This window comes from Eumetopias jubatus, unplaced genomic scaffold (genome assembly GCF_037043125.1).
Source record: "Eumetopias jubatus isolate StellerSeaLion01/CBP00866 unplaced genomic scaffold, mEumJub1_p1.0 scaffold_3, whole genome shotgun sequence".
In the NCBI taxonomy this organism is placed as follows: domain Eukaryota; kingdom Metazoa; phylum Chordata; class Mammalia; order Carnivora; family Otariidae; genus Eumetopias; species Eumetopias jubatus.
In genome coordinates this window covers 26,908,148-26,980,236 of record NW_028274809.1, presented here as the reverse complement: position 1 = coordinate 26,980,236, position 72,089 = coordinate 26,908,148, and the positions used below count along the sequence as shown (strand labels likewise).

Sequence of the window (72,089 nt, the reverse complement as noted above, 5' to 3'; positions counted from 1 at the left end):
CCCTGAAACATAGTTCTAGGAAGGTAGATGCTTGTGAATAAACCTGTTCATGCCTAATTCAGTTTCCTGCTCCATCTAGAATCATCTAGAATCACTCCATTATTAGACCAACCACTGGTCTAATTCTTTTTTTTATTTTCTTTACCAGTGGTCTCATCATTGATTTTAGCAGGAAAATGACATTAAACATGACAGCTTTAAAATGTGTACATTTATAAATGAGGGAGCACAGTCATGTATTGGCTAGCACTTTAGCCTGAAGAGAAGTTCCCTGTAGTTCACGGCTCTTAAATCTCTCTCAAGTGAGAAAAAGAGGAGGCTGGAGGGGTAGGGGCTTATTTTCTTGCTCCTTATCTTGCCCATCCAATACTAAATACATGCTCATTAGCCTGCTGTGATACAGCATGGTCTACAGTACTCCTCCTCCACCTCCCATTTTTCTTTCTCACCTATCCCATTAGTTTTGAGATGTGGATTCTCAATGGATACATTATTTCTTGGTTAAAGTAAAAAGATATATGAGATAACAAAATAGAGTAGCAGACGGTTTTTCCTTTTGTGGATCATCTCTACCTTCCAGGCAGAGAGAAGAGCAGGAACAAAGCCTGGAGGGAACGCCTGGAGGGAGAACAGCTTGAAGATTTGGCGTGTTTGGAATGCAATGTAATGAGTGAGTGAGAGGGTGGTGTGAGATGGGAGGGAGGGGGCAGCAATCTGTGGCCAAGTCAGGCAGGGCGATTATTGCTAATTGAACCCAGGATAAAGATTTGATCAAAAAGAGGCCAGGGCACGCCTGGGTGGCTCAGTCGTTAAGCGTCTGCCTTCAGCTCAGGTCATGATCCCGGGGTCCTGGGATCAAGCCCCGCATCTGGCTCCCTGCTCAGCGGGAAGCCTGCTTCTCCCTCTCCCACTCCCCCTGCTTGTGTTCCCTTTCTTGCTGTGTGTCTTTCTGTCAAATAAATAAAACCTTTAAAAAGAAAAAAAAAAAGAAGAAGAGGCCAGGGAGGGGTTGTAAGCAGGGGAGTGGAATGATTCTTTATATTTGTGGCAAAGGGATTGGTGAGTGGTTCTGTGGATCTCAGTTAAGAGGTTACTGTTCTCTTGTAGGTGAGAGATGATGACCGCCCAGAAACAGATGTAGTGGGGATGGAAGGAAATGAATGGATTCTCAGTATATATATTTTTAGAGATAGAATTGACAGGGTTTGCCAACTATCTTAGTCCGTTCAGGCTGCCATAACAAAATACCATGGATCGGGTAGCTTATAAACAACAGAAATTTATTTCTCACAGTTCTGGAGGTGGGAAGTCCAAGATGGGGGTGCCAGGACAGTCAGGTGAGGTCTCTCTTTCAGGTTACAGACTTCTCATTCTATCCTCACATGGTGGAAGGGACAAGAGATCCTTCTGGAGCCTCTTTTAATAAAGGCACAAATCCCATTTATGAGAGCTCCACCCTTATGACCAAAGCACTTCCCAAAGGCCCCATCTCCTATTACCATCACATTGGGTTGGGATTTCAATATATGAATTTTGTGGAGGGAGGAGGCCACAAACATTCAGACCACAGCATCAATAGATTAGATGTGGAAGCAACATCTCACTTGAATATTGATAGAAGCTATGGCTCATTAAGTGGTTGAAAATATGGTCACTTTACAGTCATGAAATAGCCATGAAATAGTTTATGGAAAAATCTATCATTTCTTGTCACTTCTACCTTGAACCGTTAAGATCTGGTGTGGATTCTAAGTCTGTAAGGCTGGTTCAATGAGTCATTCTACTCTTAAATAACAAGTGACATTATTTAAACAGCAGTTAATGGGATTAGTGTTCTCTTCACACAGGAAGAAAGTCATTCTCTTGTGTTGTAAACTCCCCACTGATTTAATGCAGGACTGGAAGCTATAAAGGGTGAATTAAGGAGGGAGGAAGGGTGGAGAGAGAGTAGATGAGCTGGAGGGCAGTGAGTTAGGCCTATAGAAATGCCTCTTTTTCATTAAGTATTAGTGTTTTTAACTGAAGAGTGGGCCACTTCTGCGGGCCCAGAGGATTCGGGAGGATTTGGGATTCAGTGTGTTGTTGTTGTTGTTTTTTGTTGTTTGTTGTTATTTTTAAAGATTTTATTTATTTATTTGACAGAGAGAGACACAGCGAGAGAGGGAACACAAAGCAGGGGGAGTGGGAGAGGGAGAAGCCGGCTTCCCGCAGAGCAGGGAGCCCGATGCGGGGCTCGATCCCAGGACCCTGGGATCATGACCTGAGCTGAAGGCAGATGCTTAACGACTGAGCCACCCAGGCACCCCGTTGTTTTTTTTAAGATTTACCCATTTATTTGGGAGAGGGAGAGGGCATAGGAGGAGGGGCAGAGGAAGAGAATCTTTCAGACTCCCCACTGAGCGCAGAGCCCAACGCAGGGCTCATTCCCAGGACCCATGAGACCATGACTTGAGCCGAAACTGAGAGTCCAGTGCTCAACCGATTGAGCCACCCAGGCTCCCCAGGATGCAGTATTTTTGAGTGCATCAAACCAAAGTTCTTATCTCATGCTCAGGATCTCAGTCCTTTCTATTTTTTTTTTAATATTTTATTTATTTACTTGAGAGAGAGAAAGAACAAGCAGTGGGGAGGGGCAGAGGGAGAGAGAGAGAGAGAGAGAGAAGCAGACTCTCTGCTGAGCAGGGAGCCCCATGTGGGGCTCAATCCTAGAACCTGGAGATCATAACCTGAGCCAACGGCAGACGCTTAACCAACTGAGCCACCCAGGCACCCCCTTCTCAGTCCTTTCTAATCAGGGAATGGTTAGATTTACCAGAATTGAGGATATAATCTCCTCTGTACCTCTGACACCCTCATAATTAAGTCCTGGGCACCATCCTCAGTCTTGACTCCCTTTGGCATAAGAATGCCTAATATATTCCAAAATTTTTCTTCTTATTTTCTCTGTGTATACTAAAAGGTCTTTCACAAAATCAACAAACATTGATGAATAAAAAAATTTTCAATAAAGTAGAGATTGATGGATATTCCCTCAAATTATAAACTATCCTATCTCAGCCCCCAAACCAGTATCATGATTATTGGGAAGCACTAGAGGTATTTCATTTCATTTCAAAAAGAAGATAAGAAAAGGCGCCTGGGTGGCTCAGTCAGTTAGGTGCCAGACTCGATTTCTGTTCAGGTTATGATTTCAGGGTCATGGGATTGAGCCCTGTATTGAGCCCTGGAGTGGCTCCATGCTCAGTGCTGAGTCTGCTTGAAACTCCCCCCCCCCCGCTGCCCCGCCTAGCCCTGCTTACGTGCACACACACATGCTCTCTAAAATAAGTAACTGAAATCTTAAAAAAAAAAAAAAAGAAGACAAGAAAGCTTTCAAATAGCGTATGTAAGAGGAAGACCCTTGTTTCATCTCTAATGAGGAAACCTGGATAAACAGGCAAAAAAGCAATGGTATTTGTGTTTAGAGCTTTTGAAGAACTGTGGACATAAAGAACATTGCGTAAACTGAACTTGAGAAAGGGGTGAGCCACAGAGAACCTGGGCAGCACATCAGAGAGACCTGCAGCCATTTCTAGCCCCAGGGGCAGTTGACTTGGAAGCCGGGTGATCAGAGAAGTCTACCAGGGCGAGGAGAAACCAACTGAACTTTTTAGTGGCTCTACACAAGCTGGTATATAGCCCAAACTCAGAGCTAATCATGCCTGTCCAGTTTGCCACCATGGACTTTTGCTAAGTAAGCAGCAGTATCTCTAAGAGGATTATGCATTGTTGGTGGGAAATGCAAATTGTTACAACCTGTAAAGAAGACAATTTAGTAATAATTGTCAAAATCACAAATGCCTATATCTTTTGACCCCGTAATACAATTTGGGGAATTTATCCAATAGCTATACTGGTATACCCGGTAAATGATCTATAGGTACATTATTCTTTGCAACATAGTTTGTAATAGGGAAAAATGTAAATATTACAAATGTAGGGAATTGATCAATTAAATTATGTTCTGTCATGCAATATAATGTGACATGTCCATATAAAAATGAGGAAGCACTATATGTATTAATGTGGAAAGAGCTCCCAAGATATATTAAGTGAGAAAAAAAGCAAGATACAGGATAATGTATATGGTATGGTACCTTTATTTGATTGTACAAGTATAAAGAAAGTCTGGAAAGATATACAAGAAGCAGTAGTGGTTACTTGTGGGGTTATTTGTGGGGAGGGGTAATGGTGGGAACTGGGTGGATGATGGACTGGGTAAGAGAATTTTCATGGCTTATTTAAAATTTGTTATGCTATATATCACATCTTAAAAATTTAAATTAAAATTCATAGTTGAATTACAAGGAAGTCAAGGAAAGCCCAGCCATCTAAAATGAAGAGGAAAACAAATAACACAGTAAGTGGGAGTTGGAAATGTAGTTGCCTTTGGAGGTAGGAAGGGAGCTTCCCTAATCTTGGTAATTATGGGCTTGAATTTAAGTGTTTAACTAAAAGGTGGGAAGTTGAAACTGAGATCCTGCATTAAATTGGAACCCTCAAAGGGCTACCATGCTAAGTGAAAAGGCAAAGAAAATGCCTATTGTTGCTTGAAGAGTAGGTCTTAAAAGTTCTCATCAATTGTACCTATGTGGTGATGGATGTTAACTAGACTTACTGTGGTGATCATTTTGTAATATATACATATAGCAAATCATTATCCTGGACACATGGAACTAATATAATGTTCTATGGCAATTATATCTCAAAGAAGACGAAGAAGGAGAAGGAAGAAAAGGAAAATAAAGAAAAAGAAAAAAATTTATCCGCAAGTACAAGCAGGTAGGTGATAAGGAAGCTTTTGTATCTCAACCTGGCTCTGGGTATGAGAAAAATACTTTCCTAATGGGGCGCCTCGGTGGCTCAGTCGTTAAGCATCTGCCTTCGGCTCAGGTCATGATCCCAGCGTCCTGGGATGGAGCCTTGCATTGGGCTCCCTGCTCTGCGGGAAGCCTGCTTCTCCCTCTCCCACTCCCCCTGCTTGTGTTCCCTCTCTCGCTGTGTCTCTCTGTCAAATAAATAAAATCTTAAAAAAAAAACAAAACAAAATACTTTCCTGAGGATTTATAACTATTGACCTGACTTTACTTGGGTTTAGGTTTCAAATATGTACCCACACGAATGGCTAAAATTTAAAAGAATAAGACAGTGCTGTCCATTATTGCCATTATTATTTAACATTTTACTGGAGTCAAGAGAAGAATAAATAAATAAACATAAAAATTGAAAAGGAAAGGGAGACTAATTGCAGATATTATTATATATCTAGAAACCTAAGAAATCACCTAAAGAAACTATTTTGTACAACAATTTAGTAAGGTGGCAGGGAAAAAATAGTGAAAAGAAATGCATAATTTTCCTATATATGAACAAATAATTTTTTTTCTATGCAAATATATGTACAAGTAGTTTGAAGAAACAATAGAAAAAATATTTTGAGAAGATGGAAAGAAGACACAAATAAATGAACAACATCTTAGGGAATGTAAATGAGTTAAGCTTGCCAGTTGAAAGACAGATTATCTGTTTGGATTAAAACCACTAAAACAAAAATAAACTCCTAAAATTAAAAAAAAAACAACTGTAAGCTGTTTATAAGAGACATGCTTAAAACATAAGGACCTAGGAAGGTTGGAAGTAAAAACATGTAAAATATGTTAGCTAAGAGTGAACCAGTGGAAAGCTAATGATGCTATATCAATATGAAACAAAGTAAGGAAAAATTTATTAAGAATAAAAGGGCCATTTGATAAAATATAAGTTCAATCATGATAAAAAACTTTTAGTCACCAGAAGAAGGGAACATCATAAACCCGTTAAAGGGTGTGTACAATACAATCTGCAGTAAATATTACAATACATGTTGAAACCTCAGAAGTATTGCCTTTAATTTCCTTTCTAGTATCACTTCTATCCAAAATTAAATTCTAGTTATTAGAATGGTAAAATTTGGGGGTGCATGGGTGGTTCAGTCAGTAGAGCATGGGACTCTTGATCTCAGTGTTCTGAGTTTAAGCTCCATGTTGGGTGTAGAGATACTTAAAAATAATAAAATATTAAAAATAAAAAAGAATGGTAAAATTGGGAAAAGAAATAAAAGTTATAAAGATTGAATAGGAGGTACAAAAGTTATTATTATTAGCAGATAAAGATTGCCTTTGTGAAAAAATCCACAGGAATGCTGGGACAAAGTGTTAGAAATAAGATCTCATAAAGTTTACTGTAAATGAGGTAGATATTAAAAATTCAGTTGCTTTTGAGCACCTGGAGGGCTTAGTTAAGCATCCAACTCTTTGATTTCAGCTCAGGTCATGATCATGGGGTCTTGAAATCAAGTCTGGTTGGTGGGCTCTGCACTCAGTGGGGAGTCTGCTTGAGATTTTCTCTTTCCGGCTCCCTCTGCACCTCCCCCCTGCACTCATTGTCTCTCAAATAAATTAATAAATAAATAAGAAAAAAAAAACTTGGACCGCATGGGACTCGCTGGACCTTGGCATTTGGGCTGCTGTTGGTTGATTTCTTTCTCCAGGGAGAAAAATGGCATCTGTTGCCGTTGATCCACAGCCGAGTGTGGTGACTCGGGTAGCCCATCTTGGTGAGCTCCACATCCGACCTCGTCTTCTTGGCTTATATCAGTACAAAGGATCAGTACCTGTGCTTGAAGTCTGCATGAGAGATGGCAGAGAAGGGTGTGAAGACCATCATTTCCGTGGCTGTGACGAGTGCTCTGCCCATCATCCCGAAGCTAGAGCTACAAATTGCTGTTGCCAGTACCTCTGCTTGTAAGGGGCTAGATAGGATTGAAGAGAAAATGCCTGTTCTGAATCAGGCAACACATCAGGTTGTTGCCAATGCCAGAGGTGCTATGACCAGGGCAAAAGATGATGTGACAACTACTGTGACCGGGGCCAAGGATTCCATGGCCAGCACCACCACTGGCAGTGTAGAGAAGACCAAGTCTATGGTCAGTGGCAGCATTAACACAGTCTTGGGAAGTGGGATGATGCAGCTGGTGAGCAGCAGAATAGAGCACGTGCTCACCAAATCAGAATTGCTGGTGGACCAGTACCTCCCTCTCACTGAGAAAGAACTAGAAAAAGAAGCAAAAAAAGTTGAAGGGTTTGAGATGGTTCAGAAGCCAAGTTATTACATTAGACTGGGGTCCCTGTCTATCAAGCTCCACTCACGTGCCCACCAGCAGGCTTCCAACAGGATTAAGGAAGCCAAGCAAAAAAGCAAAGAGACCATTTCTCAGCTCCATTCCACTGTTAATCTGATTGAATTTGCCAGGAGGAATGTGCATAGTGCCAACCAGAAAATTCAAGGTGCTCAGGATAAGTTCTCTGTCTCCTGAGTGGAGTGGAAGAGAAGCATTGGCCACGATGATACAGATGAATCCCACTGTGCTGAACACATTGGGTCGCGTCCTCTTGCTATTGCCCACAGCCTGACTCAGCCGCTCCAGACCATGTGCCACACCCTGATGTCCAATATCCAAGGTTACCACAGAACATCCAAGATCAGGCCAGTCACTTGGGGGTGATGGCTGGTTAACATTGACTCACGGTTCTGCAATGCTGCCTCCTTTAAGGAAGTATCTGACGGCCTCCTCATTTCCAGCAAGGGGCAGCTGCAGAACAGGAGGGAGTCTTTAGATGATGTGATGGATTATCTTGTTAACAACATGCCTCTCAACTGGCTGGTAGGTCCCTTTTATCCTCAGCTGGCTGAGTCTCAGCATGCTCAGGACCAAGGTGCACAGAAGGGTGCAAGCAGTCAGGAGATCCAGCAGCCTGAGCACAGAACACATTCAAGCTGTCCTTGTCACCACTCCATGGTGCGGCCAGCCAGAGGAAACTTTCTGTAGTGTTGAAATTAACCTGCTAGACGGTTCTGAATTGGGGAAGCAGCTAGCTAGAGAAAAGGTCCTCAGTTGTAGTCATTTCTAACTGGATTAAGAGCTTTACAATTTTTGGCATTAGCAGATGAGTTCTGTTGTTTCCCTGGTGGTATGAAAAGAATGATAGGTCAGTCAGACTCTAGCCAGGACTCCCAGAAAGTTTCAGTGCATTTACCGTTTTTGCTGTTTGTATTGAATAAGAGCATCTTCATGTGGGTTGTGGTGTCTGCTCCGGTCTGGTCTGAGCCGGCTTCATCTCACTGGTTTGTCTCACAAAGCATGACTGTACAACTTCAGTTTTTAAAAATTTTTCATGAAGGAATGAGCCCTGTAGATACATTTGGGTTTATTGTGTGGCATTATAGCTGTAGTGTTTTAAGTATGATAATAGGTAACATTCTCCGGCTTGTGTGCAGCTGCCTACAATGTGTCAATAATGCTGGGCATAAAGTTCAAAGGGCAGAATGGTGCGGTGTAAGAGTGGAAGGGTGTAGACAAGGGCAAGATATTGTTTTCTTGTATTGCTTTATATGTCTATTCCAATAGTGCTAATTAAGTGCTTCATATAACACTAAAGAATACATGTAACTGGGTGCTGATAAATTCTGGAAGCCATATGTCTGTGGAACACCTGGGTGGCTTCAACTAAGCCTTTTTTTTTTTTTTTCTTAAGACTCTGGTTTTTCCTGATGGAATGACCATGGCCGTTCTATCACAGGCTACTCAGCTCAGTCCCAGTTTCATTAAAATTTGTTTAATTAATATGTTAACAAATAAGTAAACTCATAGATAAGGTGAAGAGCTTAATTTAAAGCCATGCTGTGTTGCAACCTCCAGAATTCACGTCCTGTTAATACATAATGCTATGACGGCGATTATCTCCTAGCTGCACAACGAGATTAACATTTATAAAATGCGTTTTAGAATAAAACCAGAAGATGGCAATAGAGTAACATAAATCTAAACAGCAGAGACCTTTTATGTAGTTCCATGTAGATTTTGTCCTTCAATACGCTTATATCGACTACTTCTCTAAACTTTGTCTCAAAATACCTGCAAATAACTTGTAATGCAAGTAGACTGAAATGTATTCTTTAAAAAAAAGAAAGAAAGAGAAAAGAAAGTCAGTAACAAAACCTTATGGAGTATCAGCATTCTCTTGTTCTGTGCAAAAGAATATCCAGGACCCTTTCTGAGCCAGGCAAGTTTTCATTTCAAAAAGTCTGTAAGAACACAAGAGGGAAGACTCTGGAGAAAGCACACTGGAGAGCAATCAAGAGACTTGCATTAATTGCTTTCACTTTAATTTTTAATCTTTTTTTTAAGGATTTTATTTATTCATTTGAGACACAGAGATAGAGAGAGAGAGCATGGGCAGGGAGAGAGGCAGAGGGAGAAGGAGAAGCAGGCTCCCTGCTGAGCCAGGAGTTCGATGTGGGGCTCGATCCCAGGACCCTGAGATCATGACCTGAGCTGAAGGCAGATGCTTAACCATCTGAGCCACCCAGGCGCCCGCTTTCACTTTAATTTCTGAGGTGTAATATAACATAAACTATATGTACTTGGGCTTGCCAAAAGCTTTGGGTTCCGTCGTGATTTTACCATCTACGGGCTCTGTGATTATGGGCAAGTTTTTCTTTCTGAGACTTAATTTTCTCTTCTGTTAAATAGGAGTAATAGTAGCTGTTATCTTGTGGTGATATTGTAAGGATTAGATGAAATAACATTTAGCTCAGTGTCTGGCATGTGATAGGAAGCTAAAAAATGCTAGCTATTATTCTTCCCACTAAATTTGGGTGGAAGAAACTTGCCTTGTACAGTTGACCTTTGAACAACACAGGTTTGAACCGCACAGGTCAATTTATGTGTGGATTTTTCCCAGTAAATACAGTACAGTACTGTAAGTGTATTTTCCTTATGACTTTCTTTCCTTTCAGAGCTTACTTTATTGTAAAAATACAGTAGATAATACATCTAACATTTAAAATATGTGTTAATCAACTGTTTATGTTAATGGTAAGGCTTCTAGTCAATACGAGCTATTAGGAATTTAGTTTGGGGGGAGTCAAAAGTTATATGCAGATTTTTGACTGCATGGGGTGTCAGTGCCCCTAACCCCCACATTATTCAAGGGTCAGCTGTAGTTTTGAAAAAAATACTAACCATTAAATTATGTCAGACATTTTTGGTTGCTTATTAGTATATAATTAAACAAAATAGAAGAAATAAAAATTTCCAAGAACAGGTTGCATGTTTCTATTTATGGTGGACTTTAACTATTCCCATTATGTCAGACTAGGTAGGATCTGGTGTTTTATTTAGAGTGTTTTCCTTTCTTTGCCAGATGTATTATCCTTAACACAATGCATTCAGTCTCCTCTAATCAGTTTGTCAAGTAAATGCAAGCTCATTTCCACTCATACTCATTGATGATGTGATTATACCTTTATACAGTAGGACTGTGTGAAATGAAGTGATTTTATTTGTGTCAGTGATGGTAGTAAAAATATCAATAAACAGAGATCTTTCCATTGCTGGACCTGAGCTATCTGGTACTCTATAGGAATAGGTTAAGTTTTGCATTTTAATTTGCATAAAATAACAAACCGCTTTCAGATCAGTAAAGGGGCTCCAACCTATAACTTGAAAGAGAGAGACAGAAAGAAAGGCAGAGACAGAGACAAAGACAGAGACGCACAGAGAGAAATACCATTAAGGATGACTTGCCTTCATAGAAGTCTGTGAGACTGTAGAGAGAAATCAGCACCATTACTGATAATTTCTTTCATCACAGTTAAAGTATAGAGTCAATTAACTTTAGTACGTAGAATTATCTCATTCACTGTCTTTATATATGTGACATTACCTGTATCCTGTTGTTTTTTCTTCTCTTTGAAATCCAGACAGACCAATAATTGATGCTAAGTGCTTTCCATTTAAATACCAAAGTTTTTTTTGTAAAGATTTATTTATTTGACAGAGAGAGAGAGAGCCAGAGCAGGAACACAAGCAAGGAGAGCGGGAGAGGGAGAAGCAGGCCTCCGGCTGAGCAGGACTTCTGGGATCGTGACCCTGGGATCATGACTTGAGCCGAAGGCAGGCGCTTAACGACTGAGCCACCGAGGCGCCCCTAAATACCAAAGTTCTACCAAGCCAGGGGTTTTCATCTTTGGCTGCACTTTATCGATACTTGAGGGTTTTAAAAATGCCAGAGTCTTATCCAGATTTCTTAAATTAGAATTTCTGCAGGCAGGAAAATAAATTATCTTTTAAAAAGTGTTTCTAGGGGCGCTTGGGTGGCTCAGTTGGTTAAGCATCTGCCTTTGGCTCAGGTCATGATCCCAGCATCCTGGGACGGAGTCCCGTATCGCATCTCTCCCTGCTTGTGTTCTGCTCTATCTCTCTCTCTGTCAAATAAATAAATAAAATCTTAAAAAAAAAGTGTTTCCAGGTGATTCTAATATGCATTTAGGATTGAGAACGACTAAACTAAGTATTATTAGTGAGTGCGTATTAGTGAGAATAGCAGTTCTAGCTTGGTCCTTTTAATTCTCATCCCATTTTCTCTAGCTTTATTGCAAATGGGCTCCATTCTCCTTACTTTTCCCTCCTGTACCTTTCAGCAGACCAATTCTATTTAACCAGGTCTTGTTCATCTGATGGGATTTCCTCAGTTCCCCTCCTCTCTATTCTCCACCTTGCCTCTACTTCTCAGATCTGGTTCTCTCCCCTTGTCTCAAAGGCAGATGTGTCCTTTTTTCCTCCCCCAAGGCTTTCTCCTCCACTTAAACTCTCCTGCTTCCTTTAGGACCATGCTCCTTCAATTGATCCTCTTGTGTCTTGAATTTGCAGTTCAAGCTCTACAAGATTTTGAGTGTCCCTGATGTGCCAGGAGCTAGGGACACAAAAGAGAATGAGGTAGTCAAGGGGTGCCGTCAAGAAGGCGAGACAAAAATACAGACCGAATTATACTGTGGTGTGATTTGGACAACACGGGAAATATGCAAAGAGCACAAGTAGCAAAAAGGAAGGTGATTGCCAATTTTTCTGTACTTAATCCCTTCTATGCTGGAAAAAAGTCAGTTTTGCATGATTCTAAATGGCAGTTACTTTCCCTTGATTTTTAAATTAATTGTCCTTTTCTTCCGGGTCTTTTCTTTCATTGCCAAGTATCTTAAAAGGGTAACTTACATTTTATGTCTTTAGTTTCTTGACCTTCTTCTAGCATCCATTTTTACTGCTAACATTTTCTGGCTCACCAGTAGCCTTCTTTTCAATAAGCTGCCTTCTCAATAGTATACACACTGAAACTTTCACTTTTGCTGGCTTCTGTGACATTCTATTCCCTTCATTCTCCTGACCTCTCTGAAAAGCTTTGTCTGTTTCTTATTTAGCTTCTTCTTCCTTTCACCCATTAAATAGGTGCTCTCAGATCTGATCTAAAACTTCTGTCTTGGGTGCCTGGGTGGCTCAGTTGGTAGAGCAAGTGACTCTTGATCTTGGAGTTGTGACTTTGAACCCCATGTTGGGGTAGAGCTTAAAAATGAAAATCTTAAAAAAAAACCAACTTTTTTTTGTGCATTCCTTTCCTTGAAGATCTGATCAAATGATTATTCCTATCTAGGAAAACAATCTAAAATTTGGATTTCTAATCTATTAAACATTAACACATCAAAGGTGGGAAACAGTATCTTATTATTATTTTTAATCCCTAGAGCTAAGCATATTTGAAAACATCCAATAAGCTTTAGATCAATTCAGTTTGACAAACTCGCAAGATTCAGTTCTTTATTTCTAATTGTCTGGTGGTTATTTCTACATGCTCTCAAAAATTTATTTTGTCCTGAGGTGATCTTTTAATTATTCTCCTAAATTAACCTATTCACCTTTTGAACACATATGGACTGAATGATCACCAGGTACCATGTATACTAGCCACAAGGGATACATACATGGTTGAACAAAGATGATGTGCTCTCCTTTCTCATAAAGATTATCCTCTAAGGAGGTTCCTGATTTATTATAATACTGTTAACCCTTTTTATGATATCTAGAACTAAGAGGTTAAAATAATAGCTGATTTCTTCTCATTCGTTTGACCAAGTCTCTAATACTTTGCCTTCCCAATGGCTCTAGTATATAGCTGGATCATTGTGGTACGCTCCAAATTGCTTTTCAGTGTCTTCTTGTTCTAAAAATATTCCTAGAGCCCCCCTTTGAGCATTTTATGTTTCTGTTTGAATACCTTCAGTGGTTTTCTTTTCACTAATACTTTCAGTGGGTTCAGAACCCATAAGCCAATATGTGGGGTCTTCAGTTAAGGCCCCACCTCCCTTATCCTCATTTTCTTGTGCTGCTCTTTTTCAGTACACACCTGTTCCAGTCAGACTGGTCTCTTTGCTGCTCCCTGGGTACACATTTCACCTTTTTTTTTTTTAACCTCTTGGCCCTTGTTCTTTTTTTGTTTTCTTTTCTCTTGGGCAGTTTATTCTTTTGATTTGATTTGATTTTTTAATTTAAATTCAATTAATTAACATATAGCATATTATTAGTTTCAGAGGTAGAAGTCAGTGATTCATCAGTTGTATATAACACCCAGTTCTCATTATTTCATGTGCCCTCCTTAATGTCCATCACCCAGTTACCCCATCCCCCCACCCCCCTCCCCTCTAGCATCCCTCAGTCTGTTTCCTGAGATTAAGAGTCTCTTATAATTTGTCTCCCTCTCTGACTTCATCTTGTTTTATTTTTTCGTCTTTTCCCTATGATCCTCTGTTGTTTTTTTTTTTTAAAGATTTTATTTATTTATTTGACAGAGAGAGACAGCGAGAGAGGGAACACAAGCAGAGTGGAGTGGGAGAGGGAGAAGCAGGCTTCCTGTGGAGAAGGGAGCCTGATGCGGGGCTCTATCCCAGGACCCCAGGATCATGACCTGAGCCGAAGGCAGTCGCTTAACGACTGAGCCACCCAGGCGCCCCCTCTGTTTTGTTTCTTAAATTCCACATATGAGTGAGATCGTATGATAATTGTCTTTCTCTGATTAACTTATTTCACTTAGCAGAATACCCTCTAGTTCCATCCACATCATTGCAAATGGCAAGATTTCATTTTTTGATGGCTGAGTAGTATTCCACTGTATATATTTACCACATCTTCTTTATCCATTCATCTGTCGATGGACACCTGGGCTCTTTCCATAGTTTGGCTATTGTGGACATTGCTGCTATAAACATTGGGGTGCAGGTGTCTGGGCCCTTGTTCTTGCTATGTGTTCTGTGAGATGTGGCCTCCTGTGGCCTCCTCTCCTTCTCTTATTTAAACCCAAGCCACTCAGTTCAGCTCAAATGCTTCCTTCTTTCTGATCCCCTTTGCCTCTGCACAACATAATTTCCTCTACTTGGAAATTCCTATAAGGATTGCTGTTATTGTTTTTTTTCCCCCTAGAACTTTGTGGTTGCCCCCTACTGCTTCCAAAATATGCTATCTGTACTTATTTTTCTGGTAGCAATATGAATATATAAGACTAACAGCTCCAATTCAAATATTTTCTACAGGACATGTCCTTTTATTGCTCAAGCTCATTAAGTTAGTTCATATTATTAGGTATTTCTATACTTTTTTTTTAAAGATGTTATTTATTTATTTGACAGAGAGAGACACAGCGAGAGAGGGAACACAGCAGGGAGAGTGGGAGAGGGAGAAGCAGGCCTCCCGCTGAGCAGGAAGCCTGAGGTGGGGCTCGATCCCAGGACCCTGGGACCATGACCTGAGCCGAAGGCAGACGCCCAACAACTGAGCCACCCAGGCACCCCTCTATACTTTTTAATAAGAGGAATAAAGTAAAGAATGTACATTGCTCATGAAGAAATTGAGTCACAATAATGCAGTATATGTGTTATTTTAATAATCTGAATTCATAAAGTTAGAAAGAATTGCATTGTGGGTTTGTAATGTTCCATGTAGTCAATTAGTGGTATTTTTAGTTTACTTATTATTTCCATTTGAAATTAGTAGGTATTGAGAAGGTGGTATGTACATTGAGGTGCTCAGGAATAAAAGAGTATGATAGCGGCAACTTAGTCCCTTGTGTGTGTGCATGAGAGAGAATGATAAAGTAAATGTAGAAAAATGTTAATGAGTACAAATATAGTGAAGTATACATGGGAGTTCTTTGTACTATTCTTGCAACTTTTCTGTAGGCTTGAAATTGTTTCATAATAAATTTAAAAAGTTAATCTGGGATATAAGTATCTTTCCTCTAGTTCTTTGTGTTGAGGATAATGCCCAAATAAATTTACATGAATGTCAATGAATATGATTTAAAAATCTTACTTTTTAAAAAAGATTTTATTTGTTTATTTGAGAGAGAGTGAATGTGCGTGAGTACAAGGAGGGGGAAGAGAAAAGGGAGAGGGAGCCCGATGTAGGGCTTGATCCCAGGATCCTGGGAACATGACCTGAGCTTAAGGCAGATGCTTAACTGACTGAGCCACCCAGCCACCTGAAAAGTCTTACAACTTTTAACTCTTAAAATTTCTTTTAAAATTCCTTAAAACTCAAACAAATTCTAACTCAAAAGGCCAATAAAACACATTTCTTTTATATTTAAAGTTAACCTGGATGGCTATTATATTTTTTGTACCATAAATAAAACAACAAATATCTTTCAGTAAATAGCGACCATCTACTTTGTGCTGGGCACTGTTCAAAGTGCTGAACATAGTCCCTGCCCTTAGGAAGCTTAACTTCTGCTGGGGGAGGGAGGTGCTGAAAGAATTCATAAACAAATGACGGTATATCTGAAGATGGTGAGATATAAAGGGATAAATGAAGCAAAACAAAAAGGATAGGTGGTCAAGGTTAGGGATAAGGTTCATCGGAGCTGAGATTCAGGGGAAGTAAGGTAGTGAGCCAAGAATGTAACTAGTAAAGAGCTGTCCAGGTAGGGGAATAACAGATGTAAAGACCCTATGTACTTACCATGCTCAGGAAACAGCATGGGGACCGGCATAGCAAGAAGAGAATGCAAAAAAAGGAAAATTATTAAGGGATGAAGTGGGACACAAGGTATTTGTAAGGTCATTGGCTTTTACTCCAAGTTAGCTGGAAATGGATTGGAGAGCTTGAAGCAGGGGGTGAGATAATTTCACTTATATTAAAAAAAAAAAGATAATTGTGGCTGTGTTGTGGAGAACAGATTATAAGATGGGTAAGAATGGAAGTTGGTAGAGGAATTCAGGGGCGATTGCTATAATCCAGTTGAGTTATGGTAGCTTGAAAACCAGGGTGCTAGCATTAAAGGTGTTATGATAAGAGGTCAGAATTTGAGTCTATTCTGAAGATAGAGTTGACGAGATTTGTTAATAGATTGGATGCAAAAAGTGAGAGAAAAAGACCAATCAAGGGTGATTCCAGGGTTTTTCACTGAGATGGGGAATACTGTGTGAGGAGGAGGCTTTGGAGGGAGAAATCAGAATTTTATTTTTGGATACGTCATGTTTGAGGTAACTGTGAAACATCCGCATGAAGAGGTTGACCAGAACTTAGATATATGAGCCCGGAGTTCAGGGGAGAGAACTGGCCTGGAGAATCAATTTGGGAATTATTAGCATATAGATGGTATTTAAAGTTAGGGTTTTATAAGACTAAATGGGATCCCCTAGGAGGTGAGTGAAGAAAAACCAATGACTAAGATTATGAGAACATGTGAACTTTTAGGAGCTAGAAGGAAAACCACGAGCATGCAGAGTCCTGAAATAAGTGTTTCAAGAAAGAGGAATGATAATTTTGTCAAATGCAACTGATCCGTCAATTAAATTGAGGACTGAGAATTCACTTATGAAGTGAGGGTAAATTGTTTCTTTGATCAGAGCAGTTTTGGTGGGGTGGTGGGAATAAAAGCATAGTGGGTTCAGAAGGGAGAATTAAAGGTGAGAGATTAAAGACAATGAGTGGAAACAATGCTTTGTAAATTTCTTTGTAAAGGGCAGCAGAGAATGGGGGAAGAGCTGGAGGGCAGAGTGGGATCAGGAGGGTTGTTTAAAAACATGGGAGATATTACGGGTGCCTGGGTGGCTCAGTCGGTTAAGCGTCTGCCTTCGGTTCAGGTCATGATCTCGGGGTCCTGGGATCGAGCCCCACGTCGGGCTCCCTGCTCAGCGGGGAGTCTGCTGCTCCCTCTCCCTCTGCCGCCACGCCCACCCCCCGCTCATGTTCTCTCTCTCTCAATAAATAAATAAATAAAATCTTAAAACAACAACAACAGAACAAATCATGGGAGATATTACAAGTGTGTGTATTGATGGAAATGATCAAGTAGAGAGTGAATATTAATAATGCCAGTTGTGGAGGGATTGTAGAAGCTATGTCCTTGAGGAGTCAAGAGGAGATGGAATCCATGTACAAGTGAATAAAGGGGCCACAGCGAGCTTTTCCATGGTAACTGGAGAGAAGGCAGAGTGTATGGGCACAGATGCATGTAGCCTGGTAGAAAGGAGGGGAGAGCTTATGGAAGCTCTCTTCTGGTTTATTCTATTCTGTCAGTGAAATAGGAAGCAAAGGCATTCTCTGAGAGTGAGATGAGGTAGGAAGTGTTCCAGATTTGAGAGGAGAGGAAGAAGTGTGAAACAATCATTTAGAAGAGTGAGAAAGTAAATGTGTGAGGGAAATGTAATAGTTTTGCTAAACCAAGGGCATGTAGGTACGAATTTACATTGAGCCCAGTCACCACACTGTTTTTCCAGCCACTCTCAACTGTGCAAGGTGTCACAAAGTAGGCTGAGTGATGTATTTCACCAAGATTGAGGTTTGGCCATGTAAGTACTATAGACAACAAAAAGGGTGTGGAAATTGAAGAGGTCTGCAGGGGTGTAATTATAATTCTAAATCATGGAGGAGCACCTGGGTGGCTCAGTCGGTTGAGTGTCATGATCTCAGGGTCCTGGAATTGAGCCCCACGTTGGGATCTGCACTCAGTGGAGAGTCTACTTGAAGATTCTCTCTGCCCCTCTCCCTCTGCCCCTCCCTCTGCTCTTGCTCATCTGTGTGTGCTCTCTCTCTTTAAAATAAAAATCTTAAAAAAAATATTTGGTATTTGGTTTAGTAATTAATTTTGCAGAGAGATGGCGATCATGGAAGCTAAACCAGATAAAGTGTGAAGTGATGACATGAAAGGGTGAGAGACAATGGAAAATCAAATGGAAATATCATCTGTGGATTGTGGAGTTGTTGGGGTCAAGCTACCAAAGAGGGTGAGGTAGAAAGTTAGGGAGGGCTAGGAAGTTGGAATTTGAGATTTTGGAGGGTGTGTAAGTGATTGGTATGAGTAGGTGGCTGAGACAGTGTTAGAGGACAAGATCTTTGGCATGGAAAGGACCATGATTCTGTGAGGTCACACTGTTAGAAGGATCATTTGAATAGATATATGAATCCTCAATACTTGTGAGAGGGAGTGACCTAGGGATCTGTAGATGACTATAGCAAGGAGAGACAGCAGCTGGCATGGCTTGATAGCAAGAACTTAAAAGCTGGAGTGTTCTAGGGTAGAGAGAGAATGTTCTGGAAGTGGCTCACCCCATCTGTAGACCTTGTATAGGTGATTCAATGTGGAAAGAAAATAGATACTACTTGCAGGGAAATAGTGTTCTCAGGGGAAGGTCAAATTTTGGTTAGAGCAAGAAGATGAAGGGAGCTTAAAAGGATTGAGGATATACTTTCTCACCCTCCCCAAATGCATTTTCTTTTAAGGGATTAACAGTTCATTCTATCACAAACTGTTTTGAGAATGTTGCTGTCCATCGTTGCTACATTAACTTCAGATGAAATGTTTATGAAGTAACCTATATTTTTCTTATGAAGCACAGATTTTTGGCAATAGAAAGTTTAGTTGAATACCCTAATAAACTGTAATGTAAGACATGGAACCAATTGATCTAGAAAGCTTGCGTGAAAATAAGATTTTTTTTGTAGCTAGTCAGATGTTCTGAGCATAATTATCTGAATAGATAAAGAACAGTATTACTTAAAATAAGACAGAAATAATAGGATCACATCTGAAAAATAGTTGCCTCATCTAAAAGGAATTTTTTTTCTACCAAATGAGGATAAACATTTATATTTATATGGACTGACTTTCAAAGGAGACATCTGAAGAATGATGACTTCATTTGGATTTTAAACTCAATTTGATACATATAACAAGATAGACCTCAAGGAAATTATTCTGAGTGAAGAGAGCCAATCTTGTATGATTCCATTTTTATGACATTCTTGAAATAACACAATTATAGAGATTGAGGGTTGGAGATACGGGGGGGGACAAGTGAGTGGTTATAAAGGAGTAGCAAGAGGAAGTTTTGTGGTTATGAAAGTTTGATTAAGTAGAAAAGCCATGATTTTTGGTTCTGAGAAGGTGGAGGGAAGGGTGATTCTGAAACTGCTTGGTGTCACTGACTTGGTTTTGTTCCTTGCCTCACCCCCACTATAAATAGACGCATGTGCCCCAGGCTGCTGCCAGCCCTTGTAGCACTGTTGTACAAACTAGGAAAAGGTACCTCCTGTGGTCAGATGAGGCCCCAGGAGGGGCTCAGCAGCTCAGCAAGGTGATATAGCCTTTGTGGGAAGAAATAGGCTCCTCATCCTCCAAGGAGATATAGTCCCTTACCAATAGCTTGGTCGGAAATGCCTGCTCTAACAATCCCTACTTAACTCTTCATTTGGCACAAATTGTATTCTCTTATACAGTCCCCCATACAGGCCCTATTTGGGGAGGTTATAATAAGAACTAATTTCATTTAGACTACAGAATATTGACCATATCAGCAGCAGTGTGTAGGGACCCTTAAATAGAACTTAACATAAGGGGAGAGTGGCATTGTCTCCTACTTCTAAATAGAAAACGGGTTGCATTGACAATTAAGAGACTTCAGTGACTCAGTGGGGGCAAGGGATAGTGGTGCCCAGCAGACATGGCCAAATGCAGCAGATGCACAGTGGCAAATTGTAGGTGTCCAACAGACAGACTGGTGCCCAATAGGTACCTGTGGAAAATAGCAAGTACACAACAGATTTGGTAGTATTTAGCAGATGCCACCAAGCTAAGTTGCTTGGTGCTTTGTACTAGGTGCTCAGTAAGGCAGTGGTGAAGCTCAGCAGGAAGGACTTGCATGCATATCTGTGAAAAAGTCCTGGGGACTTCCAGAAGCACTTGCTGGGGGCAGAGTAAGGCAGAGTAAGGCAGAACCCTGGGTAGGAGCTTAGAGGTATTGCCTTAACAACGTGGGGATTGGGGGGGTAGGAAACATTAGTGATATCTGGGTTTTTGCTATTACTGCCTGCCCATCTGTTCCCACAATCTGCTGAGAAGCCTGGAGTAACTTAGGTTACACAAATAAAACATTAGAGATACACTCCTTAATGCAGCTCATCCTTAATATTTTGCTTGAGGCCAAACATTAAAAGAATTTTAGAAAAAATATCTGGCCCAGTTTCATTCCTACCGGAATATTATATTTTTCTTTTCTGGGAATGAAAATTTGATAGGCTTGGTACTTTTGTACAAGCCATATCCAACTGATCCTGTAATTAATTCTTAATATAAGAAGGAATGATCCTCCACACCCCATAAATAACTTTAATAAAAGCAAGCTAGCTGAACAGGTGCAAATTGACAAGGAGGTGATGGGGGGGCTCATTGCATAAGTGATGCACGAATAATAGGCTTTAGAATTTAACTGACTGGTCAAATTCAACGAAGAGGAAAATGACTTTTTGGGAGGTGAGAAAATCACTTAGAAAAGTTCTTTTGGTATTTGGTTTAGTAATTAATTTTGCAAAGAGATGGCGTGCCTCAGTACAAAGGCACCGGCCTAGCTACACAGCCATCATCGTCTTCTTCTGGGAAAGAGGTAGGATAACAAGGAATTACAGTCCAAAAATAACCATGCTTTTGAAAGGGTTGGCCTTGGTGGGGTGCAAGTGGGAGACAGCTTCATTCAGCCTCACTACTCTTCTTGAGTCTCTCTGTTGAAGGGCTTCCCTACTGGATCAAATCCTCCACTTGTGATAGATTTTCCAGCCCCTCTTATGCAATAAAAACATTCCTGTTACTTTCAGTCAGTATATTAAAGCAAAAAGCATATACAGCACTCTTCCCAAGAAAAATCCTACCAAATATAGTTTCCTCCATCTCATTACACAAAACATGAGTGGTCTAGTTAAATGAACAAGGAAATCGGAAGTTGTGAAAAATGATCCCTTCATTTGTTGACTTTGTCCCTGTCTGAGGCAATGTGCACTGGATCAGAGGAGTCTTCCTAATAGAGATCATTTCCAGTTATAAATTATTTAATGGTTGTCCTGTTCCAAAATAACAGTATTAAAAGAGGACCACCAATGCATTTGCTTTACATAATTAGAGCTTGCAAGGTGAGATAATAAGTGTCAGTAATTAAGTAAATTGGGACTTTTTCCTTTGAGGAGGAGGGCTTTTATCCTACTTTATGAAACATGCTAATGCCACTTCCACTCTCCTCCACTTCAAAGGCTTGGGTCATTGCAATGACATTGTCAGAGAGTTGCCTGCTGCTCTTCCTGCAAGCTCAGCTCGGCTCTGTTGCTATATACCACGCTGAGTCTCTAGATACCAACTTCAATTCTTCCTGTTTTCACATAGGTCATTGTAATGCCTTTATAGGTATTTGTTAAGAGGCCAATTCTTATATTTTCTTTTTTTTTTAAGATTTTATTTATTTATTTGAGAGAGAGAGAATGAGAGATAGAGAGCACGAGAGGGAAGAGGGTCAGAGGGAGAAGCAGACTCCCTGCTGAGCAGGGAGCCCGATGTGGGACTCGATCCCGGGACTCCAGGATCATGACCTGAGCCGAAGGCAGTCGCCTAACCAACTGAGCCACCCAGGCGCCCCAGTTCTTATATTTTCCTTTCCAAAATTATTTTATCTCTGTCAGTATAGTAACATGTATCTTTAGGATGACAGACCATCTGGTGACTCCCTAAATGTGGGTGAGTAAGGTAAAAGCCACAATAGTTCATGCCCTAAAATGTTTTGTTTTTAAAGATTTTATTTATTTATTTGTCAGAGAGGGAGAGAGCACACAAGCAGGGGGGAGCGGCAGGCAGAGGGAGAAGCAGGCTCCTCACTGAGCAAGGAGCCTGATGTGGGTGATGCCGGGACCCTGGGATCACTACCTGAATCGAAGGCAGGCGCTTAACCAACTGAGCCACCCAGGCATCCCCATGCCCTAAAATGTTTTATATTCAAATCCAAAGAGAGCTTTTGGAGAAAATTCATCACTAATATTTGAAGAAAAGTTAACCGGAGAAATTAGAGCTGGTTGCTGTGATATATATTGCCCTCTAGTCATATTTATATGATATGGTATATTATATTACCTATAAAGCATACATGTATTACCTAAAGCAAAACGTACAACATAGAGCCATAAGCCACACATGGTCATCAGAACAGTAGCTTACACTTACAGAGTAATTACTGTAAGTGTAAGCTACTGTATACGCCAAATGCAGACAAGATCACGGAAGCCTCACCATTCCTTCGAAGGTAGTTTTATCCCTGTTTTTATAGAAAAGGAAACAGAAATTCAGCATGATTAAGTAGCTTGCCTGTAATTTCATATCTAAATCTTTCTGGATTTTTAACCCATAACCTTTTAACACAACAGCCTGCCCAAAGAGCAAAACAAATGCAAATAACTTTCCTTAGTAGTAAGCAAGCCATCATTTATTCAATAAATATTTAATTTATAATTGTGTATTCTACCTCACTCCAGAAAGGATGAGGAAGCTTATCAAAGCCAGTATAGTAAACCGAATAGGCTATCAAAGAAAAAAAAAATACTAGGTACAGGGAAAAAAAAAGCAAAATAGGTGAATCAAAAGAGATAAAGTTACTATAAAGTGTGTGCAAACGCTATACATATTGCAAGCATGGACCCAAAAGAGTTACATAATAAAAGGAATGTTCCTTGCCTTTTAGTCACAGTGTTTGCATTGTACTAGTTTCCAGTATTTCAACATGTTCTTTTACTTTATAATCAAATATCTAGTCAGCCAACACATGAGTATGGAATTGAGGCTGATTTGCTGCTTTGGTGTACTTACTAATTTCCATCTTTGTTGGTTTGTATTAAATTTATGGAGCCTCTGCTTTTTATCAATATCATAAACACTTTGAGTTTTCAGTTTTGAACTCATTTTTATAGAATATGTACAAAATGCAAAAAGTATACAAATAATTCCAGAAAGACAAAGGTGCAGGCAGTCCACTGCACAAACTCAGATAGTGTTGCCGGCCAAGGGTAAACTTGTTAGTTGGTAGGAAATGACACAGAGAGACAAGTGGAGACAGCCATTTGACGAGTGGCCAAAACCCAAAAACAAACCAAACCAAAACAAAAAACCCCAAAACCCCCACCCCATTAATTTAGCATATGAGAAGTGGTTAAAGAATGTCACTGAATAGTGTTTAAAAACAATAAGTTGTATAAAAGTTGAACCTCAAAGACTCATACACAGAAACTCTTGTCACAGAGTCCTGGCACAGTTGCTGGAAGTGGGTTGCAAATGTGTCCCATAGATCATGGAAGAGAGAAAAAAAAAATCAGTTACAGGCTTTACAGTGTCATGAAATTAGAAAAAACTCTATTGAGAAAACCCATGTATATGAATCCTTAATGTCTCTCCCTTTAAGAGTCAAGAGGATGCCATTTTGGAAAGGTATCGTCAATGGGGGTAATTGTTTCTTGTTTTTTACAAGCTCTCTAATAAAGTACGGACATTTTTCACAAAGACAAGATTGACTTCTAAGCCTACCTAAGAGTCTGGAAACAAGTTTGTATTAGGTACAGATTTTTTAAATTTGTATCCAAGTTTAGCATAGTTCAAAAGAGAAATGGCACACATGAGGAGGTGATGGTGCCACAATCAAGGAATGAGGGCATGGGATTTTAATTTCAATCCTGGTTACATGTAGGTGGTTATAAACGGACTTTCAAGTGCCAGTTTGGTCTCTGAAGTAAGGACACCCACAGTAGGAGAGTCCATTTTATTGTCATCATTACTCTCTTGGGGGTCTTTATAATTTCTATTCTATTATTATGACCCTTGTCAATTTTGATTTTTTTTTTCAGTTGGAACAGGAAAAAATTAGAATTTTGGTTGTTTAGAAAACTTCAGCTAATTCTCTTTTTATCTGGGTTTGGCAAACTCAGCAAATAATATGTGTGAAACTCTTAGCCTAAAGCCATGTGAATTTCAAGGGAAATTAAATCTGTTTCTGATTTCGTTATACATTATTCATTGAAATATTATTTGGTAGAAAATGCTTGATGTCCAGAAACCTTATGAGCCATTTTATCATCTTTTTATTTGATCCAGGAAGTTGATTTTCATGGATAGTAAATAAAGTTTATATCTGGAAAGATGAAACCCTGAAGTCTATCAATATGGTTATTATAGTTTATGCCACCAGTCTTTCCAAACAGAGTGATATGGCTTAAAATAAAAGCACTTTCAATAGGGCAGTTAAAAGTAAAGGTAAAAATTGAGGTAAAAAAGGTGTAAAGAAGAGAAAAAAAATCATTATATGGGGAGAATTGTAAAATATTAAGTTTGTTCTGAGCTTCCTAACTGCCAAGGCAAAAAGCAGATCAAATGGTTTTACGTGAAAGCAGTCTGATACTTTACTTTTATCTCGGATAGTGCACACATCACATTATGAGAGCAAGAGCTAAGCAAAGAGACCAACAAACCTGGAACCCCTTGTTTAGCAATAGTTCTCAAAAGACATGAAAACGAACCTCCTTGCAAAGTACTTCCTAACAGAAATGGCTTCCTCCCTGTCTTTTGAAATCATGGGAGAAAATTGCTGTTGTTGTGGTGGCGGTTTTTTTTTTAAACCATAAACCACTAAAAAATGAAAACTGGGTAATTTGGTAGTTATGTGGAAATTTTCATTAAATATTGATTTTTTTAGATGGATACCCATTCCTTTTAAAATCTAAACTTCCTTGCAATCTTTTTTGCAAGTAAACTGTCTTTTAAAGGTGTTTTTGTTACTGTGTCTTCCTTTTGACATTAGTTCCACTACCATTATGTGATTTCAAAATTAAAAGAAACATTTATTTTGTTTTTAATTACTAATCACAAAAGCAATATGCCCCTGCTATGCAAAGTTAGGAATGCCTACATAAAGATAACATGCAAACAAACAAAAATCTCATTATTATATCTGTCTACATAAACATCAATAGCACCTCTTTCTTAACCTTTTGAGTGTGTGTGTATATTTTGTAGCATAAAGTTTTATTGTGTTTGATTTGCTAAAACTGATAGAACTTGAACTTGGAATATTGAGACAAAAATCCAACTGCAGAGATGCGCTAATTTTACAGGATTAAGTACTAGTAGGTTTTATTTGCCATGTGATGTTCAGGGGTTACAATTTAAGGAATTTGACAGATAAATTCTGCACTCATATATTGGCAAGGGAAAATACAGCAGTAATTTGGATTAGTTGTCAACGGAGAAGAAAGCCTTTTTGAAATTAAAGACATGAAATCATTGGGTTAACCTATTCTGAGTTTTTTTCTCAACTTTCTCGGGTGTTCCCTGGTCTTTGTGTCCCCAGCCCTCCCCTTCTCTTTGTCCTCCCCCCCATTCCCTCTTTCCTACTTTAGATTCCTCTATAGCATTATAATAGCCTTCTAACTTCCTATATTATTTATTTACATATTTGGTTCATTTTCCCACCAACAGAATGTGAATCCATGAGGACTGCTGTATTTTTATGTTTTGTTCATTGATGTGCCTAGATAGAACAGGGCCCAAATGAACGATTTTAAAATGTGGTCAGTTCGGTATTGACCTTATAATATTTGACATTGAAATGGACTGATGTGATGAAGAAAACTCCCTAGACTCTCAGGAGCAGCAAATTCATGGCATGCATGCTGCTACTTACCCAACCTATCTTATGGAAGACTTCACAACAATTCTTTTTCTTTGTTTAATAATTTTTTTTTAAAGATTTTATTTATTTATTTTTGAGAGAGAGAGAGACAGAAAGAGAGCACGACGGGGGCGGGAGGTGGCTGTAGGAGGGGCAGGCGGTAGGAGGGGCAAAGGGAGAAGCAGATTCTCTGCTCAGCAGGGAGCCCGGATGCGGGACTCCATCCCAGGACCTGAGCCAAAGGCAGATGTTTAAACAATTGAGCCACCCAGGCGCCCACAACAATTCTTTTAATGCCAATCAATCACAGCATTCTTTCCTATTGAACTTGGGCACAGCTACATAATCTTGGTTAAAAAAAAGGTGTTCCAGACAAACACTACCAATCAGAGTTTGCGCCCGTTTGCTATCTGGTTCTAGAAGGTGGTTATATACTTTAGGGTTACCTTACCTAAAATTGTAGGAATTTTCATTTATTAATACATTCTTATGTTCATTAATTCATTAATACATTTACTAAACTTATAATGAATTGAGTACCTATTGAGTTTTATTACTCAACTAAACATTCAGGATACAAATGTCAATAGGACATGTTTTTTACCTTCAAGGTTAAGGGGATGGAAGACATGAGAGGTAGTTTTATTCATCTATTTATTCATGCTTTTAAAAATACTTACTTAGTGCCACCCATGTGTCAGGCACTGTTTTACACTCTGGGGATACAGATATGTTGCAACGCAAACAAATAATTTTGCTGTATTATACATACCATAATAGATATAGGGTGCTACAGGCTACACATTGGTGGGTATTTGCGGGTGGATGAAGTGAGGAAAGGTCAATGGAAGAGCTGTTAAGTGAGCAAAGTCTTAGACGATGTAAAATAATTTTTCTAAATAGGAACTTTCGTAACAGTTTTAAGAGGTGATAATTATAATAATAACCACCATTTCATTTATGTATATTTTACAATAAATAGCTCTTACATAGTCACTATATGTTGCCTCATTTAATTCACACAGCAGGGTTTCCTAAATATTTCCATTTTATGTACTGTATAATCAAAGTTACCCATCTAGGATGTGACAGAAAGGATTGAAACCTAAGTCTGAGCTCTTACGCACTGTACCATTCAGCATGATTGTGAGGAAGAGTAATTAAGAAGAAATACCAGGAGACAAAACTGATAAAGTTCCTAAAAGGTCTTTTGTGTCTTGATAATCTTGGAATTTTATCCTCTAGGCAACAGGAAGTTACTAAAGATTTAACCCAATACTTGGGATAAACCTAGGGGATAGTACTAAAGAAACCAAGAAGAAAAATATTCAAGTGCTTGCCACGTGCCAAATAAGTCACATTCTTAATTTATTTTAATTCATAAAACAATCCTTTTAAAAGGCATTTTGGGGTGCCTGGATGGCCCAGGCGGTTGGGCCTTTGCCTTAGGCTCAGGTCATGATCCCAGGGTCCTGGGGTTGGAGTCTTCTTCTCCCTCTCCCTCTGCCTCTGCCCTGGCTCCTGCTCTCTTGCTCACTCTCTCATAAATAAAATCTTAAAAAAAAAAAAAAAGTTCTCATCCTAAGAAAAACAGTTGGTAACTATGTGAGATAAAGGATATTAAATAAACTTGGTATGCTAATTATTTAACAATATATACAAATACCACATCATGTTGTGCACTTGAAACTAATACAATGTTATATGTCAATTATACTTCTTAAAAATTTTTTTTTATTAACATATGATGTATTATTTGTTTCAGGGGTACAGCTCTGTGATTCATCAGTCTTACACAATTCACAGCGCTTACCACAACATATACCCTGCCCAATGTCCATCACCCAGCCACCCCAACCCTCCCATCCATCCCTCCAGCAATCCTCAGTTTGTTTCCTGAGATTAAGTCTCTTATGGTTTGTCTCCCTCTCTGGTTTCATCTTATTTCATTTTTTCCTCCCTTCCCCTATGATCCTCTGTCTTGTTTCTCAAATTCCACATATCAGTGAGATCATATGATACTTGTCTTTCTCTGATTGACTTATTTCACTTAGCATAATACCCTCTAGTTCCATCCACGTCGTTGCAACTGGCAAGATTTCATTTTTTGATGGCTGCATAATATTCCATTGTGTATATTATATATATATACATACACACACACATATATATATATATATATATATACACACACCACATCTTCTTTATCCATTCATCTGTTGATGGACATCTGGGCTCTTTCCATAGTTCGGGTATTGTGGACATTGCTGCTCCAAACATTGGGGTGCATGTACCCCTTCAGATCACTAAATTTCTATCTTTGGGGTAAATACCCAGTAGTACAATTGCTGGGTTGTAGGGTAGCTCTATTTTCAACTTTTTGGGGAACCTCCATGCTGTCAATTATATTTCAATAAAAAATAAATAAGAAAGACATTTTGTGGAAGACAAATGTGAGACTTGCTAAGGTTAAGTAATTGCCCCATGATCACTCAGCTATTGCTGCTTTAGAAGTAGTCATGGTAGGGTTCACACCTAAGCCTTGACTCTAAAGCACCTGTCCTTTATGGCATGCTTTAATTCTTCCTAAGAACATCTAACTGATGAGGGTGAAAAGTAAGCAGGAGTAAGTCCATGTTTGCTCTTTGGACATTTCTGCTGCTGAAGTATAGTTCAAATGAACCTCACCAGTTGTCATCAAATGATTACCGTTAAGTACATTTTTATACAAGTTATGGGTGAAGTCTTTAATATATATATATTTAAGTCTAAAAATATTTTCCCCAAATATATTTTGCTTTTCACTTTTAAATTCACTTTTTTTTTTATTGTACCACCAGGCATTATTGATTATTGACTACTCTAATAGCGTTATACTTATTGTCACCCTACACAATGAATATTATGAGAGGAGTTGATTTTCTCCTTCACAGATTGGAGGAAGACAATAGGAAAGGATAATCTTTGTCTTTTTGAGGATAGAAAGAAAAGCCCAACTAATCTGCTACCGGAATTTCTCTTTGCCACCTGTGATTACTGACAAAGGAATTTACTGCTGTTGTTTTTTTTAAACATTCAAGAAGATGAGGAGTATTTCTACTATTTTTTTGAGTCGTTCTGGGCAACCTCAAGATCTAGCCCTGAAAAGTCTGAGCTTTGTCACTTCTCAGCAAGTCCATCTCTATGTGCCCGGGGCTTACTCATCACACTGTAAAATTGAGATCTTTGCCTGAATTACTCTATCATTTTGTTCTTCTTTAGTTTCAGTTATCTTGGTAATTTAGAGAAGCATAGCTCCTTAGTCTGGGCTCCAGATACTTGCTGTTTAATCTCCTCCTTTCTTTTAGGGTATAGCGTGGTTTGCTAAATAAATCTATAGATTAATTGTTTTCACTGGACTTAGAATTTTAAGGAAGATATTCTTTCTCCATTCTATTAAGTTCCAAGTTATATTTGCCAGTATGGAAAGAGACACGTAAATATAGTTAGAAAAAGATATACTAAGTGTTCTTTTTGATATAATGTTTCTTGAGAAATATTACCATGAAGTCTAAAACATCAATTTTTATTTCCCCGATTTAATAATCATTGTTTATTTTATTCACAGAGGAGAATGAATTAAGTTCCTGTGCGTTAAGTTTCAAATATACTTTGAAGCCCAAAATGTATATTACATTTTTTCAGGAAGGTAACTCGAAGGTAGTTAAAAAACCAAACTTGAATATATTTGCTTATGCAGCGTGGGCTTTCGAAAGTTATTTTTAAAGACTGAGGAATTAAGCACCTGTCGTTTTTGCCAGCTGGTGTAGATGTTAAAAATTACTGTCACTCTTCCGCCTGCTACTCTATTTTGCACCTGCTACTACTTGAGTTCTGGGCATTTCACACATGGTAATTTAATAAGGTTAAGTCCCATGATAGTGTACAAGATGTTATTCCACTGGGAGTTAAAGCAGTTTTATAAGGTCTTGAGGGAAAAACATTAAAGCTAAAGCTTGAGACTAAAAAGTTAGTACCTTGTAGGCATCACATTTTTCTAACTGAATAATGTTAAAGAAGTGTAGATGATGGGAAATTTAGCTATGTATTTCAAAACAAAAATGAGCCTTTTATGACTGGACTATTTATACCAGTCAACTTCTCTACACAGTGACATTCATTATTTTTTAAAAACATTTTTTTATCGCCTGATGTGACAACCAAATATAAATATATATTGAAACCTAATGCTGGTCAATTTGGTATTCATGAGCCACATTTAGCTACTGAAATCAATTAAAAATTTAATTTCAAGTGCTCAGCAACTGCATGTGGCTAGTTGTTACCAAATAGGACAATATACATATTTACACATTTCTGTTTTTATGCAAGTTCTATTGGACAGTGCGGTGCAAAATTTCAAATTCCTGATCTTAGGCAAACATGGCCTTAAGGATCTTGAGGCCATGGTGAATTTTCCTTAAAAGAGGGATTGTGATGTCTCGACATCATCTTGGCTACAAAAGTATAGGTCAAAGTTGAAGATGTTGGCTACTGGAATCTGAGTGACCTTTGCTAAAGATGGAAGGAGCATATTGACCTGAAGTGCCCAACATCAGGAAGAAGTTTCAGCTTCCAAAAATGGATAGGCAGGCAGGTACTTTTCAGAGATTTTATAATCTTATATATTACGGATATCTTTTTAGAGAGTGGGAGAACTATTTATCACTTTCTTCTGCATAGTTGACTATTAACTTGCAAATTCTGCCTCTGTTCTAAGAAAAAGTGATACGTGATAGCATTATGAGATGGCAAAGTAAGTTTACACTCTGAACTTTTCTATCCATTGGTATTACCATTTAGGACATGTGTTAAGAGATTGAACCAAAATTCAGGGATATGGAAATGCAAAGTAGCAGGGATCATAGCAGGAGAATATTAATGCACAGGATCTTGAGTTCCTGAGTAACAATCTTACCTGCAGAGGTTTTTTTTTTTTTTTTAAAGGAACCGCTGAAAGGTCACTTTAAATTTTAACCTTGAGGACATTCACTGAGAAGGAGCGATAGCTTATTAGGCCTTTTTCTTATGAATAGGCCAGATTGTCACTAGAAATGATAGGTCAAGCCACATATATGATGATTTACACAAAACTGAGAAAATCTGCTTTAATCTTAAATTACCTGGATAGGTAGGTTATATGAAGGTGTCTCTGATCCTATCTGAATTTCCTCAGTTCTCTCACTTTTTCAGTAACATGATGATGATGATGATTCAGTATGTTATTGCTATGTAGACTGCAGTGACTTACTCTTTAAAAATTTACAATTCATCCATATTCTGGTACAGTAACAAATAGTTGAAAATTTAAAAATTACTTTCCCTAAGCAAGAAGATAAAAAACACAACGCAACTGGAACATTCCAGACTGACCAAAATTATTTATTGATTTAGTATTTTAAGGATGTTCATTGACCCCTGGTGGAAAATGAAGAGTGGTACTTGAATTTGAGTTTGTCAGTATTTTATCCTTCTCGTCTAGAGCAGGAGACACTTGATTTGTGTGGTGTGAATACAATTTAGAGAGGAACATGAAGTATATAAAAGTTCAGGGAGTCCTTCAGTCTAGAACAGTCCATGTTGTTTTGTTGTCTGAATGATGGTAAGCAGGTCTGGACAGCAAGTCATGGGTGTTATCGCAAGAAGTTTCCAGCCAGTCTTTGTAAACAATCCTTGATCTGGAAAGGAAAAGGGAAACTGAGTTAAATGTTGATTGCATCTTTTCAGAAAGAAAGCTGGGGAGGAAATAACATGAAGTACAAAAGAAGAAAAAGCACAGAATGAACGAGCACTTCGAAGGTAAGCCATTTCCTACTTGTAATAATCTAGTTGCAAGTGCTTAATTTTGAACTGTGATAACCTGGTTTTCTAGAGCAGTAATTGTTAAAAACTGTATCAATTAGTCAAAGAACTTAGGCTCATACTTTTATAAGTGTGATGTTCCAGCTAAATTCATTAACTAGTCCCTGGCTTGTTGAATCTCCACTGCATAATTACGGTACAATCAAAGCTAAGGTTTACAGAGGGCAGCAAACATCTCAGAAATTTTTGCTTCTATACTTATACAAAAATGCTCTATTTCCTTTTTTTTTTAAAGATTTTATTTATTTATTTGAGAGACAGCAAGAGAGAGAGAGAGAGAGAGTGCACAAGCAGGGGGAGCAGCAGGCTCCTTGCTGAGTATGGAGCCCGATGAGGGGCTCAATCTCAGGACCCTGGGATCATGACCTGAACTGAAGGCAGACGTTTAACCAACTGAGCCACCCAGGCGCCCCCCCAAAATGCTCTATTTCCAAGTAACCCATTTCAGGAGTTGAGATGGGTTGAAAAGAGTTGATATTTTCTGGTTAATATAAATAAATCTTAACTAAGAACTAATACTAATTATGTTTACAGCATATAAAGTGAAGCTGTTGAATTTTTTAAAAACACAATATCGAGAAAGCCTTATATAATAAAAAGCAAAATATTTACCTTGAGAGCTCCATTTAATTGGACATGATATGTTTGACAAAAGCTGTGGGCATAATACAGACAGTTTAAGTTAGAAGACCATCAAGTTTAATGAAAGAGAGATTTAGCAAGTAAGTTCAATCTAATTTTTCTCAGCGATAGTAGGAGCATTTATTGTTTTAAGCTTGGTACAGTCCACAATTCTTCATCCTGGATTCATAGCTTTTCTCTTGACTTTGTAAATTTCATTTGTTTTTGGAAGAAGTGGTACATTCACATGGTTAAAAGTTTTCTTTAGAGTATGAAAGAGCTTATAACAAAAACAAAATGTTCCTCACCACTGTCTCCCATCTACCTAGTTTCTCTTTACGGCAAAGTTGGTGGAGCTATTATACATATATAAGAAAATACAAATATCTGTTTCTAAAACTCTTTTTCACCCTAATGGTGGCATACTCTACAAACTCTTTTGCATTTGCTTTTCTCACTGAATGACCGTAAACAAGAGGTATCATTATTTTGGGGGCACTGTAGGGAATTTCATCTTGTAGATATACCACAATCTCTTTGATACATCCTATATTGGTGGACATTAAATTGTTCAAATATTTACCAACAACACAGTAATGAATAACCACGTATCACTCATTTCACTTGAGTGCAGGTATATCTAAAAAACCACATCCCATGATGTGGATTTGCTCGGATTATTAATACTACATCACTGTATCAGGGTGTTAATGATTGACATTCCCAACAGGAATGCATGAGATTACCTGTTTTCACACACTCTCCCCAACCCAAAGTGTTGTCAAACTTTTAATCTTTGGCAGTCATCTTATTGAAAAATGGTATCTCCATGTAGTGTTAATCTGCATTTCTTTTATTAGTAGTGAAGTTTAGCATATTATATTGATAGATATTTTTTATTTCTTTCTCTGTGAATTGTTTATGTACTTGTTAATTTTTCTATTGGGTTGTAGTCTTTTTGTTAATTTGCAGTAGTTTTTGTTTTAATTAGGAAAATGAGCTTTTGCTGATACTGATTACTTTTTTTATGGTTTGCTATTTGTCTTTTGACTTTGCTTCTGGTGGCTTTTGCCATATGGATTTAAAAAAAAATTATGTGGTTGCATTTATCAAAACTTGTAATGCCTTCTGGGTTTTTATCAGCGCTAGAAACACCTTCTCACTCTCAAAGTTATAAAATAATTTGTCCATGGCTTTTATGCTTTCAGCTCTTACGTTTAAATTTTTGAACCGTTTGAAATTTATTCTGGTATGGGATCCAGATCTGACTTTATTTTCTAGATGACTCTTCACTTGTCCAAACAATATTTATTGAATGATTCTTCTTTTATGTAATGTATTTATGGCAATAACCAAATGTAAAACGTTGTTTATGGGAAAAAAGTGAAGTTTAATCAAGGTTGTCAGTGAAGATGTGCTTGGCTGACTGCTTTCCTTTTCTTCCATCCTCTCCTCTTCTTTCCTCCTCCCTCCTTTCCTTTCCTCTCTTCTCTCTGCTTTTCTTACTTTTTCCCAAGTCATTAGACTTCATAAGTCTACATTTACATCAAAGCTATCAGCATAGCTTTGTTGAAAAGTGGCCAGGTTAGTGTTTTTGGGAGGATAGATAAGTTTCTCAATTTTACTGGAAACTTTAAAATTTACAGATTACATCATGTAATTTTATTTTGCATCTTTATTTTGTGGGGTGTGTTGTTTTTCAGACCCCCGAGGTGAAGCTGCTGTAAATTGGTAGCAGGACATAGATAGTCAGCCATGAGATGACTTTGATTTCAGCAAAAACACCAGACAAGAAGAACAATGAAATTTTAGCACCAGCCCTTCCATTTATGATGTGATCTTCACTCAGTAACTAGAGCTCTTTGGCCCTCAGCTTCCTCATTTTCATAATTGCTTGCTGTAAAGGATTTTGAGATCTCTCCAACTTTTATATTTTATTACACTTCATTCAGACACAAAACCTGTCTATCTTACAGAGATTTTATAAAGATCTAGAGAGAAAAAAATACATGTGAAAACACATTGTAAGCTGTATCACAATGCATAGGCGTGTCAAAGCCCACTGGAATAAAAATCTTAGGTATACAGTCAGATTCTTAGAGTTATTGTATAATTGATAATAATAAAAAAAACATGAGTATGTTCAATGAGAGAAGCAAAGACAAAAAAGTTATTTTAAGCTCACAAGGAGTCCATCAACAATGCAATCTGTTAAGAGTTGCGGTGAGCGCCAAGCACATGAGATCGTACCTTCATAGTTGATGCAGCCATTGGAGTCTTCTTGACCCGCCATCAGGGCTTCCACTTCCTCCTCTTTCATTTTTTCACCTGATGAAACAAAAACTCTTTGCTCAGAAAGAAGGCCAGGGGATATTTTCTAAATTCCATCATAAGTGATCAGTTTTGGGTTTCTGGAGACTATGATTAAGCTCTTGGAGGACAGAAATCAAGCCCATCCTGTTCCTCTGGTACTTAGTATATTGTCAATGAATTGTTTTTAAGTGAATGAATTAAATACATATTATCCCTGATCATCAAAACTCTATCCTATAAGAACTACGATGCTTTGCTTTACTTATTCATTACTAGTAACTTAAGTTACCATTTCCCCCAAACAAACTCATTGAGACTGAGGCCAATGGAAATGGTCATTAATTTTTGATTATTCTGTTTCATCTTGTAGCTTTACCCCTTACCTGTTTTGTTAGAACTTGATCACCCTAATCATGCTCTTTCCTATATATGCTGTCCTATTAAGTCCATTGAAATAAATTTTCCTTACCCAATGTGGCTAAAACATGGCGGAGTTCAGCGCCCATGACTGTGCCGTTGCCCTCCTTGTCAAAGACACGCAGACCCTCAACAAAGTCTTCATAAGTGCCCTGGTCCTTGTTGTTGGAAATAGCTTGCATCATGGGCAGAAATTGTTCAAACTCAATTTTCTTGGCATTCATCTCTGGAAGAAATTGCAATTGAGAGAGTTATTAGCTATGATAAAATGTCATTTCTGAATCACAAATTAAACTTGAGAGTTCATTCCAGAAGATCTAAAATATCTTCATATAGCTGAAATTTCAGTTGGTAAATTGCTGATGACAAAAAATTGGTAATAGCTAATAACATGAGCTCTGGAGTCCTTGTGCTTAAGCTTTTATCCCCAATCCACCATTTACAACTATGTGATCATGGACAACTTTCTTCATCCTTTTGTACCTCAACTTTTTCACCTGTAAAACAGAGATTCCTCATAGTGTTAGTGTGAGCACTGAATGAGATAATACCTGCAAAATATATTATAATACCTGGGATAAACTGAGTGCTCAGTAAGTGTTAGCTACTTTTTATTAGTATGGTCAATTTAATATTTTCTATAAATGCCAGAGAAGCAATGCAAAAAATATACTGATACAACAAACCCATTAGCATATAAATACAGTAAAACTTAACTTAAAATATATGCCTCCTTTGTCCTGAGCTTTTGTAGAACCTACAATTTCCTTAAATTTTAAGTAACTTTAAAAAGAAGCCTATGAAGAGAGTGTGTATGTCAAATTCCTTGTGATCTCCTGACTTCTTTGCAGTTTAGAGGTCTGGGGATGGTAAGGTTTTCTTCAGTATGGTAAGGTAAATTGCATTCACAACAAAAGTATCAAACAGACTATCCAGATGATGTGAATGGATAAAGTTAAGTAACCCTAAAATTAAAATTCCCTTTTACTAGTCTTTCCTCATAGAATAAAAATGGAATAATATTAAAAAGATCAAACTTGAACACTGACTAAATGAACATTTACCTAATAATTCTAAAGAAGATGGATGTTTTGGTAAGTTAGAAAGTGGCATCTACAGAATAAGATCTAGCTATTGTTCTCTCACTTTATCTCATGCTCTCAGCTACCTTTTACATGATTTACCTGGACATTTTCCTCTAAAGAAAATGAAGTTTGAGAAAAATTCCAGGAGACTGATTGAGAGGTAGGTTTGCTTGAAATCAAATCTACTCCTTCCCACTTTGGTAACAAAGGAGCATAGTCTTCTCAGTTATCAAGAGAAAAATGAGATTATTTGCTTTTTGCTTTCCCCTTTTTTTTTTCCCTCATGGCAAAGATAAACAGCCCAAATATCTACTTGAAAAAATTTCAGTGTTGTCTCATGTCTTTTGTTCAGGGTGGTATTCTCCAATAGACTATTACCCTTTGCCATGAACCATTGGGATGAGAAAAATTTTTTCTCGTTCCAGACTGATAACTGGATTACTGTATCGAGCAAATGACTTCTATGATGGTGCCACTTACATATCTCAGTCTTTTGTTGCAGGATTTGCTTGCAGGGGTTATAGGTTTGGGCTTAGATTTTTAAGTCTTCTTGTAAGTCTTTGGAAATAGAAAATACTCTTATTATGGTGACATTCTGTTGATTCTTAATTAGGAGAGCTGAGTTACTTTTAAGATGGTCACAGACAGAGCACTGGGCAAAGTCAGCAAGTATTTTCAACCTCCTGAGAGCACTGGGATTTTATTTCCACAGCTTTTGCCAGTGAATTGCTTTACTGAGTTGCTTACAAAGTATATTGTGTTTTAGCCATATTTAACACCTTTGTCAAAATGTGTTTTTGCCTTTGAAGTTTTGAGAAAAATGTGCGGATATGGATATTATTCATTAACCTTTAAATTATGAACATTAGGTAGGATGATGATGATGACGATGTTAGCTTTAGGTATTATTTCATTAGCATGAAATTTTATCATGCTTACAAATTCTCAGAGGAAGGTTAACTTATTTTATGAGGAAAAAACTGAGACTCTAGACAGCCAAGAGGCACACTTACCACCAAGAGCAAATTAAACTCTATTCTGTGGATCTTATTTCTCAATAAATTCTCTTTCTCTTACATACATGCACGCTCTCTCTCTCTCTCTCTCTGTCTCTCTATCTCTCTCATGTGCGTGTGTGAGCTTGCTTCCCAGCTGCTTGGTTACCTTCATTGCTGGGATTTCCCAGCACCTTCTTGACTTCCGCATTGGTGGGATTTGTGCCCAGAGCTCGAAGGACATCACCGACCTGGCTTAAGGTGATCTTACATTCACCTGTTCTGTCAAACAGGAGGAACGCCTCCTTGAATTCTGCAAGAAGCAAGAAGCATTAGGGTGCTTTTTTTCTCCTTCAGAACTATAAATTACCTCTAACTTCATCAAGGATCCGGTTCACACTCTCCTCTGTTTTTCAACTTTTGTAACCACTTACAAATCTCCAATCTACCATCAAGAATCCAGTTCATACTCTCCTCTGTTTCTCAACTTTTGTGACCACTTAAGTTGTCTTTGGACTCTCCCTTTTCTTAGCTCAAACTGCCATTGGCAATCCTTTTTGACATTTCTTTTTTGGACTGCTTTAAAACAGCATTTCCAACTTCAAATCATATATTATTATTAATCAGATATGGAAATTGAAGCTCCTTGTCATATTTATTCATATGTCCTTCATCTGCCTGGGAAGCAGGATTGGGTTAAGAAATTCTGAGGTCTTGAGAAATCTTTTTTTTTTTTTTTTTTTTTTTAGGTCTTGAGAAATCTTAAGAACTCCTCATAATTAAGAAAGTTAATAAAATTTCAAGAAAACAAATTTTCAATCAGGGATGTGTTACATGAGGTTAATCCAGATTTCTCAAATTATTTAGAAAAACCTCCTCTTGAAGCACAAATTTCCTAGACTCTCCCCTTGACTAGTTATCTTCAGGTGCAACTTCATTTTTCAGGAAAAAAAATTAGAAAGGTGAAACAAACCTTTAAGTTCTAGAGTGTCATTTAACCAGTGTCTGACTTTAATAGGCTCCTAGTATAATCAGTTTGGAAGGAGAAATATTTGTTTGGATCTATCACTATGATAATATTTTTAAACTTTACTCATCTTCAGATAATACATATGACAACATATTGCTATATTAGCTTTAGAATTTAAGTATACATTTTTTAATTAAAATTTTATGTAGATAATTGTAAGTTCACAGGTAATTTTAAGAAAAAATACAGAGAGATCTCTTAAATACTCTGTCTAGTTTTCCCCAATAGTAACATTTTGCAAAGTTATAGTATACTATCACAACCAGAATGTTCACATTGATAGACTCCACCAATTTTATTCAGATTTTTCTAGGTCAATTTGTACTTATATGTGTGTACATGTAAGTACATATTTTTAAAGTGTTGTCTATTTTTATCACAATCACTCTATTGCTAACTTTCCCTAAATTTTGTCATTCTCTGTTGGTGGAGCTATTTTGGCCTTTCACAATTAAGAAGTGTATACCAAAAAACCCAGAAAAGGGTAGTACTATGGATTAAGGGGCCAGAAATGACATTTTAACTGAAACTTCTAAACATAATATAATTAAATTTTCTGGGGAACCCAAAAGTACTGATGGCAACTTGTTGGAGTTAATCCTAGCAACACTCAAAAAACCATTTGTGAAGGAATTGGTAGAGCTGAAAGAAGTGTATTTGGGCCATTAGTGACCTCAGATCAAAAGATGCCATCTAGATAGATTACTCAGCAAAGTACCCTATTTTATCATCCATCCATCCCCTGATCTAAGGTTGCACCAGACATTATATTCACAATCAACTATAGATCATGTCGCCATTGTTTGCTAAAATTTCCCCTTCAGATTCTGTGCAATTTGACTGTAACAGATCATTCCCCTAAACTAAAAAGCATGCTGTAGGCACAGTGGGGTCATTAGTCAAATATTATTTTTCGTCTTTCTAAGGGACATGTGAAACTGAACTATTCTTGTTATTGGCTCCAGGCTTTCATGCAGATTGCTCAGAGGGCTCACTATTACCCTGGTCAGAAGCTGATATAGAAATAGGATTTTATGGGCTGTAATAGAATCTCTCTGGCATTAACCCTTTGTTGATTTAACCACCTAGGACAGAAAGATACTGCTCTTCCTACCTCAGATTTTTAAGATTTATTCTCTTAAAGAGTCTAGAATAATGGATTAGCAAACTACTGCCTACAGGCTGCGCACCTCTTTTTGTAAAATAAAGCGGGATTGGAATACAGCCTATAATACATTTATGTATTATTTATGGCTGTTTTTAAACCTCAGCGATGGAGTTGAGTTGTTTTCACAGAGACTGTACTCCCAATAAACCCTAACATATTGACAATTTGGCCCTTTACAAAAAAAAAATTGACAGCCCCTGGGCTAGACCAACACTGTTCTAGACCTTTTTATGACAATCAAAATGTTCTATTTTGGGGCTACTCAAAAAACCACCTGTGGCCCCTGAGCGCTGAAATATGACTAGTGCACCTGAGAAAATAGCTTTTTAAATGTATTTATTTTTAAGTAATTAAAATTTAAGTTTAAATAGCCACATGTGGCCAAGTGGCAACTCTACTAGAGAGCACAGGACGTAGACCTTTAGAATGTGAATAATTTTTGTTTTGTTTTCTTTTTTCTTTCCTTGCAACCTGTGATACCTTCAAACAGAGCAGCCATGACCAAAACTCTTTAATCACTGAACAAGGAAGGAAATGAAGGAAGTTTTCATTCGTTTCTGAAAGCATTGTGTTTCCATTTAAATTTCAAATGCTTCCATCTTTTTTCCTGGCAAGAGAAAACCAGTCCACCACACCAACATTTCCTGAACCTCTATACCTAAAACCTAGTTCATGTGTGTAGCTATGGGTTTAAGGGTCAACAGGAAGTCCTGTCCCTGCGGGGGTTTTTAAGTCTTCTGTTGCTTTGTCCCACCAGAGTTTGGTCAAAATGACACTGTAAATGAGATTTTTTAAGAGGACTGGGTTGCAGTAGCTGATAATGTAGCAGCATCACTAGTTAAAAATGCATTAAGAGTCAAACAAATGATAAAAACCACCAGTCCTTTGTAGTATAATTTCAAATGCTCTTGAGTTCTGAGCCATCAAATCACCTAATCTCTTGACATGAGACCATCAGCCATGATGTAGATACATGTGAGTTTCTACTGCAGCAAATATTCTTCTTTTTTTCTTAATTGATGTCCAAACATGAATATTTTAAGACATTGAAACAGACTGAAAACGGGGAATTTTTTAGGTAGAGAACCGAGTGTTTGCATAGGTACTTATTAAGCACCTATAATTATAATTATATATCACATATCATAACATATATACATACTAGTTTTTATGACCAATATCCTAATTTATATGCTATCATTCAACAAATTTTTTTCTCCCTCTCCCTTCTATAGATATACTTCTGTCTCCGTTTCTTTGAACTTGGGCCACTTCCGCTCCATAAAACATTCGCCCCTACGCCTCTAGAGAACAAACCTATCTGGGGGGGCGTGGGATCTCTTGGATCCAAAGATCCGAGGGAGAAAAAGTGGAAGTGTCAGGGAAACTGCTCAGGTTCTCTTGAATCTGAAGAGTTTGAAGTCTTCTGGTTAGTAACAGTTTTTATGAAATTTTTCATTAGTTTAAACTGATACCAGACTTTGATCCTGTCAATAATGCTTTGGGTCCTTGAGCAAGTCCTATCAGCTCTTTGAGAGCCTTGTCTTGTATTTCTAAAGACACACCAGGAGACGTCTAATGTTCCTTGCAGTTTTATGATAAACTCCTCCTCCTTCTTTGCCTCCGAATTTACTTTCATTCTATATCCACTTCACCTGCTTCTCTCAACTCATGACCATTGAAATTATGTAGGTCTGGTAATTGGGCAGTTTCACAATCAATATTATTTTCTAGATTAAACAATTCAGACCTGCCAAATCTTTCTTTAGGGATTTGATGAACAGATTAGCTGTTCAAAATCTCCAGGATTTTTGGGGTAATATGTATGGTATTGGCTACTGTATCAAAATGGTTTTATGTAGAAATCAGTGAATACAAGGACCTATTTTATGGTAGCTGTCTTTTGTTTGCTTAAACCTTTGATTACTGATTATAAGCAAGGGATTCACGATGAGAAAACTTAGAGTGATTGCGAGCATTTATATTTAGAGTGGCAACACCAGTGGGGATGATTAGGAAGAGCTAATCTCATCCCGAGGGAGTCGGTTTTCTCACATGCCGCCTTTATGAGTGTGCACATATTAACAATTGTATCTTTTAAACTTACCATCCTGCTGTGCCTTAGAGAACTCGATCTGTTAGAAAAATTAACCACAAAGAATATTTTAACCAAACAAAAATATCCTGATTTTTAAGTGTATCCAGGCTCATTCCCTGAGTAATCTTCAAAGTAAGCTCCAAAAGTAAGCCAACTTTTCAGAGTTCAGGCATAGCTTGGACACTAACAGGTTGAGCCACGCAGAAACATGCCTTAGAGATAAGGGATATTTCAGAAACGAGGCAGTGCTCTGCCTACGTGTGGAGTAGAGAAGCTCAATTCACTTACCAGCAATCTGGTCAGCACTGAAGGACTGCAGTGGCGGGAGAGAGGGAGAAAGAAAGAAACAACTAGTACTCTTTCAAATGCATTGACAGAAGGATGAGTGCTCGCTGTTCTGAGATTTTTAGGAAGACATGTAGGTGTCATAGAATAAGGTTGCCTTAGGATACTTTCGAATCTAGGAAAAATAAGCTATTGCGAAAGATAGTTAGGGAACATCTCTCTGTATCTTCATCAATGAATTAACGATTTAACAAATGCTAAGTCAAATAACTTCCTGGAATAATATAGTAGCCTGTGATGTATTTAAGATATGTCTAATACAGATACCCTGCATTCAGAAATACAGATACACTGCATTAAAAAGATCTCCTTAATTCTTTCTTCTATTTAACTAGTAGGTTTTTGCTCGATGTGTCAGAAGTGGTTTACTTAATTTTAGTTATCTTCATCAGACTGTTTGTAAAGGTATAATATTTTGCTATACTAGCAGTTTCTGCCCCTCCCCCCCATCCCCAGTTAGATAGAATAAACCTTATGTGATATAGCAAAAGTTAGTGAAGCATAAAGTACTACTTTGGGGAGTAAGATGTATTTTTTCAATTAACATAATAGCTTGAATTAATCTCTTCTATCCTCACCCCACCTCAACCAAAAGCAAAAGCAGATTCTATAGACTTATACCGAATATGTTCTCCCCTCAATTCTGTTCCTTATCTGTCTGCCTTTCTACTCAAAAAGGTCATATGCACGATTCATATCCTCCTATAAAGGACAAACCGTTTCTCCTAGGACCCACCATGGCAGAGCCTCTGGGCTGCGGAACAGCGGCAAAGCTGAAGAGTGAGCTGAGGGCCGCTCCAGTCCCTGAGTGGGGCCTCCTTCCCTGAGGCTGCCTTTTATTGCCGGGGAAGCTGTGATCTCACAGCTAGCATCCGGTTTCAGAGACACATGGCCACTCCCTTTGGAGAGTTCTTTAGCTTTCTTAGGGCAAAGGGAAGGAGGGCTCTGTACCCTGAGGGCTATTTTTAGGCAACCAGAACCTAGGAGTGGACAGCCATAATGAGACTGAAGTCTGTCAGTACTTTTATGGTCTTTATCCCTGAGACAGTCTCTTGGAGCCTCTTCCTTTAAGAAGCGTCTTACTTGTTCAAGCGCAGAGGAGCTTAGAATTTCCCTCACACTCAGGCTGACCCCTTCTCTTGGTGAATTATGGACTTTGCAAACTTCGAGTCAGCAAGTTTTGATATTTAATGGAATTTTTTGGATGGGACAAGCTTGGGGTTTCAAATGGCAATGACTATAGAAGGAACATCCTCTGGAGCTCTGTCCCTCGTGGTAAAGTTCAGAGGACTTGAAAAGGCCATGCACATTCTTCATGTTTCTTAGGGTTCACCCAAGTGACAATGTGATCCGTTCTTGAAACCTCTCATTAAAGACCACTCTTTTGCAAGTTGTGCTCTGAGATGTAGAGAGTGTATCTAAGCCAGGGGTGGTTTGGAGCTCCATTTTCACCATTCTGCTTTAGCTTTCTTAACACAGGGGTGGGTATTTTCCTCCATCCTCAGTCTCCAGAAAGACACAAAGCAGGGGCTGTTGAATGCCAATTTATACTTTAGGATTTTAAAGATGTCTATGGGATTGGCTGGTAATGGGTTTTCGTGGCAGCTTACCTGAAAATAGGGGGCAACTCCCTTCCGAGAATGGTACTGTGAAAAGTGGTACTAGGAAAGATCAGTCCTAGCATGTCCACTGATGTTCAGACATGTTTATTGGTGTTCTACATACCTAAAGCAGGTTATAGGTGTAAAGAATGTTGGAGATAAATTTTGATTTGAGTGCTGTCTCAGCAATTGTTTTTAAAGGAATGGTCACGCCAAGCATGAAGTTTCCCCCTGCTAGACAGTTGAATACTTTACAGCTTTCCTTCAAACCATTTAGGAAGAAATCAATATTTAAATGCATATCACTTTTTTTTCATATCATTTTTGTCCAAAGTTTACAAAAGTAGTGAAAAAAATCTCATAGGGTCAAAATGAGGATTAAAAACATAATTTAAAAAATATTACTACCCAGGAAAACATATTTTCATAAATAAACATTTTGAGAGTTTATAAGAAATGGAAGCTAATAGAAAAATTTAAGTGCTTTAAATTATTAGGGGGAATGGAAGGGAGGGACAAAGGTGGAAATTTGTCACCTTTGATAATTGTGTAATTTGGAATCTCATGATTTTTTTCCTTCAAGTTTTTATTTAAATTCAAGTTAGTTAACATATATACTAAAATTGGTTTCAGGTATAGAATTTAGCGAGTCATCACTTACATGTAACACCCAGTGCTCATCACAAGTACCCTCCTTAACGCCCATCACCCATTTAGCCCATCCCTTGCCTACCTCCCTCCATCAACCCTGGAGTCTCATGATTTTTGATGCCCAAATTAAAGCCATGAGAGCAGACCATGTTTCTTTGTGTTCTTTTTAGTCTTGTAATTATATTTATGTATTGTGTCATTAATTTGAATTGCCCTATGATTAATATTGAGAACCAGTATATATCTTTAGTAGAATTAATAACTATAAATAAACAAGCCATCAAAAGTGCCCCACAGAATGCTCATTTTCTTTTCTTTTTTTTTGAGTAGAAAAATGTGTCCTCAAATTCATATAAAATATCAATTTGTATAAAATCTGTAGAGTAAACTGGAAAGTCATTTTAAAAGTTGTATTTATGCTATAAATAATCTATTCCTAACCACTTGGATATTATGTAAAGGTTTGCTATTATTAAAATAGAAGAACAGGCAGTTGTCAAACTATTTCACTCTATTTTTTCTGTATATCTTTACCACAAAGAAGACCAGAGTTTAGATTTTTTGTACCTATTGAAAATCAAAGTAAACATGTAAGCAAGTTATTGACAACGGTAGAAAAGGCTACAGTGTAGTCCATCCTAGAGAATAAACTATAGTTTAAAAGTTAAAAGACGTGAATGCTGTGCTCATAGACTAAATGGGAAATGTTACTTTATCTCTGGTACACTCACAAATGATGAAAAGTTTCTCTTGCATCTCTTTCTTGGTGTTGTAGTGATGAAGTAATCAGCTCTTTGAACAAGGCATGATATAAATACAAAATGTCAGCTGATTTTGGACTCAGTTTGCTGTGTCATCATTTGGTTTGTTTTAAAAGTGAGACTTAAGTCTCTTCTATCTGGAATGCTCTCCTCTCATCTCTGTTTCTTAGAAATTAAATATTCAAAGTCCTGATAAAATCTTCTCTTGAAAGGACCTTTTCTTTCTATTTACTTAGCTCCTTTCTTCCAACTGAAAGATGTTTAACCTTCCTGGTTGTAAACTTCTGGAAAACCCAGGGCATTACTGAAAGCCATTTACCTTTGTCCATGATGCAAATTGGACATGGGCCCACCCCAATTTCTTCCTGCCATCTAGAGAGCGGCCTCTGCCTTATTCTTATATTTTATTCCCCATAGCTCTATAAAATACCTTGTTTGCCTATATTAGTTCAACAGATTTGCAATAAATTAAAATTAGGACACATGTATAGTAAGTTCCTCCTTCAAACATGAGCTTCTCCTCTAGAATATTATATTCTCTGAGGGAAGAGACTTCATCATCTCCTTCAAAGAGCTTCCATTCTGCAAGATGGTGCATATGATCTCCCCCCAGTGCTACACGCCCAGCATCTAGGACTGCCAAGCAGTTGCCAAGCGTGCAACTAGGCACGCTCATTGCTCGTTTTGAATTACTGGTATATGTACCTTTGTATTTCCAGAGCCTTTCCTTACATTTTATATAAAGTTTATGATCAGGAATTCTAATTTGCCAACCCTTGATTTGCTTTTTAACAGGGCTTTTCCATCTTAGCCTGATACCTGTATTAGACTGTTAGTCTAATAACTACATTCCACATTTTTGGGACTCATGTACTCTTTGGTATTGGATTTAGGTAAGTAGTAGTTGACTGTTACTGGTACTGAAAAGGATTTTTTATTGCAATGTTTCATTTTTCTATCGGTAATCATGATGTTTGGTTAACTGATTAAAAACAAGATAAAGCTTCTGGTATACAGAAGGAATTAATTTATAGGGAAAATGTTAAAATGAATTTAATCAAAAGGCTCTGAAATTGCTGTATGTTAAGCTTTAGCATAACAAGAAAAGCTATAATTAAGGAGGATCTGGGAGACCTGTGATGTTGAATACAAGTGAAAATGCCCTAGGAAGGAACACAGACTATAGTCTTTAAACAACTTCATCTTCCCTGCAAGATGGAATGAGACTAACGACTGGTAAGGCTAAATTAAAGAAGTTAATCTCACCAGGGCCAGTATTCAAGCAAGAAAACATTGCTGCACGTTCTCTAATTTAATGCCAGGCAGAGAGGCCTCTAAAGACCCAGGATGTATGCAAACCCTAAGGAAAATTTAGATGATTTATTTCCACTCTAATCTCAGAGTTACCAGGACTCACCATAAAAGGCCAGCAGAAATACCATTTTGGAAATAAAGAGTTTTGTGCCTCAGAATAACTCACTTCATTTAAAGGAGATCAATATTTTTCATTGCATCTGTTTTTTTTTTTTTTTTTTTTTTACCTCAACAAAGGATATACTTAGGCTGGTGACTATAATGTGTTATAAAAAGTAGAAATTAAGAACAACAAGAAATTAAGAATACAATACCAGTCCAGCGTGTCTAATATAAGAGAGAATAGACGGCTGTACCAGATACATTGATCTGAACAGAAGGGGAAATGAGTAACTCTGTGCTCAGAAAGTGTGGACTAGTCAAAACTGAATTTGGTCACATTAGAGCAAATGCTGAATTATTTAAAATAACACAATTCACACCTACAAGAATTAATGAGAAGCCTAAGTGAATTTTAATAAAAATTTAAAAATGTGACCTAAGTCTATACTTTTTCAGATTTTTCATTAGCTTTCTTATGGCTAATAATTGATAGAGTTAAGATTTAAGAGTTGTACCTTCTCCACTTTGTACACTCGTTTGTTTGTAATTTAAAAATCCAAGTTATGTTTTTGTTCCTCTTTTTATTTTTAAAATAGGAGCTTAGAAAAATTCTTGGTGTATGTGTTTTAAGAAATTAAAAGTATCTGCTTTTTCCTACTTATCTGGAATGAAAGTTCCTCTTGTGACCACAGGGATATATGAATATTGGCATTACCATTTTAGAGATTTCAGGTCTTTTCATATGGTGGAGAGAGAACTAGACAGGGATTGAGGTATGCAGAATTTTGTTCTGTGATAATAAAGCGTGTGTCTTTTGATTAAATAACTTCTCTTATCTGGGTCATGGCTTCCTCAAATATAGAATACTGTGTGATTTCTAGGGTTACTATGGTTCTGCAATGTTATGAGTTTTCCATGCTTTTGACAGTAGAATCTACCTCAACTTGCTTTTTTAATGGAAAAGGGCATGGTGCTTAAAAATTCAAGAAGTAACATTATTTTGAAGTAATCTAGAAAAAGAGAGGTTAAAATGTAATTTCATAATACTGTATTCAAGTGAAGCAGATGTTTTAGAAACAAGAGAAAATGTACCATTGGGCACTTACTAGGTACAAAGACTTCACTTGCCACAGTGGAAGGAGGAATATACAGTTGAATACGATGTGGTTTTATCTTTAGGGCACATTTTTTCCCTCGGGCTTCAACTCACTGTTATTAATTTATGACCAGAAGAGCAAGGATTTATCATCCATATAGTTTAAATTTTTAACTAGTATAATTAAAGCCATGACTACTTGTATATTGCAACTTTTGCCTTCCAAATTCTGATTTGGAGTGAGAAACAAACTGTAGAAGTTGATGTAGAAACAAACTATAGCAGATCTTATTTTCATACAAAAAGTATTTCAGTATGAGGAGAAGCAGAAGAAACTGTAGGATCAGCAGACTAAATATAATCCTTTCCATAATTTCCATGAGTCAGATGGTGCTTAATGCTGGGTAATTATGGAACGTCTTCCAAAGACAACTTGCCAGGGGGTTCATTTGCAAAATTAAAATGTCAAGAGTCTAAATTTGGCATTGTCACTTTGTGGTCTCCTTGTCTTGCAAAGATTTCATTATCTTTACAATTAAAAGAGCTATTCACTATTAATTGGTGAACATACCCATTCCTTTCCAAACTGCATTTTACTTTGCAAAGACATTATGCAGTTACGTATAATTCAAAATATAATTTTAGAGAGTTACAGAATGTCCTTTAGTACTTTCCCACTCCATTCCACCTGTTCTCTTCTTGTACATCATAGATGTTTCAGAGTGGAAACTTGATATTGATACCTAGTGGTAGTCTCAAATAATTTTTTATTTGTTCCTGAGGTTATATTCACACTGCAAATGGATTGATACTGCAATTTGTTACATTATAGATGTATTAAAAATTAATTCATATTATTGAAAGGCCAGGGTAAAAAAAAGACAAATTCTTTTCTTTTTTTTTCTCTTTTTTTTAAAGTAGACTACACACCCAGTGTAGAGCCCAGTGTAGGACTTGAGCTCAAGACCTTGAGATCAAGACCTGAACTGAGATCAAGAGTTGGACGCTTGACTGGGCCACCCAGGTGCCTCAAAAATGATAAACTCTTAAAGTTACATAAAGTAAACTTAGAGACAACTTATAAATATTTTCACCCATTTCTTCTAATCAGAAATTCATGATGTGTGTTCTTTTCCTACTTCTTTTCCTCAAGCTAGTTAAGGTTAAGATTTAATCATTATACATGTGGTATTATATTTCTACATATCACTCTAAAGGATATATGGCTGATATTTCTTCCCAGTTTCAATCATGCTATCTATCTGTAAACAAAATAGAGATCCCATACCTTTGTTAGAATATTAGCCCGATGGCAAAATTTGGAGGTCAGTTTTGGTATGTGTATATTTAATTAAAAAAACAAAAATTATTTTAAAAAATTTGTCTGTTTCATTACATTTAAGAGCATTTAAAAATACTTTGGTATAGTTTATTTTCTCCAGCTCTATCTTGATATAATTGATATAACAGTGTAAATTTAAGGTGTACAATGTGATTTGATATGTGATGATTTTGATATTCTGAAATGATCACCACAATAAGGATAATTGATATATTCATCATGTCACATTTTTTTTAATTAAAAAAGTGTGTGTGTGTGTGTGTGTGTGTGTGTGTGTGTGTGTGTGTATGTGGTGAGAACTTTTAAGATCTACTCTCTTAACAACTTTAAGGTATACAATATGGTATTGTTAACTATAGTAATTATGTTGTATATTAGATTCCAGAACCTATTCATCTTATAACTGGAAGTTTGTACCCTCTGACCACCTTCACTCATTTGCCCCATCCCTAGCTCCATCCCCGGCAACTACTAATCTACTCTCGTAGCAGCCTTTTAAAAAAAAATCCATGTTCCATTTACAACTTTTTATAGGAAGCTAGAGCAAAGTGACTAAGAGTCTTTCTAGGTCTTCCCAACTTCTAGCTGTAAGAGAGAACACTCAGCCTTTCAGCAACAGGTGCAGAGATAGGGGAGAGGTGAGGAGAACAGAGTAGTGGACTGCCAAGGTCAAAAGTCTAGGTGAACTTGCTCTGATGTGTGCCTGTCACTCCCTCCACTGGCTACACAGGGTTGTGCAGGGTGACATGAGATCTACCCTACCTCACATCCTTAAGAATAAAAAAAAGGCTTTTTTACACATTAGGGTTTTTTTTTTTTTTTTTTAAAAGAGTGGGAGAGAGAGAGAATCCCAAGCAGGCTTCACTCCCAGCGTGGAGCCTGACATGGGGCTTGATCTCACAACCCTGAGATCATGACCTGAGTTGAAATCAAGAGTCAGACACTTAACCAACTGGGCCACCCAGGTGCCCTTTCTTCATGCATTCTTTTTTTTTTTTTTTAAGATTTATTTATTTATTTGAGAGAGAGAGAAAGAGTGCAAGCGGGAGGAGGAGCAGAGAGAGAGGGAGAGAGTCCTCAAGCAGACTCCCTGCTGAGCGGGGAGCCCTTTGCGGAGCTCTATCCCAGGATCCCGAGATCATGACCTGACCTGAAATCAAGAGTCAGCCACTTAGCCGACTGAACCACCCAAGCACCCCTTCTTCATGCATTCTTAACAGCAACTTACTCTTTATAAACAGGAGGTGGTTTAGGATATGATTACCACAGTTGACTCTGGATTTGGCTGAGAGGTTAAATCCTAGCTCCATCACCTAGTTATTTGATCGTGGACATAGCACTCAGCCTTATTAGACTCAGTTTCTTTTCTTGCAAAATGAGGCTAAAAACAACCTCAATATACTGTTTTGAGGATTAAATAAGATAATAGGGCACAGAGTTAAATCTCAATGAATATTTATTATTATATTACAAAGAACTTTATAATTTCCAAAGCCTTTCATGGGCTATGACATCATTTGATTTTTCCCAAGAATTCTTCAAAGTGGGACTGGGTTTGTATTAGCCTTATTAGAGCCGAGAAAAAAGAATTTGTAGATTAATACAGACAATCCTGTACCTGGACCAGAACAAGTCAGGTGTTGCAAATGTATACAGAATATTTGCCTCCACTGAATACCCATCAGTAAATAGATGTATTTATTGGGAATGCTCTATTTCCACATTACCCCTTAAATTGAAAGCTTAAATCTCCCCAACTGTGCAGTAAATTATTGAGATTTGTTATCGGATGAGTTTCTGTCAATGCATTCTGTACCTTTACCACTTTTTGTAATTTCTCCTGCAGTATCTAGTCAGAGATGACCTGATTGAATTACAGTGAATATGGTGAGAATTAAAACTTAAGCAGCACAAGGAAAGACACAATTCAAAGTTTCATCACCTCATAGCAATCCTGGCATATCAACTAAGGCATGCATCATGCAAAACATTTACTTACACATTGAAGATTTTTAAAAATCTAGGCACATAGTCATCTCATTACTTGTTTTCTTTCATCATTTCAACACTTGGCTGAAGTGTTGGGCAGCAGGTGTTAATTCTTATGTTTGCACCTGCAACTATACTTATGGTGGATTTTAAGTCTTACACTTGAGATTCTGTCAGGCAGTGTTCTTTAGCCTGGGCATCATTGTTGGAAGTGTCAGCTCTCTGAAAGCAAAGAGTGCTTAGAACCACCCAGGACAGCAACTTTAATGTTCAAATATCAGCAGTTTTGTGTTTTTTGAAAAGGGTACTCATAGAACATTCATGAGCATAGGACATCAGGTAAGCATTCCCTCCATGAATATCAAAGTTTTTGTGTTAGAACAACTGAACAAATGTTCTAAATAACCAACAAACTAGGAAATCAGGTTGGAAAGCACATTACAGAAATTGATAAAACTAATTAACAATATTAAAGATTGTTCAGAGTTTAAGGGGAGTTAACTTTATGGCTGATAAATATGGTATATTATATGGTAGAACATAGATATTAGCTAGGAATAGTATTGAGGAATTAAATATTACTATTCCTATGCCTGTAGTCCTACACAGAGATAGTTATTCTTACACGTTAGCATTACTCAAAGTCTAAAGGACAACCAGATTTCTTTTTTTAAAATTTTTTATTGTTATGTTAATCACCATACATTACATCATTAGTTTTTGATGTAGTGTTCCATGATTCATTGTTTGTGCATAACACCCAGTGCTCCACGCAGAACGTGCCCTCTTTAATACCCATCACCAGGCTAACCCATCCTCCCACCCCCCACCCCTCTAGAACCCTCAGTTTGTTTTTCAGAGTCCATCATCTCTCATGGTTCGTCTCCCCCTCCGATTTCCCCCCCTTCATTCTTCCCCTCCTGCTATCTTCTTCTTCTTTTTTTTCTTAACATATATTGCATTATTTGTTTCAGAAGTACAGATCTGTGATTCAACAGTCTTGCACAATTCACAGCGCTCACTATAGCACATACCCTCCCCAATGTCTATCACCCAGCCACCCCATCCATCCCACCCCCCCACCACTCCAGCAACCCTCAGTTTGTTTCCTGAGATTAAGAATTCCTCATATCATTGAGGTCATATGATACGTGTCTTTCTCTGATTGACTTATTTCACTCAGCATAACACCTTCCAGTTCCATCCACGTCATTGCAAATGGCAAGATCTCATTCCTTCTGATGAGGACTGCCGGATTTCTAATCTTATATGATTTATGAAAGAAAGTTTAAAATCCAATTAAGTTTTGTTCTTTATCAAGTTTTCAGAAAGTTAATGAACACATATAACAGCTCTATTAATTTCTTTAGAGTTCATTTTCTCTGCTTGAAAAAAATTTGTAACTTATATGAGGTAATATATCTAGAAACATCATTAAGTGATTAAAAGCATCATAATATGAAATGTTTTAATGTACATTTTAATTAGCCTTGTTACCTACTGGGATGAAATTAAATTTTATATAGTTCTCAAGTTGTACCACATTCGTTGGTTATAATACCTATAAATGTGCACTGATTTCATATTGATGAATGTAAATCATTGAAAGCATTTAAAATTCCTTTACAAAATTATGTTAGTTTCAATCTTGTTCTTTTCATTTTCTCTCTATTAGGAGTAGGCTCTCTGAATGAAACATAAAGGTTAAATTCCTCCTGTTTCTTCTAGATTCATTTAATTGCTACTTTTTGGTTTGCATCCTTATCAGGATCCATCCCATCTCTCGTTTTGTAATGAACTAGTGAAGATGGAACACACCTCATCACTGCAGAGACGTTCTAAGAGTATTTTTTCTTTTTCGTAGTTGTGCTTGCTACCTTAGTTGTATTGGCATTAATTCAACATATAGATGAAAGGATAAACCAGTTTTTCAAGATTTAAAAGAGCATCATCACTTCTCTGCTGTGAACAACTAATCAGTTTAATTTTAAGTGATATTTTGTCTTTTCTTGGAGTTTTCTTACTGCCAAAGTAAATAAATGAATAAATAAATTTACTTATTCATTCATTCAGTCAGTCATTTTGTATTTCTTCAGGGAAGAAAATTAATGCCTATATTCATTAGTGGGATATTTCCTTTTCTTCTTAAGAAGGCACATTTTTCTCCCCCAGATACTTGTAATCCTAGATGCAAAGAGGTAATATTGTCTTATAAATCACAATAAATACAGAGGAATAGCTTTGACACTGATTCATACCTCTACTCTTAGGATAAAGTGGAGAGTCAAAAAATACCGATGATTGGAATTATTGTCATGGCCGTAATCACGTTCATTATATAATGTAGTCAGTGTGCATCTATAAAGATACATTAACTAGAATTGCTGGAGTTGAAAAATTTGTTTTCCTCTTAATGAATTATATGCAGTCTTTTAGGTAGAAAACCATTCATTAGAAGATCTGACATGCATTTCTCCTCCTAAGTGGATATTCATTAAGAATAGTTCCTAACCAATATTAGATTCTCTGACCAGCTTTTTTCAAATATGACTTTAGGTACCTACACACTCAAGATAAAATATTTCACAATCCACTCCTACTTTGGAACATAAAATTTCATGTTTAACCAGAATGCTACAAAAATTATGGATGTATTCATTTAATGTCACCACATATATCTAAGGGTGGTCCAATGCAGTATTTATGTCAGAAGTATTTTTTAAAATCTGTGATTATACTAAATTACTCAATGAAATGTTTATTTATAGGCCAGCTTTGTCTTTGCAATTAAATAGTATTAAGTTAGCAAAATTTAGATTTACTATGTACAGAACTTTTGGCTTAAGAGAGAAGATCACCTAATAAGGCCCTTTAGCCTGTTAGTTTTCCATATAAGGCAGAGTTCATTAGATAAAGATTTTCAAAATGTCATTCAGACCAATCCAGCCCCAGTGAAGGAGGAGAAGGTGCATGTTTGAGGGATCACATCACTGAGAGGTAACAAGCACATCCACTACATCATTTTACCATAAGCAGGTAATCTTTTGGCAGTTGAGAACTTTGATCACAGCCAAGTGTTGACACAAAAATCAATCACATTCTCCTTAGTTTAAGATCAATATACAATAGCTCAAAGACATAAGCTAAAAGCCATATAACAAGTTTTATCGTATTTGGGGGATTAGTTTCATTTAGAAGCATCTCACACATTCTGAATTAAATACTGTATATAAATAAACAAGATGACAGTTAGAGTCACTGAAACACTTGAGTGCATAATTGTCTTCACTGAGATCTAATTTAGTGTTGTATCAAATTTTATTAAGCAAAGCTGAAGGGGGAATTAACTTGAGTTGCAAAAATCTTCTCTTTTTCAGATGAAATAAAGCCGCTGTCAAATAAATACAGCCAGGACAACTGGGTCATCAGCTGTTTTTAAACTTTTGGAAACAAGTAGGGGCGGAAAATTTCCTTTTGATGTAGCATTAAGGTAAGGGATCCAGTTTCTACAGAGATTTTGTTTCAAATGAAACAAGATGAAACAAAACGAAACAAAATAAAACACTGGTGTAAGTATTGGTAAAACACCTTTGCACTTACACACTTTGTCCCTAAATTGCACTCTGACCATTTAGGGGAAAAAAGAAAACCAGAGAACAAAAAATGAGAGCAAATACAGGTTCCACAGACACTATCATATTCATTGGAATGAAATTATATGCTAGAGTTTATTTATTTTTTAATCAGGATTCTTTTCTCCCCCAATCTACCAGTCCATGTAGTAACGCTGTCTCTCTCAATGAAAAATATACCCCTTTGCAAGTTCCTAGAGTTTCCTACTGTTGAAAGATGTTTCAGTGACCAAACCGTTCACCTCTTTAGTTACCTTAATGGCAGAGAGGTCAATTTTTTCTTCTTTGGGTTTGGCTGGGGCAGGTGCAGGTGCAGGTGCTGGGGCTGGGGCTGGGGCAGCAGCAGCAGCAGCAGGTTTCTTCACATCCTTCTTTGGTGCCATTTTGTTAAAAACAATGGGTTAAAAAGAAAGAAAGAAAGAAAGAGAGCACCTGCAAAAGAACCTGTCAAAATGAGTCTTGGAAGAGGAGTGGTGCTTCAGTTGATCCACAGCCCAGTGTTTTGAAGGTGGACCCAGAGTGTTAAATGGTATAAGGGCATGCATATATATTTCACTTAGTGCCTAATAGAATCTTGACACATGCGGCTGGATTGGACAGTTCGCTAGTCAAGGGGGATGGCATTCAGGCTCGGACTATAAATGGAATCTTAAGGGTCAGGGCTTCATCAATTTTTTTTTTTTAACTCCTCTTGCCTCCCCCCCCCACCTCCATATATAAAGGAGAAAGAAGTATCACAAAGCCAGCTTCAGATCCTTTGGTGACAGTCAAGTAGATTGACTGATACTTTTTCTTGGTAGAATTACAGTTCTGCTGAATTTGTAAATCTTTTCTTGTTTTCATGCCTAAGAAACTTTACCGAAGGATTTGATTTCAACTTGGAATTTTGGCAGGGAGTATCACCAACTTTCACTCAACTCCTTTGCTCATGCTCCTCCCCCACCCTTGCCATAATTTGCAAGAAGTTGTTGGTCAGCAAAGAGGTGGTGGTGTTTAAAAATAAAAAGCAGACGTATAAGGAAAGACCATCAAATATTAAAGTGCTTTCCCTTCTAGGGAGCACAAACTCTGCCTCTCTCTCCGTCCCTCCCTCTCTCTCTTTTTAATTGTAATGAACTGTATGCTAAAGAAAAATAATTCAAAACTACTTCCTATAACTTAATTTTCTCTCTATAATGAAAAAAATTAAATGGAATGGAATGACAGCAAGATTTACCTTCTTGCAAAACAGCTTTTCTAACAGTAAAATAACTGTCAAAGTAGATACTTATTCATTTTACTTCCTAAATTGCATAAAGCCTAATTACTTATCTCCTGGAATTTTTTTTTATCCATACCAGGGAGGTAAGATATACTTTTTATCTAAGTGGGCAGAGAAATAAAGAGAGAAAAGGACTTTAATTATCAATATGGTGTGAGTTTTGATGGGCAACTTGAAAATTTTTCCTTTTCTGTCTTTGGGTTCCTCAGTTTGCAAAGCTAGATTCTCATATTAAGAAACATAAGATTAACCAATGTACCATCTTCACTTCTGTTCTTTTTAACTTGTGAGGTATTTAATTAATGAGTGTGTGTGTATATATATATATATGTATGTATATGCACACATATATACATATATACACACATACATATATAAATGTATATGTGTAAATACACACATTTATATTCTAGTTGTTGAATATTGTGTTTAAAGATATAGATTTGTTATCCATTTTCCATTTTCTTTTGGTCTGATATAAAAGCATTCCCCAATTTGGGGAAGGTCACTATTCCTCTTCATATATTACAACTAAGAGACATTTAGACTCCCATATTAGCAATAGTTTATTTAAGTCACATCTGACCCCTAGTATCAATCTCCTTATCACCTAGGGTGGCCTGATCTACTGGATTTTATATATATATTTTAAAGATTTTATTTATTTGAGAGAGAGAGAATGAGAGATAGAGAACACGAGAGGGAAGAGGGTCAGAGGGAGAAGCAGACTCCCTGCTGAGCAGGGAGCCCAATGTGGGACTCGATTCTGGGACTCCAGGATCATGACCTGAGCCGAAGGCAGTCGCTTAACCAATTGAGCCACCCAGGCGCCCATCTACTGGATTATATTATCCACATAGGCTCAGGAGAAGTGTTTTTTTTTTTTTTTCTTTTTTCTTTTTTTACGATTTTTCTTTTTTTTTAATTCACTTGAGAGAGAGTGGGAGAGGGGGAGAGCACAAGCAGGGGAAGCAGCGGACGGAGAAGTAGACTCCCTGCTGAGCAGGGAGCCCAATGCGGGGCTTGATTCCAGGACCCTAGGATCATGACCTGAGCCTAAGGTGGATCCTTAACCAACTGAGCCACCCAGGCATCCCCAGAAGTGTTTTTATTAGCTCTTTCCTTTGCTGCCCCACACTAAGAACGCAGTCATTGTCTACATTAGCTGCTGGTACGCATTTCTCACATACAGGACAGCCAGGAGAATCTGAACATATTTAACCTAGGTATATTGCTTGTCTCAAATCTAAAAATTAGAATAGAACATTAGGTAGAAATATGAATAAAGCCTGGACTTCTTTTTGCTACTAATAGTGTATCAATACTGGTTTCTTGTGACAAGCGTACCATACACTTGCTAACAGTAGAAAAATTGGGTGTGGAGTGCATGAGAACTTCTCTCAACTTTTCCATAAATCTAGAACTATCCTAAAATTAAAAAAATTAATGGAAAAAAGTCTAAAAAATGTAAAAACAAGTCACCCTGAAACTTCAAATATAAGATATGTAAGGTCTCATTCCCACTTAGTCAATATTCCTTGTGTTTTAGTCAGGTATAATATAGAAGGAAAGTCTAAACATGTTCACAATTTACAACACTGAGGCCTTTTAAAAAAATGGTTTGTCCTGTTGGACATAATGTATATGGCGCTTGGTTAGGCATTATTTATTATACACAGAAATTATAGGTGGAGAAAGAAGAATTTAGAGGCTTTCTACAACTATGATCCTGAGTAATTTAATATTATAATCAGAATCAAAAGGAAATTGCTGTCTTGATTGACCCCCTCCTTTTTATAGGACTATGTGACAAGACTTACTTATAAGGGGAAAGAACAGCTGAGGAATCATGTTCTCAGTGACAGCTGATACTCTCTGCGCCCAGATCTTCCAAGTGTTCCTCATGCTTAACTGTACCATTTGCTGTATAAGTTTTTTTAGATGTTTACCAAAATGCAGGGGGATGGCAGAGAAGGGAAAAATTTATTACTGAAGGTGGCTCATCATATTCTACCTTCTAATTTCTTTGTGTTTTTTTTTTAAACCACATGGTCAAGGTTTGCCACACATTAATCTATTTCTTGTATGATAGTGTGGGTTTGTAGGTTCTTTTGGCTAAGGTAAAGTACATGTTTTATGTTAACTATACTGGAATTAAAATTAAATTAAATTATAAATAAAGAAATACTTCTTTTCCGCTTGGAAAGGCTAGGTCTGGGGAATGAGAACAACCAGTATTTCTCCTTCATTTTACTGGTCCTTTCCACAGCCTAACATGCTTAACCACTGACTAGACAACCACAGGGACTGATGTATTCCACACATATTGACCATCTATTATATTCTAGGTCCTGTTATAATAGGCATTAGGATTACTGGGTGAATAAGACAGATTGGGTCCTGTTCTCTTGGACTTCTGTTGGAGATTAGGGGCTATAAAAGTCAATGATCAACTACATGAAATGATTGCACATTGTCACAAGGATAGACATAACTCATTTTACTGTGCTTTGCTTTATTGTGATTCACAGATAGTGTGTGTGTGTGTGTGTGTGTGTGTGTGTGTGTGTTTGACAAATTGAAGGTTTATGGCAACACTGTGTCGAGCAAGTCTACTGGCGCCATTTTTCCCAATAGCATTTACTTACTTCGTGTCTCAGTGTCATGTTTTCATAATTCTCACAATATTTTTAGCTTTTCATTATTATTATATTTATTATGGTGATCTGTGTTCAGTGATTACAGCTTGCTAAAAGCCTGGATGGTAGTTAGAAATTTTTTAGCAATAAAGTATTTCCCAATTAAGGTATGTACATTTTTTTTAGACATTAAGCCATTGCGACTTAATAGACTTCGTATAGTGTAAACATAATTTTCATATGCACCAGGAGACAGAAAAAATACACTGGACTCACTTTGTAGTGACGTTTGCTTTATTTTGGTGGTCTGGAACCAAACTAGCAACATCTCTGAGCTATGCCTGTAATACAAAGAAAACAAGCCCAGTACTATGAAAGTAATGAGGTGAGGTAGGGTGGACACTCACTTTACATAGGCATCTGTGAGGAGATGCCATTTCAGCTTAGAAAGAGACCCTATAAAGAAAGGTACTTAATTTCTACTTCCAGATTTCCTGAGAATTTTACTTAGAGCAGAAGTAATGATACCATATAATTTGCAACTGTGTGTTATTAACCATTTACAAAATGAGTTCAAACTGTATAATGTAAAAAAAAAAAGTAAAATGTATATACCCTTCAAGTCAGCAATTCCAATTCTTCGTAATTATTAATGATTCTCCACCTTGGTTGCATATTAAAATTACCTGGGGAGATTTTATTAAATACCCATGCCTGGGCTCCATTCCCAGATTCTGATTTAACTGGTCTAGTGGAGGGAGAGGCTGGGGAGCATGGGCAGCGGTATTTTTGAAAGCTCTCCACATGTTTTTAACATGAAGCCAGATTTGAGAAACGCTAACTATAAATACTCACACCTATGAACCAGGAGCCTGAACAAAGATGATACTACAGTATTGTTTCTAATAGGAAGAAGATCACAACATGAATGCTTGTCAATAAAAGTTGGTGAAACTGACATGGTACATGTGTTTTTTTTCTATTCAATTCTAAGGAATAATGAGGTAGGCCAATATATTCTGATATAGAAAGATCTGTAAGACATGAAAATAGCAAGTTGCAGAATATGGTGTATAGTTTGATACCATATGTATAAATAAACTCACAAAAATCTATGTAATTCTATATGCACGTATGATGCGTATCTGTGTTGGCTACTGTTCAGATAGGGGAGAAAAAGAGTTGGGAACTTCAGAAAGATCCAAGCTGAGTGTAGGTTCAGGGATAGTAGGGAAAGATTAGGAAGACTACCTCCTATAATGCCTCAGGACAATGAAGCATGATGTCAAGATTTAGGATATGAATTTGAAAATGATGTCACTATGTTTCCTAAAATGGTCATGGCTAAGTGTGTTGCAGTGGAAAGGTGATAGCTGAAAATGGCTTGGGATCTGGAACGAGAAGGTACAGGCACTCACTTTCACAGTCTCACTCATTGTTAAGTTCTCCCTTTAACGGCTCTCTCTCTCTCCCTCTCCATGCTTTCTCTGTTGTGCCCAATTTGTGGATCTCTGGGATACATACTCTACATAGACACACACACACACATACACACACACACACACTACAAGGACTCATAGGCTCACTGACACACACACCCTACGAGGACACACAGACTCACTGACACACACACACACGCACATGCACACACACACCGTACAAGACACACAGACTCATTGGTATGCACATGCACGTGCACGCACACATCTACAGCCTTCTTTGGCAAACAAGTATAGCCCTGAAGAATTAGATCATGCTAAGAGCTTCTTATTATTTATCAAAGGAGATGAGTTTTGAATGCTTATAACTGTGATGTGAAAAATAGTAATATATGTAGATTCACAGCTTCCGCCCACAGCATTTGTCCTCTGATGAAAGAGAAAAATATTCTAAACAGTTTCTGTGAGGAATGCAATTAAACAAAGAACCACGCTGCTCAGGGGTTACTACGAAGGAAGGTGAGAGCTTTGGGGAGCTCCCTGGGGTGGACACAGGTGCTGGTGGAGAACCAGGGTGGCAGGACAGGGTGGGGGTCCCCAGGGGTAAACAGAGAGATGGGGGACATGGGCATTTTGAAGTACTATAGAGTAAGAGATGACAGGAAATTATAATAAGAGTTGTAGTGGACTAAGTTCTTGGACTTCCTTGATGTTTTATATAGAGAGAGGTGAATAAATGTAAACTCCTCTTTGGGCTGGATTTATCTTTTATTTATTTATTTTGAAAGATTTTATTTATTTGACAGAGAGAGAACAAGCATGGAGGGGGAGTGTCAGGCAGAGGGAGAGGGAGAAGCAGACCCCCTGCTGACCAGGGGCTCGATCCCAGGACCCTGAGATCATGAGCTGAGCTGAAGGCAGACGCTTAACTGATTGAGCCACCCAGGTGCTCCTGGATTTCTTTAATCTGTGACAATACTCAGGGTTGTGGCTGACATATATTAGCTGCTCAGAGTTTATGATGAATAGATCATTTTGGACAACGACATGTAATTGTTTAAAGAAAATGAGTTTTATCTGAAACCACAAGGAAAAGCAAGATGATTTTAAAAAAATGTGTCAGCTGGCAAGTGAATAACTGGCAACAACTTTTAATAGAAGTTTTGGATTTCTATTTAAAATCAGGGCTGTGAGCTGACTTGGAACTCCTATTTTTCAGGTATAGGATGTGTCATTGCTGAACTCAGAGTCATATCTTTCCATTAGCCATGGACAGAGCCTATAGATTGACTCTATGCCCCTATTTTGATGATAATGCAGTATAGAGAGCCTGTTGTAGGTGTCGCTATGTTTACAGCAATATGTTTTTATTAAAGAGGGATTACTTGCTTTAGATGTGGGATGGGTGAAAAAATATTACTTATGATTTTTGAAAAAATATATTAATGCAAATATGTAGTAAAGTTTCCAAGTGTCTACTCATTGAATACCAAGTGTTTAGCATACACTACACCTACCTTGTGTAGAGCCCTGGATACAGATCAAGAATACAATCAAATCAGGTTAAAAAAAATTTTTTTAAAGAGAGGAAGAGGGTTGCCTGCATGGCTCAGTACGTTAAGCTTCCAAGTCTTGATTTTGGCTCAGGTCATGATCTCAGGGTTGTGAGATTGAGCCCCACATGGGGCTTCACATGCTGGGAATGAAGCCTGCTTAAGAGTCTCTCTCCCTCTCCCTCTGCCCTTATGCTCCTGCCCTTGCTTGCTCATGTGCTCTTTGTCTCTCTCTCTCTTTCTCTAAAAAAAAGAAAGAGGAAAAAAATAGTATCTGTGGTCTTAGTGAACTTTTTTCTTTTTTTTGTAATTCAAATTTCTTTTTCCCCCTTTTTAAATTTTAAATTCAATTAATTGATGTTTATGATATTATATTAATTAATATCATGTGCCCTCCTTAATGGCCATCACCCAGTTCCCCCTCCCCCCACGTCCCTCCCCTCCAGCAACCCTCAGTTTGTTTCCTATGATTAAGGGTCTTTGCCCTTTCTCTGGGGAATCACCATGGCGGCTGGGACCCTGTACACATGTCCTGAAAACTGGAAGGCCCTCAAGGCTCTCATTGCTGCTCAGTACAGCGGGGCCCAGGTCCGCGTGCTCTCTGCACCACCCCACTTCCACTTCGGCCAAACCAACCGCACCCCTGAATTTCTCTGTAAATTTCCTGCCGGCAAGTTTCCAGCGTTTGAGGGTGACGATGGATTCTGTGTGTTCAAGAGCAATGCTATTGCCTACTATGTGAGCAATGAGGAGCTGCGGGGAAGTACTCCAGAGGCAGCAGCCCAGGTGGTGCAGTGGGTGAGCTTCACTGATAGCGACATAGTGCCCCCAGCCAGTACCTGGGTGTTTCCCACTTTGGGCATCATGCACCACAATAAGCCAGCCACAGAGAATGCAAAGGAGGAACTGAGGAGAATTCTGGGGCTACTGGATGCTCACTTGAAGACGAGGACTTTCCTGGTGGGCGAATGTGTGACACTGGCTGACATCACAGTTGTCTGCACCCTGTTGTGGCTCTATAAACAGGTCCTGGAGCCTACTTTCCGCCAGGCTTTCCCCAATACCACCCGCTGGTTCGTCACCTGCATCAACCAGCCACAGTTCCGGGCCGTCCTGGGGGAGGTGAAGCTCTGCGAGAAGATGGCCCAGTTTGACACTAAAAAGTTTGCAGAGAGCCAGCCTAAAAAGGACACCCCATCGAAAGAGAAAGGTCTTGGTAAGAGAAGCAGAAGCCCCAGGCTGAGTGGAAAGAGGAGAAAAAGGCCGCTGCCCCTGCTCCTGAGGAGGAGATGGATGAATGTGAGCAGGCATCGGCTGCTGAGCCGAAGGCCAAGGACCCCTTTGCTCACCTGCCCAAGAGGACCTTTGTGTTGGATGAATTTAAGCACAAGTACTCTGATGAGGACACTCTTTCTGTGGCGCTGCCATATTTTTGGGAGCACTTTGATAAGGATGGCTGGTCTCTGTGGTACGCTGAGTACCGCTTCCCTGAAGAGCTCACCCAGACCTTCATGAGCTGTAACCTCATCACTGGAATGTTCCAGCGGTTGGACGAGCTGAGGAAGAATGTCTTTGCCAGTGTCATCCTCTTTGGAACCAACAATGGCAGCTCCGTTTCTGGAGTTTGGGTCTTCCAAGGCCAGGAGCTTGCCTTTCTGCTGAGTCCAGATTTGCAGGTGGATTATGAGTCATATACATGGTGGAAACTGGATCCTGGCAGCGAAGACACCCAGATGCTGTTTCGAGAGTACTTTTCCTGGGAGGGGGCCTTCCAGCATGTGGGCAAAACCTTCAATCAGGGCAAGATCTTCAAGTGAACATCTCTTGCCATCACCTAGCTGCCTGTACCTGCCCTTCAGGGAGATGGGGGTCATTAAAAGAAACTGAACATTGAAAAAAAAAGTCTTTTATGGTTTGTCTACCTCTCTGATTTTGTCTTGTTTTATTTTTTCCTCTCTTCCCCTATGAGCCTCTGTTTCGTTTCTTAAATTCCACATATGAGTGGGATCATATGATAATTGTCTTTCTCTGATTGACTTATTTTGCTTAGCATAATGCCCTCTAGTTCCATCCATGTCATTGCAAATGGCAAGATTTCATTTTTTTGATGGCTGCATAATATTCCATTGTGTATATATACCACACCACATATATTTATCCGTTCACCTGTCGATGGACATCTGGCTCTTTCCATAGTTTGGCTATTGTGGACATTGCTGCTATAAATATTGGGGTATAGGTGACCCTTCGGATCCCTACATTTGTATCTTTGGGTTAAATACCCAGTAGTGCAATTGCTGGGTCATAGGGTAGCTCTATTTTCAACTTTTTGGGGAACCTCCATACTGTTTTCCAGAGTGACTGCACCAGCTTGCATTCCCACCAACAGTGTAAGAGGGATCTTCTTTTTCTGCATCCTCACCAACATCTGTCATTTCCTGACTTGTTAATTTTAGCCATTCTGACTGGTGTGAGGTGGTATCTCATTGAGGTTTTGATTTGTATTTCCCTGATGCTGAGGGATGTTGAGCACTTTTTCTTGTGCCTGTTGGCCATTTGGATGTCTTCTTTGGAAAAATGTCTGTTCATGTCTTCTGCCCATTTCTTGATTGGATTATTTGTTCTTCGGGTATTGAGTTTGATAAGTTCTTTATAGATTTTGGATACTAGCCCTTTATCTGATAAAACATTTGCAAATATCTTCTCCCATTCTGTCAGTTGTCTTTTGGTTTTGTTGACTGTTTCCTTTGCTGTGTAAATGTTGAATATTAGTTGACCATAGTGTTGAGTGTCCATTTCTGGGTTCTCTATTCTGTTCCATTGATCTACGTGTCTGTTTTTGTGCCAATACCATACTGTTGTGATGATTACAGCTTTGTAATAAAGCTTATTTATTATCCAGAGAACAGCTTACACATATGATCATTCACCAATGGAATCATTACCTGTGAGACTTGCAAGATGAACTCCTAATGGCAGCCAACAAGCCTGGATTTGGTCTGGTGCCCACCTGTGTCCCCAGCCTCCCCACGCATCTCTTTTCCTTCTGCATGTCATGCTGTGGTCTCAGTGACTCTCCCTATGCAGGGCCTGTCAATGCTGTATCCTTTGCATGGAAACCTTTTTCACACACCTTTCCATGGCACCTCCTAAGATCATTTAGATTTCAGTTCAAGTGTAACCTCTTCAGAAAGACCTTCCCCAGTCATGCAATCTTAAGTAACCCCTGTCCTGGTCATTTGTTAGGTCAGCATTTGGATTTATTTTCCTCATTTTGCCTTTTTAAGTTGTGTATTTTTACTTTTTTCCAATACGTTTAGGAAGTGAGCTCCATGAAAGGAGGGACTCATCTGTCTTGTTCTATACTGAATCACGAGCTTATGCATAGTAAGCTTAAGACAATGATCTAGTTATTGAATGGATGAATAAACAAATGAAAGAATGTTATGGGTTTTGATGTCGGCCAATTATAATTAAATGACCCAAGACAGTTTGGAACTCCAAAATTTGAGTTTGGAGTCTGGTAATGAGTAGGGAATGGACTGCTAGAACCCATTCTGAAAACATGAAGGCTTTGGTGTTATTTATTCAAAGGAAGGAAAAGCAATGGCTTAAAAGCAATTTTAATTACGTAAAGTGTCATAGTAAGAGAACAGTCATCAGCTATCCTTGATATGAGACTAATAGGGATGAGTGAAAAGATTTCCAGTCACAAATAAATAACTTACCAACTGGAGATTGTGAGATACTCCAAAAGTGTTCTGAAATGACCAAACTGTTTCCTCTTTAGAATAGATAGGTGTTTAAGTGCAAGCTTGCTAAGGGACTTGAAGTGGATAATAAAGATAATTTTTAAAATATCTATACTCCTTTCATCACTACGTTTTTAAGCAGTGTTATTTCTTTAACACTCAATAAATCCCACCCTTGTGTAAGTAGGAGACAGGTATTACTTTCCTCCTTCTACTCTTCGAGTTACCTTGTTAGAGGTCATGCCACTTCCAGGGCAAGCCAGGGCCCGTACTTTGGAATCCTGTCTTCTGAGAGAGAAGGTGAGCCATGTGGAAGTGAAGTCAGCGTGATTCTTTTCATGGTTAGCATGCTGCTTCCTTGGAGGGGCAGGGGGTGTAGGGTTTCTCAAGGAAGGACATTTATAGTGATTAAAATTGCTCAGAGCTTGCTTCATTGTGTAATTCTGATGCTGCAGTATGTGATTCTGGCAAGAGGAGAGTATGAAAGGGACAGAAAATCCCAGACGATGGCACGGAAAGGCATAGGGTATTGATGTTACCTCAAGAAAAGGGGCTGTGGCAGCAAGAGAACACTCATGAATTGGTCAAACTCTTGTTCAGGAATGCTTCTTGGTCACCTCCTGAGAAGGACCAAGGGCAATGATTGTCTCATAGAACACTATCATTCTGTGACAAGAGAGTAGAGCTCTAAGAACAAACTGGCAGAGGAGGCTCTGGGAGTTGATATTTTTCTGGGAAAGAAAGCACAAAGTATCTTCTAGAACAAAAGCATTAAGAAAAAAAAAGAACAAGTTCTAAATGTGTGCATACCTTAAAAGCCAGTAATTCTGCTTCTAGGCACATGCCCTACAAAAATGTCTGTGTATATGCATAAAGATATACATACGCATCCCCAGTAACATTATTCATAATAGCACAAAACTGGAAACAACTCAAAAATGTCCACCAACAGTGGAAAGGACAAGTGAAGCATGATAATATAATGATAATATATTACACAGCAGTAAGACTGGACAAAGTACAAGTACATATGATAAGATGGATCAATGTCATGTAGTATTGAGGTAAAGAACTCAGATCAAAAGACAGTATGTACTCTATGATTCCATTCATATGAAGTTCAAAATCCAGTGAATCTGACTGATGGCATTACCCCTGAGAGGAGGGTGGTCTAGAGACGGAGAGTGAAGAAGCCAGTTTTTACACGAATATATTCACTTTGTGATATTTCATCAAGCTGTACACTTACGATTTTTGTACCCTTCCAAATAGATGTCATACTTTAATAAAAAATTCAATAAGGAAAAGATGTAATACTGCCCTCCGAAGTAGAATGCATGACATTAAATGGAATCAAAGGGTCAGAGGGATGCTGTTTTTAAGCTTGTTTTAGGAGCCTCAGATAACATGAGCGTAGCTGTCTTCAACTTTGAGGATGGGCAGCAACTGCAGGGACAGGAATAGCCCGTGGCTGACGGTGCATTTGCCTCTTCTAGTCCTGGTCAAGGTTTTCTAATTCAGGCGCAGGAGAGTATCCATGTCTCCGGGGAAGTCACACTGTGGCACGTTAGACATTCTCTAGGGACCAGCTGCCTCAGTCCATGCGTTTGGAGGAGTTCTAGAGGAGAGGACAGAACAAAGAACTCGCTTGTCCTGCTGTAAACCAGCATCGGGACTTAAAAAATGCGAGACACCTGTTCCCCTGTAATTATAAATCTCACGGTGAGGTTTCTAGCTTTTGAATTGCCCGATACATTCTTTTATATCAAGTTATTGTGGGCTTGTCTGACATGGAGAGAGTTGGGACCATTACGACTGGGCAGAAAGCAAATGGGGTGGCAACGGCCCTTTTCTCAGCTTGTAATGAACTATTTATAGTCAAGACCAACGATACGTATCGATTCTCATCAAGCGGGATTCTTTACACAGTGAAAACATTGTCTGTCCTTGGAGGCGGGTCCCATGAGACTGTTCCTGCTATTCTCTTTCAAATGCACAGATTAAACTCCTCATAAAATGCATCTTCTGACATATCCACACCGTATATATGAAAATCCCCTTGGTGCCTTTTTGGCAATTAGGATTCTTGTAGCTTGGGTGTACCACAGCCTGTGTCCTGGCTTGCAAGGTGAGTTTTTTCCTTCCCTGGAAACTGTAAAGGAAGAAGTCGATTGCTGTTTGTTGAAATAGGCTGTATATTTCACAAGTTCCATCTCAATAATCTTTTGGAGGCAAGAATGAATTTGGGATTGGACAGGGCATTACGACAGGACTAAATAAATAGCATAATGTCCCTCAACACCTAGCCAGCCAGCAATGTTACAATGTGATTTTGAGACTTTACATTGCAGTTTCTTTCTTCAGCAAACAGAGTCTGAAAGGTCGCACACAGAGACAGAATTTTAAGTCTGAACACTGAGGACACTCAGTCTTTAAACTCCAAAGCAGTCACACAATCCCCTGAGGAGTGCCAGAAACTTTCCAACTAAACTTTATTGTCCGGAATAATTGTTGAATCCAATATGCTTTAGGTATTCCTTACAATGTAGCTTTTATGAGATGTATTCATATTCTTGTATGTTTTCCCAGCTTTAAGACTAGACTCTGCCATCATGTGTCTATAAAGAAAATCTGTAGTGCTGCACATTGATATCATAAGTCTAGAAATCCAAGATATCTTTTTTTAAAGATTTTATTTTATTTTTGCGAGAGAGAGAGAGTGTGAGCGAGCTCGTGCAGGAGTTGGGGGGGAGGGGCAGAGGGAGAAGCAGACTCCCCACTGAGCAGGGAGCCTGACATGGGGCTTGATCCCAGGACCCTGGGATCATGACCTGAGCCAAAGGCAGACACTTAACTGACTCTGCCAGGCAGGCACCTGAAATCCAAGATATCTTGGCAAAAAGACAAAGACATTTGTTTGGAGCTCAGAGGAGTGAGGAACCAGCAGGTTCTGAGTACTCGAGTTTGATGTATGGTTTGAACTCATTTCTTTCTTTTTTTTTTTTAAAGATTTTATTTATTTATTTATTTGATAGAGAGAGAGAGAGAGAGAGAGAGAGCACAAGCAGGGAGAGCAGGAGAGGGAGAAGCAGACTCCCTGCCGAGCAGGGAACCCGACGCAGGGCTTGATCCTGGAACTCCGGGATCATGACCTGAGCCGAAGGCAGACATTTAACTGACTGAGCCACCCAGGTGCCCCCCTGAACTAATTTCTTCTATCAAATTGTAAATATTTCTTTAAGTGTGAAGGAGAAGGACTATCTGAATCAGGCCTTGTATGTGAGTGAAATTATTTTTATGGTCTCCTCACAATGATGGGTTTTTCCTAGGATTTTGAAAACACATGGATGAACTCCTGTCTCATCTCATGCTACTCTCCTCCTCAGGTATTGGATTCTCTTAATTCTGGCCTTCCACAGTCCATTCTTTGTATCTTTGTACTTCCAGGCCTTTGGATACACTTTTGTCTCTCTCTAGATTGCCCTTCCCTCCTTTCTTTCAATGATGGTTTTCTTTCTATCCTTCAAGTCTTTGCTTAGATGTCATCTCTTTGAAGAGGACTGACCCTTCATACTATCCCCATAACATATTGCAATACTTCATTTACTGGACTCATGGCATTTATACGAATTTGAATTATTTATTTACTTGATTGTTGTACCTCTTGGTTACTACAATGTAAATTCCATGAGGCAGCATTCATGGCTCTCTTGTTTACTGTTGTAGTTCTCTAAATTAGCACAGTATCTGACATATAGTAAGCTCAATAAATATTTGTTGAATAAGTGAATGAATACACTCACTTATGGTGATAATATTTTCCTTTTTATTATACTAGGTTTTTTTCCTGAGGATGGTGTCTTAGATGTCTCCCACCTCCATCCCGGGGTGGGGAGGACTGTTTTAATTCTTTAAATCAAAAAAAAATAAACAAAAGTATTTATTACAGTTTTGGAGAAAGGAAGAAAGAGAGTTGCTTTCATTTCCTCTTTCCAACCCTGTATTTGTTATCTATTGCTGCATAACAAATTACCTCAAAACTTAACAACCTAAAACAACAATAAACATTTGCTATTTCACACAGTTTCTATGGGTCAGGAACTTAGGACCAGCTTAAATGCATGATCCTGGCTCAGGGACTCTCATGGGGCTGTCAAGGTGTCAGCCAGAGCTGCAGTCACCTGTAGACTCAGCCGGAGCTGGATGATCCATTTCCAACGTGCTCCACTCACCTGCCTGGCTTATAGGGGCTGGATCTTGACAGGAGAGCTCAGTTTCTTGCCAGGTGGGTCTCTTTGTATGGTTGTTTGAAGGTCTTCACAAAATGGCAGCTGACTTCTTTTAGAGCAAGTGATCCAAGAAAACAAACTTAAGCTGCCATGTTTCTTATGACCTAGCCTTGGGAGTCACACATGTTTATCCTCAATTTACTATTTGTTATTCATGTCAGCCTATTCAGTGTGGAAGGGGACTTTATAAAGGTGTGAATACCAGGAGGCAAGAATCACTGGAGGCCATTTAGAGGCTGGCTTTCACAAGCCACTTCCTAGTTGTGTCCTTTGGTTTTTGGGGTTCTTCATCCTGTTTCTTTTCCTCTGTCAACTAATAGCCACATCAACCCTCTAATAAAGAGATTGCTCAGGACACAGAGACACCATAGTAGATATCTGCATGCAAGAAAACAATACTGTTTGTGCTTCTCAATATCAATTTCTGTATGCACAGAGATCTCCTTAGGCCTATCGCTGTGCCTGCATAAATAACAATACATAGAAGGTTCTCCACAAATACAATTTTTTTTGAGTGAGAAGGAAAAAGCAAACAAAGGGATTGATTTTTTTCCCTCATGAACCTGAGGGCTGGTTTTGTGCTGTGACTTAGGTATACAATTGCCAGTCTTCAGAAATACACATCAATTTTAATCAGAAAGAATTAAACATGCTATTAACTTTTAACTTTCATTGTCTGGGTAGATGCCTATCAGACTTGAAACCCACTCAACACAAACCAGACAATTCCTTCACTTTCACTCATGGGTGGTTTTATCCCTTTCTTTTCCTCTGGGTTGAGAAAAAAAAAAGCATTTGCATTTGGTGGAGTTTATTCCAATCATTAAATTTAATGCCCAATACACAGAATGGATATTTCTAATCTTGTACCTACTTGCCTTGGTCATAATTCATCACCAAAAACTGTTCTATAAATGTTTTCCCTGTGGCTACAGCTACTTTAAATTTATATCCTACTTATTTGTAAAATGCTTTTGGGTTTTTTAAAATATCCACACTCTAGCCTTTCCTTAAAAGGTTTAGGGACTGTAAGATCCAACTTTAGCAGGGGAGCATCAAGTGACATTTTATATCATGAGAATACCATTCATTGTGATTCTCATTTAAGTGATTTGGTAGTTAGGCTTTGCTAAAGAGAATTTCCCATTTAATATCCCATTTATGAGATAAGTGCTTTGTAGATCAATTTACCAATATCTAGTGGAGTTGGAGTTGTGTATATCCTACGGCCCAGTAATTCCAGTCCTGGGTACGTATATTAGGAATACTCAACCACCTAGCACGAAAATTTGCACTGAGCATTGGTATAGTGAAAAATTTGGAAAGTGGAAAAGGTAAAAACACAAATGGATGACAACACAAACCATTAAAAATATGAAATTCATCCAATGGAATACTCTCTAGAAGCAAAAATGAAGAAAATAGTACATATATCAACATAGATGAGTCTCACAAACATTACAGGGAAAGATAAAAAGCAAGTTGTAGAAGCTATACATAGCATATGATTCCATTTGTATGGCTTAAATGTGCAAAATAGTATTACATATTTTTTATGGCCTAAACAGAATAAAAGCATGATATTAATGAAAGTGACAAACTCCAAATTTAAGATAGAAATCTTAGGAGAGAGGAATTGGATCTGGAGTAGGTAGATAAGGGGATATAATCATGGTTGTAATGTGTTATTTCTTGTGCGAGATGATGAATGTATGACATTTATTATTTGTACTTTGTAGAAAATCTCATAATGAAAAATCCAGATGAAGTGCTAAGATCTTCTGAGAAGTATAAGCTTGGTTACTCGATGGTAAAAATCAGGATTGAGTCCTAACAATGCTCAACTTGTGTGTAAACAACATTTTATGTGATATTTTTTACTGGAGTTTCTTTTTTTATATAGACCTCTGCTGCTTCCAACATTGACTTCACCTTTTATCCAGGTGATAATTTTGTATAAAATCAAATGTACCCCTCCTTCACTTTCATATCTAAAAGTGAGTTGGTTACATTAGGTCATTTTTGGCCTGATGTGTATTGTTTGGCTGTAGTGTTTGATTTGGGTATAAAAATTTGGCCTTAAAGACCCTAAGAAATAAATCTAGGTTCATAAAAGGGAGAATTAGACTTTTATGGATTTCTAAACTGCTTCCCCCACATATTCTAAATAATCTTTAACATATAGCATTCAACAATTATTTGCTCTTCTGCTTTTTCAGTTTGCTTTTAAAGTGTTGCAAGAGAGTTCAGGAAAAGGAAGAGAGGAAGAGATGAAGGAAGGGTGACTGAAAGTGGCTAGCTTCTTTCTGTACACGATGTAGTTGCTACAGCCTTATCCCTAGCCAAGTGTTTAGGAGGTTCGCAGATTAAATTTCTATAAATGCTTAGGAATTTGTCTCATATAGTCTTTGAGCATCTACCCTCAGTTGGAGAAATACAAGTCTTGAAGCTTGGCACTTGCTAGCACGGAGTGGCTGTACCAGTGTAAGTTCCAATAATTATATCTAAATATCTGTGATCTTTAGAAAATGACAGTGAAATTTCCAGCATCCTAGCCATCAGAAATATATCAAACAAGGAAACAAAAACCTAGGGGATAAGGAAAAATAAATCCCAGATGCAAAGACATAGTAGTCCCAAGTTTCATTAAATCTTTGGTTCTCAACCTTGGCTGAACACTGGAATCTCTTGAGGAGTTGTAAAAAAAAAACAACAAAAAACCAAACCTCCCCAAAACTGTTGATGCTTGGTCTCCTTCCCAGAGATTCT

The 72,089-nt window shown here is 38.1% G+C and overlaps 1 protein-coding gene and 2 pseudogenes across 1 annotated transcript; 2 read left to right on the top strand and 1 right to left on the bottom strand.

The window, feature by feature from the left end:
- Positions 1-6,561: 6,561 nt before the first annotated feature.
- Positions 6,562-7,988, top strand: LOC114215945 (perilipin-2 pseudogene; annotated as a pseudogene).
- A 24,465-nt stretch (positions 7,989-32,453) lies between these two features.
- MYL1 (myosin light chain 1) lies at positions 32,454-54,770 on the bottom strand. The gene is made up of 6 exons (XM_028112131.2): positions 54,642-54,770; positions 41,564-41,591; positions 37,428-37,571; positions 35,231-35,404; positions 34,699-34,776; positions 32,454-32,482 (listed from the first exon to the last, which is right to left on the bottom strand). Exons 1-6 carry the CDS (start codon positions 54,768-54,770, stop codon positions 32,454-32,456), a joined length of 582 nt encoding a protein of 193 aa, XP_027967932.1.
- Positions 54,771-61,768: 6,998 nt separating this feature from the next.
- On the top strand, positions 61,769-63,126 carry LOC114216003 (elongation factor 1-gamma pseudogene; annotated as a pseudogene).
- Positions 63,127-72,089: the final 8,963 nt, after the last annotated feature.

Excerpts from the sequence above, each read along its gene's own strand:
- MYL1 (XM_028112131.2), bottom strand. The coding sequence starts at position 54,770 with ATGGCACCAAAGAAGGATGTGAAGAAACCTGCTGCTGCTGCTGCTGCC. Across the intron at positions 41,592-54,641 it reads TTGACCTCTCTGCCATTAAG|ATCGAGTTCTCTAAGGCACA; the intron begins GTAACTAAAGAG and ends TTTTTCTAACAG. Across the intron at positions 37,572-41,563 it reads CTCTAAGGCACAGCAGGATG|AATTCAAGGAGGCGTTCCTC; the intron begins GTAAGTTTAAAA and ends TGCTTCTTGCAG.